General features: G+C 42.9%; 1 protein-coding gene across 1 annotated transcript; it reads right to left on the bottom strand.

Annotated features, from left to right (window-relative positions):
- Positions 1–33,039: 33,039 nt before the first annotated feature.
- Positions 33,040–68,024, bottom strand: LOC111960856 (transmembrane protein 132D-like). Its single transcript, XM_070439452.1, has 6 exons — positions 67,977–68,024; positions 67,169–67,312; positions 58,349–58,557; positions 53,828–54,110; positions 36,127–36,318; positions 33,040–35,409 (listed from the first exon to the last, which is right to left on the bottom strand). Exons 1-6 carry the CDS (start codon positions 68,022–68,024, stop codon positions 34,354–34,356), a joined length of 1,932 nt encoding a protein of 643 aa, XP_070295553.1. The 3' UTR covers positions 33,040–34,353.
- Positions 68,025–72,089: the final 4,065 nt, after the last annotated feature.

Raw genomic sequence — 72,089 nt, 5'->3', positions numbered from 1 at the left:
CATTCCTCAAAGAGATAGAAATATAGTTTTCTTATTCTCACTTATACATTCACACCACATCTCTCTGGATCCATGGTTTTCACTCACCACATCCTTGTGATAATTCTAGCTAGTTAAGTGGACAAGGTTTCTAAGGCTTCCGTACAGTAGGTGGGTAGTGTTGGACTCTTGACAACAGCAGTCATGATCTCACACAGACGTTTAGTGCTCTCTGATGCCCACACGCTCCCTTCAGATCAGAGGTCAGGATGTTCAAACAAACGGACTGAGCCCTTTGAGAGGAACTTCAGTGGCAGTGTAAGGGAAATAAATAAATGACTGAATGTTAGAGGTTAAAATCTTAGGTGACACAGAGCTGAAATGTCAGTAGCTAGAGGTCTGGACAAGGTGTGTAAAACCTTCTAATCTTTTTTTCATGTCACATAGTTATTTTGATGCATATCCCCTTTCAAGAGACCTGTAACGGCTTTCCTCTTCCTCATCTGAGGATGAAGAGTAACAAGGATCGGAGAACCAATGCGCAGCGTGGTAAATGTTCATGATGAGTTTTAATAGAACAAAAACTGAACACTGAAATACAAAACAATAAAGTAATGGACGAAAACCGAAACAGTTCTGTGTGGAACATACAGACACGGAAGACAACCACCCACAAAACACAACAGAAAACAGGCTACCTAAATATGGTTCCCAATCAGAGACAATGACTAACACCTGCCTCTGATTGAGAACCATATCAGGCCAAACGAAAAACCCAACAAAGAAACACAAAACATAGATAACCCACCCAACTCACGTCCTGACCAACTAAAACAAAGAACTAACACAAGAACTAGGGTCAGAACGTGACAAGACCCACATTTTCCCAACCTAATATGAAAATACTGCATAATAACATTCAAAACACCATGTGGTTTCTTGACCTATTTCAAAATGACTTGATTGCAATTCAAATGTCTCTATATCATGTTGATTCCATGCTATCTCCAGTCTCCTGAGAGGTCTCCTGTGTCCCAGACCAGGACAGACCAGACCAGAGCAGTCTGTAATGAGCCATAGCTGATTAACACAGAGCCTCTCACTGCATCTCGGCCTCCACATCATTAACACCCACCTATGCACATCAACTTCTACTGAACACACTGACTGGCAGCACTGCTGAGGGAACAGTTGCTTTAACCGACGCCAGCTTGTCTGTTAATAGCTCTTAATTAGCTTGTTTTTCACATTGTCAAACACATATACGTCAACATGACTCCTCAAAGGTACTCTTCTCGCCCCTGTTAATTAGTGAGATGTTAGTGAGTCCTCGGAGGATGTCAATAAAGGTGTTAGTGCTCAAGATGCTCTATAGCAGTTCGTGAAGGGCTTTCACAACATTGAATGTTATTTAGTTACTATGGTAGTCAGCCTCAACACATTCACACTTGCATTTTGTTTGTTATGCAGTTGCATTTCAGTGAAGCTATGGACAATCCATCATTGTTTTGGACCTGTTTTATGTAGGTTTAAAGGTTCATTGCCTTTCATGTTTTCTTATTAGGTTGTTATTGGGGTTTTAGAGGTAAAACAAAAGTTTAATCTAGTTCAATACCTCTTCTCCAGCTTAACCATATACTGGAGGCTTCAACAGATGTTGTTCAGTTCATTTCAATTAGCTGATATCTCAACTCATAGTCATCGTTATGGTTGGCCATGCAGTTACATTTCACATTGACATTCTCGCAGACGCTCTGATCCAGAGGGATTTATGCATTCATCTTAGAATAACTAGGTGAGACAACAACATATCACAATCGTAGCAGGTATATTTTCCGTTAACAAAGAAGTTATCTGAAAAGTCAGTGCTATGAAGAAAAGACAAAAGTTGTGGGATTTATTTAAGACAGTCATTAAAGAGGTAGGGTTTCAGACGTTTTCGGACTTCACTGTCCTGACATTAGGGGGAAGCTTGTTCCACCATTGGGGTGCCAGGACAGAGAAGAGCTTGAGGCCCAATCACACCAAGAACAAAGGTAAGACCAAGACCTAAGGTACACTTTGTTTCCAGATGCACGACAGGACGCTGTTGTAGGTGGGGTCACTCCCCTGCCTGTGTTTGTGTCTAATTAAGACGGAGTCTGGGCATCTGTTTGTTGTACCCAACCGGCCTCCATCACACACACTTTGCTTAGCAAAGGAGGCATGGTGAGAGGGAGAGACTGGAATGAGAAATAAGAGAACACGCAGACGCTACAGTACGAAAACATGAGATTAATTTCCCGAAGTGAAAAAATGGCTGTAGCCAAGGTAAATTTGAAAGATGGATAGAAGCTTTGATTCAGGGTGTTGGTGGATAGTAAGAAAATATAGGTTTTTCTTTGTCCAGGAATAGTGTTGAACACGATTACGTAATGTTCTGATCATGTAATCTTATTCAACCAGTTACCTTCACACACAGACCTCCAACATGCACACACACACACAAACACACATCCAATTAAACAGACTTGATTCATATCTGTGGTGAGGTAGCATCCTTTCAAAACTGCTATTCAAATCAGCAGTCTGGCTGGGCTCAACTGGGGAGAAGAGGAAAACAAAGGGGATGCTCACTGTGTAGTTGCTTCGTCTCTGTTGGCAATCCTCTCACGTCGCACTGGTTGGTTCCAGTTAAGGGCACATCTGCCATTTTTCACCTTGTCTCTGAGTAGATTGGTAATTGCACACTGTTTATTTCTGTATCCGCACTGCTGTTGACCCACCCTACCCTCCCACTGTTCCTTGCCTATCTCTCCTTCCCTCTCCTCCTTTTCTCCACCTCTCCCCCATATACTCTCCTGCATAATGATACTAGGCTCTGTCCAGTCTAATGTGCACCTTATGCTCGGTGGGAAAAAGGGAGCCAATGCAATATCGGGGAGAAGGATCTATGGTAGCCAGCAGTGATTATGTTGATCCAGATTCCATTTTCCTGAAATTTACCATAGAATTATTCATCACTATAATGTTAAGCAATTGAACAACCTGTATAACAGTTTATTTAATTCCAAGACAAGCTTATTTTCTACCTTTCATTTGAACATCCGCAGTCTTCTTAAAAATAATGACCACCTTGTTCATTATGTCTTCTCTCAGTCATGTAAACTCAGCAACATTTTTATTTTATTTTTAGCAAACTTAACATGTGTAAATATTTGTATTAACATAACAAGATTTAACAACTGAGACATAAACTGAACAAGTTCCACAGACATGTGACTAACAGAAATTGAATAATTTGTCCCTGAACAAAGGGGGGGTCAAAATTAAAAGTAACAGTCAGTATCTGGTGTGGCCACCAGCTGCATTAAGTACTGCAGTGCATCTACTCCTCATTGACTGCAACAGATTTGCCCGTTCTTGCTGTGAGATGTCACCCTACTCTTCCACCAAGGCACCTGCAAGTTCCTGGATATTTATGGAGGGGAATGGCCCAAGCCCTCAACCTCCGATCCAAAAGGTCCCAGACGTGCTCAATGGAATTGAGATCTGGGCTCTTCACTGGCCATCGCAGAACACTGACATTCCTGTCTTGCAGGAAATCACACACAAAATGAGCAGTATGGCTGGTGGCATTGTCATGCTGGAGGGTCATGTCAGGATGAGCCTGCAGGAAGGGTACCACATGAGGGAGGAGGATGTCTTCCCGGTAACGCACAGCGTTAAGATTGCCTGCAATGACAACAAGCTCAGTCCGATGATGCTGTGACATACCGCCCCAGACCATGACGGACCCTCCACATCCAAATCGATCCCGCTCCAGAGTACAGGCCTCGGTGTAACGCTCATTCTTTTGACGATAAACGCGAATCCGACCATCACCCCTGATGAGACAAAACTGCGACTCGTTTAGTGCTTCTTAGGGCTAGGCCCCTTTTTTCTCCATTTCCGCCTGAATGACGTGCCCAAAGTAAACTGCCTGTTGCTCAGGGCCTGATGCCAGGATATGCATATAATTGGTACCATTGGATAGACAACACTTTGACGTTTGTATAAATGTTAAAATAATGTAGGAGAATATAACACAATAGATATGGTAGGAGAAAATCAAAAGACAAACCAACCGGAATTTTCTTTTTTTGAGAGACCATCCTCTTAGAAAGGCAAGTTAAAGGTCATATTGAAAATTATCTCCCTGGATGCAATTCCTCTGGCTTCCACAGGGTGTCAACAGCCTCTATTCAAGGTTTCAGGCTTGTAACTTCAAAAACAAATAAGAAATATAAATTTTAGTACAGAGGCACAGTCTTGGAATTTCGTGTTTGTGCGCTCCATGAAGACAGGACGCAACTGCTTTCCTATTGAACATACTTCTTTCCGTAAGAAATATTATAGTTTGATTACATTTTAGGGTATCTGAGGAGTAAATAGAATATTTACTAGTATTTTCACTTGTTGAAACAAAGTTTAGGGGTAGATTTTCAGATTCCTCTCTCTGCATGTTGAACGAGTCGATTACTCAAATGAATGGTGCACTCTAACTGACTTTTTGGGATATAAAGAAGGATTTTATATAACAAAACGACACAGCATGCTATAGCTGGGACCCTTTGGATGACAAATCAGTGAGATTTTCAAAAAGTAAGTGAATATTTAATCGTTATTTGTGAATGTATGAAACCTGTGGAAAAATATTTTGATGTGGGGCGCCGTCCTCAAACAATCGCATGGCATGTTTTCACTGTAATAGCTACCGTAAATAGGACAATGGCCTATCCCTAAGTATGAAGAGCACTGTTTGCCAGTCCTGTCTGGTCCAGCGACGGTGGGTTTGTGCCCATAGGCGACGTTGTTGCCGGTGATGTCTGGTGAGGACCTGCCTTACAACAGTCCTACAAGCCCTCAGTCCAGCCTCTCTCAGCCTATTACGGGACAGTCTGAGCACTGATGGAGGGATTGTGCGTTCCTGTGTAACTCGGGCAGTTGTTGTTGCCATCCTGTATCTGTCCCACAGGTGTGATGTTCGGATGTACGGATCCTGTGCAGGTGTTGTTACACATGGTCTGCCACTGCTAGGGCGATCAACTGTCCGTCCTGTCTCCCTGTCTTAGGCGTCTCACAATACGGACATTGCAATTTATTGCCCTGGTCACATCTGCAGTCCTCATGCCTCCTTGCAGCATGCCTAAGGCACGTTCACGCAGATGAGCAGGGACCCTGGGCATCTTTCTTTTGGTGTTTTTCAGAGTCAGTAGAAAGGCCTCTTTAGTGTCCTAAGTTTTCATAACTGTGACCTTAATTGCCTACTGTCTGTAAGCTGTTAGTGTCTGAAAGACCGTTCCACAGGTGTATGTTCATTAATTGTTTGTGGTTCATTGAACAAGCATGGGAAACCATGTTTTATCCCTTTACAATGAAGATCTGTGAAGTTATTTGGATTTTTACGAATTATCTTTGAAAGACAGGGTCCTGAAAAAGGGACATTTATTTTTTTGCTGAGTTTGTTTTCCATTGTTGCCCTTTCAGAAACATGATTGACTGAAGAGACAACCACGCTTCATGACTTGTCTCCTTATATCGCTGTTTACCACTGTAGAACATCAAGAGTGGGAGGAGGAGTGTCCATTTTTGTTCATAAACATGTTTAATTCTTTGTAAGAGAGGACCTTGCACTTACATCTGATAACATTGATGTTGAATCTCTTTTCATAGAAATTCCCTCCTGTAAATTTTTTGGTGGTAAAAAAAAAAGTGTTAATTGGATGTTTCTATCGGCCACCCGATTCTGACACAGGTAGTTTCATTGATATCCTTGCACCAGCGTTGGATTTGATTAATAATTCATATACATTTTTTTAATATTGACTGATTATAACAAATGTATTTAAAAGTGAGAACCACTGACCGACGTCAGTCAATAGTAAATACTTTATACTCCAGCTATCTGTATTCCCTCATCTATAAGCCCAAAAGACGGACCAGTTCATCTGACACCCTTATTGATAATATTTTTACAATTTTACAATTTTATTTGAAAAATGGGGCTAAAACAGGTATACTTTATACTGACCACTTTCCAATTTTCCACTTCTCTTTGGCAGCTGGAAATTATTAAACAGATGGGAATGTAGAATATTTAACAAAAGTAATTGTGAGCTCTTTAAGATATTGATTGATGATATTTCATGGGATTTTGTTAATAATCAGGCCAATGTGGAGTCTGCTTACCAGACTTTGCTCACATCTTTTAATTCTGTATATCAACACTGCTTTCCCTTAGATAAACCACGCAAGAGAGCAGCAGAAGGGTTCTGGAAACCTTGGTTTACAACCGGTTGTCACGATCGTCGTACGAACTGGAAATATATCACGTGCAGCGTGATTTGGGTTCCACATGTTTAATAAAGGAAACTCACAAAAACAATAAACAGCAAACATAACGTGAAGTCCAAGCAGTGCTCACAGGCAACTACAACGAAACAAGATCCCACAAAAACCAGTGGGGAAATGGCTGCCTAAATATGATCCCCAATCAGAGACAACGATAAACAGCTGCCTCTGATTGGGAACCATACCAGGCCAACATAGAAATAAATGCACTAGATCACCCACCCTAGTCACACCCCGACCTAACCAAAATAGAGAATAAAAAAGCTCTATGGTCAGGGCATGACACCGGTCTCAAAAAATCCTCAGTCTCCCCTGAATTCTGAAAATTACGAAAAGTATATAAACAAATTTACTCACCTACTTCAAACCAAAATCGATATTTTACCAACACTTCCAAAATCCTTAAATTATACAGTCAACTTGAAAATCATCAATCAAGTATTGAATAAGAAAAGGGCATCTACAACTTTTCCATCTCAATTTATTGTTAGAAATAAGACCTATATGTCACACCCTGATCTGTTTCACCTGTTCCTGTGATTGTCTCCACCCCCTCAAGGTGTCACTTATTTTTTCCCCAGTGTATTTATCCCTGTGTTTCCTGTCTCTCTGTGCCAGTTCGTCTTGTATGTTAGTCAAGTCAACCAGCGTGTTTTTCCCATACTCCTTTTGCTATTCTCTTTTTGATAGTCATCCCGGTTTTGACCCCTGCCTGACTCTGGACTACTTTCCCACCTGCCTGATCATCCTGCCTGCCCTGACCTTGATTCTGCATGCCCTTCGGTACCTTTTGGACTCTGAACTGGTTTTGACCCTTTTGCCTGTCCACGACCATTGCCTTCCCCTATTGGATTAATAAATATTGTAAGACTCCAACCATCGCCTCCTGTGTCTGCATCTAGGTCTCGCCTTGTGTCATGATACTATAGTGATCTTGATGGTATTTCATGTGAATTTAATAACTTTTCTGTGAATGCCGGTTCCTCCCTGTCAAAGAAAATTGAAAATACTGATGGAAATCCCTTGGATTACATTAAGGGACATTTCCCTTCTCTGCTCAGTTTGATCCTCCTGATGTAATGGAGGTAATTGGTAACTTAAAAGACATAATCAGCAGGTCATGATGAGATTGGTGCCTCTTTGGTAAAATCAGTGTCTTCCTCGGTTACTGAGCCTCTAACATACATCCAAATCTATGCAAACTGATATTGTTACTAAAAATGTGAAAATTGCCAAAGTTATCCCCCTCTGTAAATCTGGGGATCCAAGATATTTTACAAATTCTTGCCCAATATCTGTACTACCATGTTTTCTAAAATCCTAGAAAAATGTGTGTATAAGAGAATGTTGAAACATTTAAATCAACACTGTATTCTATATGAGCACTAATATGGCTTTCGTAAAAACTACTCCACAGATCTCTTTGCATCTTTTTAGATTTATCCAAAGCATTTGACGCGGTAGATCATTAAATATTACTTTCTAAATTGTATTATTACGGTTTTCATGATTATACATAAAATTGGTTATATAGCTATATTCATGATAGAGAACAATTTGTGTATCCAAACGCCTGTGCATCTACCAGGGCCAAGATATCCTGTGGTGTACCACAGGGTTTGATAATTGGACCTTTATTATTACTAATCTATATCAATGACCTTGCTGCTGTGTCTTCTACTGTATTTCCCACATTTTCTGAATGGTTCCAGATAAAATCTTTAAATGTAAAAAATGTTTAACTTTATTGTATTCACTTGCACAAATAAGAAATATAAAAATTCAATTAAAAAAGTGACATAATCTCTATTGGTGGGAATGAAATAGAACAAGTCACATCCACTAGAGTCTTCTGAGTTCTAATTGATGAAACGTTATCCTGCAAAGATCTTATTCAATTTGTCTGTAGCAAAGTGATGAAATCTGTTGGTTTCATCAGACAGATTATTGGTTTGGTTCATCAGGCTTGCTTCCTATACTATAGCTTAATTTACCCATTTCTCATTTACTGTAATATTGTCTGGGCCAGAACATATGTCTCCTACCTACACAAATTACTCATCCTACTTTTTTCTTTTGCAAGACTAGCCACCTGGCTCCATCTGCAATTTTGTTTAAGAAACTCAGTATCTTCTCTATTTGCGACATTAATGTATGCCAATTATACACTCTAATCTACAAATACACATACATCCCAGACAGTTTACCTAAACCCCTCAATGGATTCTTCCAGGTTAATTCTGAAATCCATCTATATAACACAAGACACCGCGATAACCTTCACCCTCCCAACTGCTGCACCTCACATTGTCAATACTCTATCAGATAGAGAGGTACTATACTCTGGAATTCTTATCTTCACATTGCAAAAACATTATCATCCCTCAATAACTTCAAGGGAAGACAGGGGGTCAGCCTGATGAACCAAACTACCCTATAATCCCATCCATGTTGTCAGGACTTCCGCCGAAGTCGGTCCCTCTCCTTGTTCGGGCGGCGTTCGGCGGTCGACGTCACCGGCTTTCTAGCTACCGCCGATCCACTTTTTTTTCTCCATTTGTTCTGTCTTTGTCTTACACACCTGGCTTCACTCAACCAATTACTTGTTTATTATTTAACCCTATGTTCCCCATGTTGGTTTGTGAGTGATTGTTTATTGTAATTCGGTCTGTCTTTGTGAGCTCGTGATGTTACTTTGTATATTTGTCTTTTTGAGTACCGTAATTTCCGGACAATAAGCCGCTACTTTTTCCCACGCTTTGAACCTCGCGGCTTATACAATGACGCGGCTAATTTATGGATTTTTCCCGCTTTCACAAGATTCATGCCGCCAAAAAACTGAGCACCGTCACATAATGTGACGTAAATCGAGCGCGCTCAAACTTCCCATCATTCTGATTACGGTAGTCATTTTGTCACCCTCATCATGGCAAAGACAATGAGAAATGCATATGATGCAGCTTTCAAGTTGAAGGCGATCGATCTGGCTGTTGGAAAAGGAAATAGAGCTGCTGCACGGGAGCTTGGCCTTAATGAGTCGATGATAAGACGTTGGAAACAGCAGCGTGAGGAACTGACTCAGTGCAAAAAGACAACAAAAGCTTTCAGAGGGAAGAAAAGCAGATGGCCCGAACTAGAAAATGAGCTTGAAGACTGGGTCAACATACAGAGAGCAGACGGCCGAGGTGTTTCAACTGTGCAGATCCGACTGAAAGCCAAAACAATCGCCACCGCAAAGAAGTTTGAGGATTTTAGAGGTGGACCATCGTGGTGTCTAAGATTTATGAGACTTAAAGGCCTGTCCATCAGGGTACGGACGAGTCTGTGTCAGCAGCTCCCTCCCGACTACGAGGAAAAAGTTTCAAATTTCCGCAAATTCACTGATGCAAAGATAGCGGAGCATTCCATCGGCCCGCACGAGGTTCCTCTGACGTTTGACCTGCCTCTCACTCGGACTGTCAACAGGAAAGGCAAATCATCCGTCACGCTGAAAACAACTGGGCATGAAAAAACGCACTTCACCTGTGTTCTGAGCTGCACGGCATCGGGAAAAAAGCTTCCACCGATGTTGATTTTCAAACGCATGACGATGCCAAAAGAAAAATTCCCGAGAGGAATTGTTGTGAAAGTCAACAAGAAAGGATGGATGACGGAAGGCCTAATGCATGAATGGCATACGGAGTGTTACGGCAAGCGACCGGGAGGATTCTTTCACAAGAACAAGGCATTGCTCGTGTTGGACAGCATGAGGGCCCACATAACAGATTCTGTGAAAGAAGCCATCAAGAGGACAAACTCAATTCCAGCTGTGATTCCTGGGGGCACAACAAAGTATTTGCAGCCACTCGACATCAGTGTAAATCGTGCATTTAAGGTGGCGCTCCGTGTTCAGTGGTAGGCTTGGATGACAAGTGGGGAGAAATCCTTCACTAAAACGGGCCGCATGCGAAGAGCAACTTATGGTCAAGTCTGCCAGTGGGTCCTGAAAGCGTGGAGCATTGTCAACAGATCCACTATCATCAACGGGTTTCGAAAGGCTGGACTGCTGCGTGTTGAAGAGCGCAGCATGAGCTCAGCGGGGAATTTGCCTCCGGATGAAAGTGAGGAGAGCGACAATGAAAACGATCCAACATCGGATGAAGCAATTCTGAGGCTATTCAACTCCGACACCGAAGGAGATGACTTCAGTGGTTTCAGTGCACAGGAGGAAGATAGTGACCAATGACTTTCTTGGTAGGCTACTGTTTACTGCTATTTTTTTAAATTTTTGTTACAAGCCATGTTTCGTTTAAAAGCCTATTTATTTTTGTTACAAGCCGTGTTTCGTTTAAAGGCTGTGTAAAGTTCATTTGTTTCAATGTACCGGTAGGCACCTGCGGCTTATAGACATGTGCGGCTTATTTATGTACAAAATACATAATTTTTTTTTATTCAGTGGTTGCGGCTTATATTCAGGTGCGCTTAATAGTCCAGAAATTACGGTAAAGTACGTTGATCACTCATATCTGCTGTCCTGCGCCTGACTCTCTACACCAGCTACACACAGGACGCTTACACATGTAGCCTAACTCTCAGACTGACTGAGGCATTTGTTGCATTGTGAGACAGATGGTTTCAAGCAGATTAGTGGGAGAGAAAGAGAGATAAATATTGAGAGACAGAGAAAGAGAGACCGAGAGAGAGAGAGAGAAATATAGTGAGAGAGAGAGAGAAATATAGTGAGAGAGAGATGTCTGAGGTTGAGGCTGGTACTTTCACTGCATGCTGAGCTAGCAGGAATCCCAGCCTTCCTCTGTGAAAACATGCCTAGTATTTCTCTATGGTACGATTGGTCTGGACTACAGATATGATTTGACCTTATCTCGCTTCATAAAATGAATGTTGTGGCCCACCCACCTGTAAATGGAGTTTTAACTGAAAAGTGCTACATTTTCTAATTAGAAATGGGGCTAAAACCGGACGCTGTTAGTGAGGAATCGAAGCTCTTAATTGGCTGTGGTGTGTTATAGGCTCCTGAGTCACCACAGCTCTCATTAGCCACATTAGGAAAAGGACATTGCTCCACTGCTGCTTTCCCCCAGGCACCTCCGCAAATGGCACCATGAATTATATTCACATTTTATGCTTTTAAACAACCAGCTGTTCCACAAATGCCTTGTCCCAACGGTGACTCTTACTAGTGGTCTGGATCCAGCATCCACCCAGATGATGTGAATCTGGGTTTGAGTGGAAAGGGAAACACAGAGAATTGGACTCTCTGCTTCCCCAAAAAGCAGATTTAGCCCTCACCTATAGTGGTCAGGGTTAATTAAATTAGCAAGCCATTTACACTTCACCCCCCAATTATTGTCTCCATCGAGTGCTGAGTCATTGCGAGCTCCAGAGAATCACTCTATCTCCTGGACAATGGCCGCACTCTCCAAGCCAACAGGATGCTAATGCCAGCACAGGGGCTGTGTCCCAAATGGCACCCTATTCCCTATATAGTGCACTACTTTTGGGACTCAATCTGTCCACTGACAGACAGAGGGTGTTTGACAGCCGACATCAGGTCAGGGCAGCAAATAAATGTTTGAATGTGAAAGTGAGCACACGTAAAGAGCAAAGGAAGACAGGCTGACACCACCGGGGTAATGGACCTGCCTGAGGATCTTCTCTATTCTTCTCTCACAACACCTTACACACACACTATAACCAATTCGTAACGAGTTGTACTCTTTCAAAAACAGATGAGAGAGAGAGAGAGAGAGAGCGAGAGAGCGAGAGAGCGAGAGAGCGAGAGAGCGAGAGAGCGAGAGAGAGAGAGAGAGAGAGAGAGAGAGAGAGAGAGAGAGAGAGAGAGAGAGAGAGAGAGAGAGAGAGAGAGAGAGATTATATAACCTTTATATTATACTCAAGTATTAATACAAATAATGGCACACTGTGTCTTTCAGAAATTAAACAACAAATGTGTCATTCTTAAATAAACACACATTTAAAAAAAAAGTTAAGTTATTTGATCAACAAAAAATGGTTTCCCCTCATCCACAAAACATACCGCTTCTTAGTAAGCCAAAATAAAAACAGTGCTATTGAAAATCTCCCCTACAGCTTTACACAAATATTCTAGTATTTCTAGGAGAGGCTTTATCTTCTCACACTCCATAAAACTGTGAATTTGTTTTTCTCTTACATTACAAATAGGACATCCATCTCCAACATCTGAGTTAATGACAGAAACAAAAGCATTAACTGCAATGTTGCCATGCAAAACCCTCCATTGCATATCACCAGTACCCTTTTGTAATGGTGGCTTGTACAGTGCTCTCCGTGCTGGCTTTACTTTGTCATCAAGGCCCAGTTTTACCCTCCAAGGAGTGTCTTTCCTATTTTTCAATGTATCTTTATTCAAAACCATGACACACCCCCTATATAAATCCTTCCCATTCACCTCATCCAAACCCACCTCTTCCAACCCTCTCAAATGCAGTAATAACGGAGATTTGAATCCAAAAGTAACCTTTTTTATTGTGGATACAATTTGACCATGACAAGATAACTCTCACTCCAACACTTCATCCCCAACAAATGGTGTCACATTAGAAAGTATAACTTTCTTTGCTGGATTCAAAATTTTATTGGTCACATACACATGATTAGCAGATATTAATGTGAGGGCAGCGAAATGCTTGTGCTTCTAGTTCTAACAATTCCCCAACAACGACCTAATACACACAAATCTAAAGGGGTGAATGAGAATATGCACATATACACTACCATTCAAAAGTCTGGGGTCACTTAGAAAAAAAAAAAGTCCATTAAAATAACATCAAATTGATCAGAAATACAGTGTAGACATTGTTAATGTTGTAAATCACTATTGTAGCTGGAAACTGCAGATTGTTTATGGAATATCTACATAGGCGTACAGAGGCCCATTATCAGCAACCATCCCTCCTGTGTTCCAATGGCACATTGTGTTAGCTAATCCAAGTTTATCATTTTAAAAGGCTGATTGATAATTAGAAGAAAAAAAATACTTTTTTTAATGTTAGCACAGCTGAAAACTGTTGTGCTGATTAAACTGTTGATTAAACTGCTGATTAACCTGTTGTGCTGGTTTCTCAAATGACTGCCTCGCCTGGTTCACCAACTACTTCTCAGACAGAGTTCAGTGTGTCAAATCGGAGGGCCTGTTGTCCGGACCTCTGGCATTCTCTATGGGGGTACCACAGGGTTCAATTCTCAGGCCGACTCTTTTCTCTGTATTTATCATCGATGTCGCTCTTGCTGCCAGTGATTCCCTGATCCACCTCTACGCAGACGACACCATTCTGTATACATCTGGCCTTTCTTTGGACACTGTGCTAACAAACCTCCAAACGAGCTTCAACGCCATACAACACTCCTTCCGTGGCCTCCAACTGCTCTTAAACGCTAGTAAAACCAAATGCATGCTATTCAAACGTTCACTGCCTGCACCTGCCCGCCCAACTAGCATCACCTTTCTGGACGGTTTGGACTTAGAATATGTGGACAACTACAAATACCTAGGTGTCTGGCTAGACTCAAACTCTCCTTCCAGACTCATATTAAACATCTCCAAACCAAAAGTAAATCTAGAATCGGCTTCCTATTTCACAACAAAGCCTACCTTCACTCACTCACGACTCCAAACATACCCTCGTAAAACTGACTATCCTACCGATCCTCGACTTCGGCGATGTCATTTACAAAATAGCTTCCAATACTCTGCTCAGCAAACTGGATGCAGTCTATCACAGCCATCCGTTTTGTCACTAAAGCCCCTTATACCACCCACCACTGCGACCTGTATGCTCAAGTCGGCTGGCCCTCGCTACATATTCATCGCCAGACCCACTGGCTCCAGGTCATCTATAAGTCTATGCTAGGTAAAGGTCCGCCTTATCTCAGCTCACTGGTCACAGCAACAACACCCACCCGTAGCATGCGCTCCAGCAGGTATATCTCACTGGTCGTCCCCAAAGCCAATGATTGGAACGAATTGCAAAAATCGCTGAAGCTGGAGACTTCAATTTCCCGTACTAACTTTAAACATCAGCCCTCTGAGCAGCTAACCGATCGCTGCAGCTGTACATAGTCCATCTGTAAATAGCCCACCCTACCTCATCCCCATATTGTTTTTTATTTGCTCTTTTGCACACCAGTATTTCTACTTGCACATCATCATCTGCTATTCTATCACTCCAGTGTTGATTTGCAAAACTGTAATTACTTCGCTACTATGCCCTATTTATTGCCTTACCTCCTCACGCCATTTGCACACACTGTATATAGACTTCTTTTTTTATTGTGTTATTGACTGTACACTTGTTTATTCCATGTGTAACTCTGTATTGTTGTTTGTGTCGCAATGCTTTGCTTTATCTTGGCCAGGTCGCAGTTGTAAATGAGAACTTGTTGTCAACTAGCTTACCTGGTCAAATAAAGGTGAAAACACTTTTTTTTTAAGAAGCAATACAACTGGCCTTCTTTAGAATAGTTGAGTATCTGGAGCATCAGCATTTGTGGGTTCGATTATAGACTCAACATGGCCAAAATCAAAGAACTTTCATCTGAAACTCGTCATTCTATTCTTGTTCTGAGAAATGAAGGCTAATCCATGTGAGAAATTGGCAAGAAACTGAAGATCTGGTACAAGGTTGTGTACTACTCCCTTCACAGAACAGAGCAAACTGTCTCTGACCAGAATAGAAAGAGTGTGAGGCCCCGGTGCACAACTGAGCAAGAAGACAAGTACATTAGAGTGTCTAGTTTGAGAAACAGACGCCTCACATGTCCTCAACTGGCAGCTTCATTAAATAGTCCCCCCAAAACACCCGTATCAATGTCAACAGTGAAGAGGCGACTCCGGGATGCTGGCCTTCTAGGCAGAGTTCCTCTGTCCAGTGTCTGTGTTCTTTTGCCCATCTTAATCTTTTATTTTTATTGGCCAGTCTGAGATATGGCTTTTTCTTTGCAACACTGCCTAGAAGGTCAGCATCCCGGAGTCGCCTCTTCTTTAATTAGCACAACAGTTTTCAGCTGTGCTAACATAATTGTAAAATGGTTTTCTAATGATCAATTAGCCTTTTAAAAATGATAAACTTGGATTAGCTAGCACAACGTGCCATTGGAACACAGGAGTGATGGTTGCTGATAATGGGCCTCTGTACGCCTATGTAGATATTCCATAAAAAATCTGTCGTTTCCAGCTACAATAGTCAGTTACAACATTAACAATGTCTACACTGTATTTCTGATCAATTTGATGTTATTTTAATGGACAAAAAATGAAACCAAGGCAAGAGCTGAATTGATTGGAGCTCCAGGGGGGCTCTGAGATGCACCTCTCCTTCAGAGCAGGCTGGTAATCTCTCCTGTCAGCCCTCAGCTACAGGCTGTAATTTTATAAATCGCAAACCTGAGATGAAGTGACATTAGGCTTGGCAGCGCAGGGGCCTCCTCTCCTCTGACACAGATCATCTGATCCCTTTTTTACAGCACATTAAATATTGAGAGACCTGTTTTGCTGCTGCAGCCTCAAATTAAGAGATGCTCTACTAACGATTTGTGTTGCCACATGAAAGAGTGTCACAATGTCACCGAGCGACGGGGAACATGCAGGCCCTAAGGGAGGGTAATTAAAAATTATCTGAAGTAGTAGCTCTTTTGAATGTCCATCAAAATATCTCCAGAGCACCAGACATATTCGTCAGTCTGTATTGACGTCAGCAGCAGACCAGGTAAATATTGTAGCTGTGTGGTTTCTGTGGACAGTCTAAGAGCATTGGGAATAGCATGGGGAGTATAAGACTTTCCCCTTCGAGAATGGATGGTTTCATCTTTTTGCTGAGTCACCCTATTTTACTAAAAATCCAGGGTTATGATGAGGGTCTTAACAGGTCAGATCTAACATCTAAAGATGGCTTTTTGTTGTTGTTGTTGTCTCCCTTTCGGCCTGACTCCTGTTCCATACTCACCTCTCTCTCTGGGTCTTTTTCAACTTCTCTGTCAATGCTCTCACTGACTGTACCAGGGTAAAGAGAGACTGTTCTGTCGCCTCTTTGAACAAGAGATAAAAGCTTCTCCAAGGCCCTGTTTGCTCCACAGATGTTTGACATTAAATAAGTTGTCCGACACCAGGTGATATTTCTTTCTCTCTCTCTCTCTAGGGCTCACACACACACACACAAGCACATACAGTGCCTATAGAAAGTTTACACCCGTCTTGGATTTCTTCACGTTATTGTGTTACAAAGTGGTATTCAATAATGTTTTGTCAACAATCTGCAAAGAATACCTTTTGAAATGAATGAAAACATCTAAAATTGCAATTAAATCTATCTCAATACCACTTTGTAACGTAACAAAATTTGAAAAAATTACAAGAGAGTATGCTTTCTATTGGCACTGTACATTCACACACATGCGCACACAGAAACACACACACAAATATTAATTTATCAGTGTAATAAAACATATTTCATGCCAATGTAAATACACACCACCCACTTCGCTTCTCTTAAATCTTGACTTTTTCTTCAATTTTACAATATACCATAAGCAATCCCACGCCTCCCACACAGCTGCCATATCCATTTGATCACTGTCTGATTTGTACGTACATGTTATTTTCTGTGTACAGTACAGAACTAACCTCTGAATCCCCTTTCTAGTACATATGTTATGTTCTCTGATGTATTTCTCCAACATACTAGCTTTGAATAGTGAAAATAACACATTACAATGGACCAGTATCATCTAAGGGCCCGTTTGAAATGTACTAGGGCAAATGCACCCACCTCACATGACCCTCCCCTTGTACTGTAAAAAAATAAAATAAAAATGTGCGCACCCTCCCCCTCATAAAATTAACTCAGAAATAATGGTCACCACCACAAATAACATTAACTGTAGCAACCCTGTGCTTTTAAATGTGGATATGGATATGACCACTTCAGCATGGTTTTGGGGAACAGTAGACGCCATGCAGGGCTACGGGCCAGGAGGTTGAGGGTTTGGCGACCACCATGGACGAGCTCACTCTCCCTGCCTGTCTCATTACACTGGGATCAGAGCCGGCTGCAGACAATGATCAGCTACAGGGAAATCTGACTTTCCACATTTTGATGCTATATTTATACAGTTACTTAATGGAAAGTTACTCAAGTAAAAGTGAAAAGTCACACATTAAAATACTACTTGAGTAAAAGTCTAAAAGTATTTGATTCTAAATATACTTAAGTATCAAAAGTAAATGTAATTGCTAAAATATATTTTAAGCATCTAAAGTTAAGTTTAAATATTTCAAATACCTTATATAAAGCAAACCAGATGCCACCATTTTCTTGTTTTTAAAATGTAAGGATAGCCAAGAGTACACACTAACACTCAGACATAATTTACAAACGATGCATTTGTGTTTTGTGAGTCTGCCAGATCAGAGGCAGTAGGGATGACTATGTGGTCTCTTGTGTATGAATTGGACCATTTTCCTGTCCTGCTAAGCAGTCGACATTTAACAAGTACTTTTGAGTGTCAGGGAAAATGTATGGAGTAAAAAGTAGATTATTTTGTTGAGGAATGTGGCGAAGAAAAAGTTGTCAAAAATATAAATAGTAAAGTAAAGTACAGATACACCAAAAATGACTTAAGTAGAACTTTAAATTATTTTCACTCAAGTATTTTACACCACTGTATTTATAATTATATAAAATATATGCAACGATTTTCCACTAACAGGTTTCTATGCCAATGCACCACCAACAACCAATAAGCAACGCATAACTGCATACCGATTACCAACTTCTAGCACTTCATCATGGTTTATGTTTTCAACACCACGATCAAGTAGAGTTTGTCAGTCTCGACAAACAGAAAATACATCCCTCCCTACTCAGTATTGAAGGCTTCAAATCAAATGTTATTAGTCACATGCGCCGAATATAACAGGTGTAGACCTTACAGTGAAACGCTTACTTACGAGCCCCTAACCGACAGTGCAAATTAAAAAAAATATGAATAAGAATAAGAGATAAAAGTAACAAGTAATTAAAGAGCAGCAGTAAAAAAGAACAATACATACAGGTGGGTGCCGGTACAGAGTCAATGTGCGGGGGCACCGGTTAGTTGAGGTAGTATGTAGAGTATGTAGGAATAGTTAATTAAAGTGACTATGCATAGATGACAACAGCGAGTGGCAGTGGGTGTGGAAGAGGGGGGGGGGGGAAATGCGAGTAGTCTGGGTAGCCATTGGACTAGGTGTTCAGGAGTCTTATGGCTTGCGGGTAGAAACTGCTTAGAAGCATCTTGACCCTAGACTTGGCGCTCCGGGACCACTTGCTGCGTGGTAGCAGAGAGAACAGTCTATGACTAGGGTGGCTGAACTCTTTGACAATTTTTAGGGCCTTCCTGTGACACTGCCTGGTGTAGAGGTCCTGGATGGCAGAAGCTTTGCCCCAGTGATGTACTGGGCATTCGCACCACTCTCTGTAGTGCCTTGCGGTTGGAGGCCGAGCAGTTGCCATACCAGGCAGTGATGCAACGCGGGATTTCTGTTAAGCTTCCGGGTTAGAGTCCCGCTCCTTGAAAGTGGCAGCTCTAGCCTTAAGCTCAGTGCGGATGCTGCCTGTAATCCACGGATTCTGGTTGGGGTATGTACTGTCACTGTAGGGACGACGTAATCGATGCACTTATTGATGAAGCCAATGACAGATGTGGTGTACTCCTCAATGCCATTGGAGGAATCCTGGAACATATTCCAGTCTGTGCTAGCAAAACAGTCCTGTAGCTTATCATCTGCTTCATCTGACCACTTTTTTATTGATCTAGTCACTGGTGCTTCGTGCTTAAATTTTAGCTTGTAAGCCGGAATCAGGAGGATGGAATTATGGTCAGATTTGCCAAATGGAGTGCGAGGGAGAGCTTTGTATGCGTCTCTGTGTGTGCAGCATAGGTGGTCCAGAGTTCTTTTCCGTCTGGTTGCACATTTAACATGCTGATAGAAATTTGGTAAAACTGATTTAAGTTTCCCTACATTAAAGTCCCTGGCTACTAGGAGCGCCGCCTCTGGGTGAGCGTTTTCTTGTTTGCTTATGGCGGAATACAGCTCATTCAATGCTATCTTAGTGCCAGCCTCTGACTGTGGTGGTATGTAAACAGCTACAAGGAATATAGAAGAAAACTCTCTCGATAGGTAATGTGGTCTGCAGCTTATCGTGAGAAACTCTACCTCAGGCGAGCAATAGCTCGAGACTTCCTTAGATATCGTGCACCAGCTGTTGTTTACAAAAATACATAGACCGCCGCCCCTTGTCTTACCATACGCCGCTGTTCTATCCTGCCGGGACATCGTATAACCAGCCAGCTGTATGTTGATATTGTCGTCGTTCAGCCACGTCTCCTTGAAGCATAAGATGTTACAGTTTTTAATGTCTCGTTGGTAGTTTAATCTCCCCAATAACTCGTCCATTTTATTGTCCAAAGATTGCATGTTTGCTAGCAGAATTGAGGGGAGTGGGGGTTTATTCGATCGCCTCCGACTCCTCAGAAGGCAGCCCGCCCTCTGGCCTCTCTTTCTCTGCCTCCTCTTCACGCAGATCACTGGGGTCGAGACCTGTTCCACAGCTCTCGTCAGTCGTGAAAGAAGAAAAAGGATTCTGCTAGTTCCTGGTGAGTAATCGCAGTCTTGACACCTAGAAGTTATTTTCGGTCATAAGAGACGGTAGCGACAACATTATGTACAAAATAGTACAAAAATAAGTTACAAACAAGGCAGATAAACGCACAAAAAAACACAATCGGTTGGGGGCATGTAAAACGTCTGCCTTCTGCTCCGGGGCACATCTTACACTTGGTTTGACAATCTCGAAATGTCATTAAATGTTTTGGTGTTTTGTAACATACTTCTCTTTGCATTCATCGAATGGCCGGTGTGCAGTTTGTATGCTGGAATTATATTAGAGTGGAGTGGATGAACGTGCGGACGTAGACTACAGAAGACTTTTGAAGTAGCCTAATCAGATTAAAACATTGTGACTGGTTGTGTTAATGCCACACATAAAAGGTAATACATTTGAACATTTCAATATTTAGGCTATATTGAAGTGTTAGGGTTTAGGTCGAGGAATAGCGGCTCGGATTGGAGGCAGAACGGCGCTAAGCTTTCCTGAATAACTGGGACTGCTGAGAGCATAGGCCTACGTGGGATGACATAGGAGAAGGATGATCGGCAACAGACAGCGCATCAGTAATAGAACAAAAAATACAGCCAGTCTTTCCTGTACTGTGCCTTTGTTGAGAGTAGACACACAAATGATCCAAATGGAATAAATGGAATGAAACATTAAAATCACAGGGCTTTTGTGCAATTATTGAAATTACATTTTCACTGCAATTTACAGCCTAGAGTAGAATTGTACTTAATTGTACTCACTTGAAAACAATAACGCAAAAATTCATTGCATTTTGGTGTTGTAGGCTAATCTAGGTAGGATAATGTTATTGTCCCTAAGGCTGTCCAAATTAAATTAACTGTATAACGGATTAACGTTTTTGAAAAGTTTAATAAAAGCTGTCCCCCTTGTAATAATACTAAACAACCTTTTACAACATCTAGCAACCTCACCAATAGATTTTAGCCTCATGGTATTGTACTGCATGGTGGGGCAGGGACTACAACTCAGGTCGCTGGCGTGAAAGACAAACACCCTACGCATCGTGCCAATAGGGTTAACCCACTTGCTGGGAATTGTAACGTGTCTCATATAGCAAGGTTTTCTACACTGCCCCCTCCGTACTTGAAGGCACGTCCCTGTGCTTCAACTACTCAGCCCCCTAGAACACACGAGCCGTGCGTACCGTTGGCTGCATGGCCGCCATCCCACTTTTGACACCAACGTAGCAAATGGCAAGACAAGGAAGTGAAACCTAGGTCATTGGCGTAAAAGGCAAACACCCTTTACATCTAGACAATAGGATCAATTCACATGGTGCTCAAGGGCACATCGACAGATTTTTCACCTAGTTGGCTCAGGGATTCTAACCAGTGACCTTTCACTTACCTCTAGGCTTCCTGAAGCACTCATTATGGCTCATAAGGGGAGGATTGTGACAGTATCATGGTTTTGTAATGACAGTCACAGGGACCAGGGTTTGAGTCCCAGTCAGGGTACCCACCTAATCTACTATATTGCAACTCAAATGGCACAGTACATTTGTAACAGTTGTGTTAGGCTAGTGGTTTTTATGTCAGGTACGCAAAACAAATGTGCACCCGATATGATATCATGATATTAGTCTGCCTGGTAGGCCTACTTTGCAGTCAACATTTAATTGGGAAGGTTATGTAAAAAAACGTAGAAAATTGCTGTTTCAGCATGCATAACGAATGCTATAGAGCCGGTAGGCTACATATCTTACCTTTAACTTCAGGCCACTAGCATCTATTGAGTTGCAATGTCCCATACACTGAATGTCCAAATCAACTTAAAGTATACTGAACAAAAATATAAACGCAATGTGTAAAGTGTTGGTCCCATGTTCCATGAGCTGAAATAAAATATCCCAAAAATGTTCCATGCGCAAAAACTTGGGATCGTCTGAGACTAGACGACCAGACGGCTGCTGAAACTGAGGAGTATTTCTATCTGTAATAAAGCCCTTTTGTGGGGGAAAACTTATTCTGATTGACTGGGCCTGGCTCCCTACTGGGTGGGCCTATGCCCTTCCAGGCCTACCCATGACTGCGCCCCTGCCCAGTCATTTGACATCCATAGATTAGGGCAGGGGCACAACTTTGGTTTTAGAAATGGGGGGGACATAATATTACATTTTTGGGGGATAAACACTCCAAACAACCTGACCGCTCAGAGATGTTCGCATGGTCCTAAATCACCCCGTTGCCTGTTTTGTATCACATTCCAATGATAAAAATGGGGCGGCCAAAACATTTCTTTCAGAATGCTGGGGGTACATGTCGCCACTGTCCCCAGTGAAAGCTGCGACACTGGATTAGAGCCTAATGAGTTTATTTTAATTGACTGATTTCCTTATATGAACTGTAACTCAGTAAAATATTTGAAATTGTTGCATGTTGCATTTATATTCTGGTTCAGAACAATATATATACCAAAAAAAATTGCAGCGACACAATTTGAAAGGCTACAGCAAAAAAATGTCCTTTTACTGTTTGCGATTAATAAATTATTATTTAGAATTTCATGATTTCATTCAACAGATTGAACTATTTTTAGAAATATGAAGAGAGACATCCATTATACAGTAAAAAATTACATTTGTGTGGCTCTTGACTTCACATGTCTTGACTTGACATGTCTTGACTCTTTCATGCACAATGATGCACCTAGCCTCTCCGCTGCCTATCAGCTATTCCTCTATGTTCTTGTGGAGTTCTAGAGAAAATTGATGCAGATTTGAATTATTTTATGTGTGGTATGATTGCTAGTTAACCTATTGCAGATCTGGACAAATTATCCATCTACTTGTTATGTATGGTACGACGTGCTGTTCGTCGTACTGTACGTTCTTATGGTTTACTACAGTGTGCTGCTTTACGGATGAATGGGTTGTCAGAATGAGTGTTACATGTCATTATACGACAGAGTAATGTACAATGTGAATCTGTGCAGATCTGCGTTCTTTTACAGCTAAGCTAGATATAACATTGACGATGAAGATGGCTGAATTCAGCTTACCACCACCACCACCATTCCTTAAGTTTTAACATTTATCTCGAAGCTATGGACTTTTCTACAATCTCAGACAAGCGGAGGACAGCACTTCTCCGTCACTCCCTCGGTACAGAGGGACAGTCGATTTTCAGATAAAGGGGATGTTATGTGAAAAGACAAGAGAGAAACTACTTTTGGAATCGGATCATTTACAAATTGATGGAGCTATTAAAATAGCACTCCAGGTTGAAACGGCTTTGGAATGCTCTACTGGGCTAACAGACAGCTCTGCAGCATACCCTCAGCCCCCAGCCATTCTCACACAGCAGCTTCAGCCCGAGCAGGCTCACTACAACAATCATGCGCTGCGCACGCCCTCCCACGTCGATAGCAGCATGGACACAAACACAGACACCGGCATGCCCGTGCAGCAGGCACACAGACAAACAAACAGAAGTAGCTGTGGGGCTAGCTCTCACAATTCAAGGGCTTCAAACTGCCCAGCCCATGGGAAAATATGCAAGAACTGTTCAAAATACAATCACTTGGCTAAAGTGTGCCATTCTGCCCCAGCTACTCGCTCCACCCAGAACAGGCCCTTATTTTCATCTCGCTCTCAACATGAGCACACTGAAATCCGAACCGTCTCCACTAACCATATGTCATTCAATACATACACTGTGCAGCTACACTTACTACAAGTTTCTCAGTCACCTACCACTCCAACAGCCCTCCACTGCCCTGTGTGGGTATGGTAGATCCAAGATAGACATTGCAGGCACCCTCCAGGTCCCAGTGCACTACGGAGCCACGCATCTGCCATCCTTCACATTTCATGTTGCAAAGCGGGGTGCCAACCTCCTGGGCCTCGACCTCTTCACAGGCTTAGGGTTCGCACTGAGAGATGACAGTCGGTCAGCTATCCACCAAGTTAGCCGCACATGGCAACAGAACTGGCCAATTCTGTTTGATGGACTGGGCTGCCTCACAGCTTTCACTCACAGGCCCCTAGTGAACCCGGACATGATCACAGTCACCCTTTGCACTGCGTGATGAAGTAACAAAAGATCTCCAGTCACAGTTGGAGGCAGGCATCATTAAGCCAGTCAACGCTGCCCCCTGGATTTCAAACTTGGTAATCGCAACCAAAAAGTCAGGTGGAATCTGGACCTGTGTGGATCTCCGTGCTGTGAACAAAGCTGTTGTCCCGGGTAAGTACCCCTTGCCAACAGCTGAGGAGCTGACCGCACAATTTCATGGCCTGACGGTCCTCACGAAGATTGACCTGCGCTAGGGTTATCTTCAGGTGCCCCTCCACCCAGCCAGCACACATGCTGGTGTGTTCAGATACACATGCATACCTTTTGGACTTAGCTCTGCCCCCAGCTGCTTCCAGACGGTGATGAGCACCATCCTCGCTGGAATACCCGGGGTGGCAGTCTATCTGAATGACATCGTGGTCCATTGCCTTGACCTCCACATCCATGACCATCGACCATCGACTTTCGGTGGAAAGTGCACCTTTGCAGCTCCAGCCGTCAAGTTGGTGGGGTTCCGCCTATCGGCCAAAGGCATTGCCCCACTCATGTCGAACATTGAAGCCGTCCTTCACATCCTGGAACCGACCTCAGACTCCCAGGTGGCCTCGTTCTTGGGCATGACAGCCTACTACCTCCGGTCTCTGCCCCACCACTCTCAGACCACAGCGCCCCTTCGCCAGCTCCTCAAGAAGGATAAGCCATGGGCCTGGATGAGCCATGGGCCTGCTCAGACGCGGTCCGCTAACTGAAGAGCCAGCTCACCACAGTCCCAGTCTTGGCTCACTTTGATCCCGTCTGCCCCACCATTGTCACCTGTGAAGCCTCAGCTGGAGCACTAGAGCTGTCCTCTCACAGCTGCAGAATGGCATTGAGAGGCCCAATGCCTTCGCCTCGCCCTGAGATGTGGGCGAAAGAGAAGCACTGGTCTGTGTCTGGGCATGTGAAAGATGACACCTGTACCTATATGGCCGGCTCTTCACGCTCCAAACTGACCACCAGTGCTTCACAATGCTACTGTCAGCATCATGAACTGGCCACAAGCCACTTCGGCTGCACAGATGGGCCAACCACCTCAGACAGTATGACCATCAGCTGAAGTTGAGGGATAACATGGTGGCAGACCCCCTCTCACGCTCCTTTGACGCTCCTACTCCGACCGCCTTGCCAGACGACAACAAAACAGTGCTCTTACAAATGCTCTACACTCCCCTTCAGTCAGCCATCTCACTGGAGGAGCTGAAGCAAGCATCAGAACAGGATCCCATACTGTCTACCCTGCGCACCTACACACGCACTGGATGGCCAGCACGTGTGCCGGAAGAGCTAGCGACTTTCACCAGGGTGAAGCACAAACTCTCTTGCTGGGAAGAATTCTGTGTCTCTTCGAGGGTTTTGCACTGTGGTCCCGAGTGGCCTGTGTATGCATGTTCTTTCAATGGGGTACAAGGATCACTTTGGCATAGTGAAGGTCAAGCAGCGATGTCGAGACCTTGTGTGGTGGCCAGACATCGACCACAACATTGAAGCCGTGGTCAGCGATTGTGCTGCATGCCTCCTTAGTGGAAAAAAAAGGAAAGCCCCCCCCCCCCGCGCAGCCTCTCACGTGGCCGTCCCGCTCTTGGGAGCACATCGAGCTGGACATCTGTGGCGAGATCCATGGGCACCCAGTCCCTCACCCTCAGCGCTTCCTAGTGGTGGCATATGACCTCCACTCTAAGTGGCCAGAAGTGGTTACTGTCGGAACAGTCACAGCACAGGCCATTGTGGATATCCTAGACAGCTTGTTCACAAGGTGGGGCCTATCCCTCACCCTCACCACGGACACTGTTTTCCTCCTATCTCAGCAACAAGGGAATCAAACATATCCGCACGACCTACTACACCCCACAAGCTAACGGAGGGGTGGAACGCTTCAACCAAACACTGAAGAACGGCATCAGAGCGCACCTGTTCCAGGGGTGTACGTTCCAAACTGCTTTGAACCAAACTCTAATGCACTACAGAGCAAGCAAACACACAACAACACAGATCTCCTCTGCATCTCTCATGCTAGGTTGAGAGATGGAACTGCCACTGGACAGACTCAGAACACAGAGAGTAGCAGAACCGGCGACTAGGCGCACCCAAGAATAAGCAGGCAGTGACCAGGCACCAAAGAGTAATGAAACAGCATTTCGACAAGGGTGAAGACGCCGATCATCCAAGTGTCAGACTGGTGCACTTTATCTAAGGAAGTCTTGAGGTTTTGCTCGCCTGATGTAGAGTATCTCATGATAAGCTGTATACCATACTATCTACCTAGAGAGTTTTCATCTGTATTTGTTGTAGCTGTCTATCTGATTCTATCTCCTGACAATATGTACTGGGAAAGGACAGATATCTAGTCAGTTGTACAACTGAATGCAATCAACTGAAATGTGCCTCTGAACCAGAGAGGTGCGAGGGCTGCCTTAATAGTCATCCACATCTTCGGCACCCAGGGAACAGTGGGTTAATTGCCTTTGCATAGGGGCAGAACGACAGATTTCTTACCATGTCAGCTATGGGATTTGATCCAGCAACCTTTCAGTTACTGGCCCAACACTCTAACCAATAGGCTACCTGTGCCCTGCCTTCTTGCACCTGCACAAACTTTCTATTACGTGTAATTACTGTAAACTTTTCTAGCGTGGGTGGGTCGATTATTTCACTGTCACAACAAGAGCATCAACAGTCATCATTACCACGATCACAGCCCCAAGTGCCAATCCCCACCAGACACTGACAACATAGACCTAAATACAGAAATACCATCTGAGATAAAACAAGAAGCAGAAAACTCACTTCTTCCACAGAGGGGTCCCATGGAGGAATAGGGGGGGGTTAGCTGCAGTATCCCAATTAGTATCTCAATAAGGCCAGCACCGGGGGGAATAGGACCGAACCACACGCATCTAATACACTGCAATGAATCATTTCCCTCAATGAACTCTTCATTGTTTCTGTGACTCCCTTGCCACTACAGTGCTCATCTCTGAGGGATGCGCCATTGCAGTGCTTTGTACACATGGTTTGGATGAAGGCAGTCTCTTATACGCCACTTCAGTGAGTGTCTGCTTAGCATTGTGAAAGTTGACCCTGTAGAAATGCAATGCCAGAGGAGGAGGGAACAACACCACAGTCACAGCTGCTTTAATTTCACTGATCTAACTCATAAATCACCTCACACACACACACACACAGGAACATACGTACACACACATGCATACTCAACCACACGCACACACACCAGCAGTGTGATAAGGCCTGCCAACTCCAATAGAGAAATATTTGTGAAAGAACCATTTATTAAGTTTCAAGTTTTAATAATGTCACATGCACAAGTACAGTGAAATGACTTTCTTGCAACTCAAAACCTAACAATGCAATAATCAATAACAATGTATTACTAGAAAAATACAAACGAGAAATAAGAATAAGAAATATGAAATACACAATAAAGTAAGTAAGTAAGCATACTATATACAGGATTCTTTTGTCAGTTCCAATACCATATTACAGTGTGCAGGGATACTGGAGTGATGGAGGTAGATATGTATAGGGGTAAGGTGACTAGTCAACAGCATGGGTGTGAGTGGGTTTGCGGGTTTGTAGAGTCAGTATAAATGTACAGTATGTGCATATTATGTGTGAGTGAGCAAAGTGAGTATTTGTGTGTGTTACAGTGACAGTGTGTGTGAGTGTGTAGGGCCCTGTGAGTATGCACAAATGAAATAAAATGTCAAAAAATATACAAGGTTAACTCAGATAGTCTGTGTAGCTATTTCGTTAGCTATTTATCAGTCGCATTGCTTCGGGATGGAAGCTGTTCAAGAGCCTGTTGGTGTCAGATTTGATGCTCCGGTACTTCTTGCCGTGCCGCAAAATTAGAAAATGTTCTATGGCTTGGGTGGTCAGAATCTTTTCCGGGCTTCTTTTCAGAGGTCCTGGATGGCAGGGAGCTCAGCCCCAGTAATGTCCTGGGCTGTCAGTAGCACCATGCTTTGTAGCACCATGCGATGGAGGGCGGTGCTATTGCCATACCAACCAGTGATGCAACCAGCCAAAATGCTCTCAATGGTACAGCTGTAGAACCTGAGGGGGAAGAGGCACTTCTTCACAACTGTGCGTCTGTGTTTGGTCCATTTTAAGTCTTTAGTGATTTGGACACCAAGGAACTTGAAGCTGTCTACCTGCTCCACTATAGCTTTGTCAAAGTGGATGGGGGCCCCTGTGTTAAGGAATATCGTTAGGGCCTACGGCCTTGCAGGTTTTGACCTGATTAAAGACCCTTCTCACGTCGGCCTCGGAGAGTGAGATCACACCCGGCTCGATGTTATTGTTGTCAAAGTGTGCATAAAATGCATTGAGTTTGTCTGGTAGAGAGGTATCGTTGGGCAGATCACGATTGGGTCTTCCTTTGTAATCCGTAATGGACTGTAGCCCCTGCCATATATGGCAGGCGTCGGAGCCTGTATAATAGGATTCCACCTTATTCCTATATTGTCCATTTGCTAATTTGATGACTCTGCGGAGGTCATAGCGGGACTTCTTGTACTTATTCCTGTCCTTGGCTATAGCATCAGGGTTGTATAAAATAGCTCTGTGTGCGGTAGCCCTGTTCTTTAATTTTGTGCCAACCTCTGTGTTAATCCAGGGCTTTTGATTGGGGAAGCAGCGAACCCTGACTGTGGGTACAGTGTTGCAGATGCATTTTCTAATGAAGTCGGTGACGGAAGTGGTTAGCTCGTCAATGTTATTGGCGGAGTCTCAAAACAAATTCCAATCAGCCCTAGCAAAGCTGTCCTGTTGCATAACCTCTGATTCTGGTGACCATTTCTCAATGGAGCGAATCAAGGGTACTTTCTGTTTCAGCTTCTGCTTGTAAACAGGAAGCAAAAGTATGGAGTCATGATCTGATTTGCCGAATGGCGGACGAGGGAGGGCCTTGTATGCTTGCTTGTGAGTAGAATAGCAGTGGTCTAGGACTTTATCGCCCCTAGTGGAGTTGGAGACGTTATGATGGAAGTTGGGCATCACGTGTCTTAGTGACACCAAATTGAAATCACCGGCAACCAGAAAGACAGCCTCTGGGTGTAGGTCTTCCTGCTTGTTTATAGCCTTGTACAGTTCATTAAGCTTTAGCTTGTTATTTGTATTGTACTGAGGTGGAATGTATACAGCAGTCACGAAAACAGCTGAAAACTCCCTAGAAGGGTTGGCATTTGACCATCAGGTATTCTAAGACGGGTGAACAGTGAGTCGACACTTCCACCGCGCTGGAATTAGCACACCAGTTGGTGTTGATGAAGAGGCAAACCCTTCCCCCCTCTATTTATTAGACTCCACTGTCCTGTCTGCCTGGTGAATGGAGAATCCATCGAGTTGGATAGCCGTGGGGGGTATCTTGTCCAAGAGCCATGTTTCTGAAAAGCAAAGAATATTGCAGTTCCGAGAGTCACGTTGGTAGCAAATCTGCGATCGGAGGTCATCCATCTTATTATCAAGTGACTGTACATTGGCCAGTAGAATGGAGGGAAGAGGTGACCTGTTTTCCCTTCACCTTAATCTCAAAATAATCACAAAATAGCAAAATTGAGTCAGAGCTTGCAAAACGGTGGCCATCCAGTACCGCGCATACTGTACATGCGCGGGCACACACAGGCACAGCAAGTACTGTGGGGCAAAAAAAGTATTTAGTCAGCCACCAATTGTGCAAGTTCTCCCACTTAAAAAGATGAGAGACGCCTGTAATTTTCATCATAGGTACACTTCAACTATGACAGACTAAATGAGGGGAAAAAATCCAGAAAATCACATTGTAGGATTTTTTATGAATTTATTTACAAATTATGGTGGAAAATAAGTATTTGGTCAATAACAAACGTTTATCTCAATACTTTGTTATATACCCTTTGTTGGCAATGACAGAGGTCATACGTTTTCTGTAAGTCTTCACAAGGATTTCACACACTGTTGCTGGTATTTTGGCTCATTCCTCCATGCAGATCTCCTCTAGAGCAGTGATGTTTTGGGGCTGATGCTGGGCAACACGGACTTTCAACTCCCTCCAAAGATTTTCTATGGGGTTGAGATCTGGAGACTGGCTAGGCCACTCCAGGACCTTGAAATGCTTCTTACGAGGCCACTCCTTCGTTGCCCGGGCGGTGTGTTTGGGATCATTGTCATGCTGAAAGACCCAGGCCTGTTTTCATCTTCAATGCCCTTGCTGATGGAAGGAGGTTTTCACTCAAAATCTCACGATACATGGCCCCATTCATTCTTTCCTTTACACGGATCAGTCGTCCTGGTCCCTTTGCAGAAAAACAGCCCCAAAGCATGATGTTTCCACCCCCATGCTTCACAGTAGGTATGGTGTTCTTTGGATGCAACTCAGCATTCTTTGTCCTCCAAACACGACGAGTTGAGTTTTTACCAAAAAGTTATATTTTGGTTTCATCTGACCATATGACATTCTCCCAATCTTCTTCTGGATCATCCAAATGCTCTCTAGCAAACTTCAGACGGGCCTGGACATGTACTGGCTTAAGCAGGGGACACGGATTTGAGTCCCTGGCGGCGTAGTGTGTTACTGATGGTAGGCTTTGTACTTTGGTCCCAGCTCTCTGCAGGTCATTCACTAGGTCCCCCCGTGTGGTTCTGGGATTTTTGCTCACCCGTTCTTATGATCATTTTGACCCCACGGGTGAGATCTTGCGTGGAGCCCCAGATCGAGGGAGATTATCAGTGGTCTTGTATGTCTTCCATTTCCTAATAATTGCTCCCACAGTTGATTTCTTCAAACCAAGCTGCTTACCTATTGCAGATTCAGTCTTCCCAGCCTGGTACAGGTCTACAATTTTGTTTCTGGTGTCCTTTGACAGCTCTTTGGTCTTGGCCATAGTGGAGTTTGGAGTGTGACTGTTTGAGGTTGTGGACAGGTGTCTTTTATACTGATAACAAGTTCAAAAAGGTGCCATTAATACAGGTACGAGTGGAGGACAAGAAGCCTCTTAAAGAAGAAGTTACAGGTCTGTGAGAGCCACAAATCTTGCTTGTTTGTAGGTGACCAAATACTTATTTTCCACCATAATTTGCAAATAAATTCATTAAAAATCCTACAATGTGATTTTCTGGATTTTCTTTTCCATTTTGTCTGTCATAGTTGAAGTGTACCTATGATGAAAATTACAGGCCTCTCTCATCTTTTTAAGTGGGAGAACTTGCACAATTGGTGGCTGACTAAATACTTTTTTGCCCATTGTATATGGTGGGAAAGTGGGGCGAGTTTAATCTGTTTAAGGCCAGGATCAATAGAGAAAGAACAGTGAGCAGCTGAAAGAGACAACAGGACAAACAACAGTAAGGAAGGCCTCACTCACTCATACTCTCTCATACTCAGTTCGCAAACACATGAACTCTGCCACTTATTCATTCAGGCTTTCAAATTGATTTACCAACTCATGTTTTACTCATGATGAGCTCAAAACAATTAATTTCAATAAAAAGCACAAGGTTCCAAAAACTCTCTACTGCGCTTCAAATTAAAACCAACTCTTCCAACAGAAGATCATTTAGCGTATTGTATTGGTACAGTGTGTTATCTAAAAACACACAGAAAATGCATAAAGTTCAGCAATTTGGATGGGGACTGATTGCATCCCTTTAGCTTGAAGGCATGTATATACTGTCAAGTTTGACATTAACATGTAGTAAACCACATCCTAGTAATCCTTAATTAGCTTTCCCATTCACAAAGAGGAGCCATACCTGTGTTCTATGGGAGAGATACAAATTGTCTAGGAAAAGTACAAAATGCTTTTTTAATTAATTATCCGGTGTCCTGTGTGAATTTAAGTATGCTCTCTCTAATCTCTCTTTCTCTCTTTCTTTATCTCTCTCGGAGGACCTGAGCCCTAGGACCATGCTCAGGACTACCTGGCATGATGACTCCTTGCTGTCCCCAGTCCACCTGGCCGTACTGCTGCTCGAGTTTCAACTGTTCTGCCTGCGGCTATGGAACCCTGACCTGTTCACCGGACGTGCTACCTGTCCCAGACCTGCTGTTTTCAACATTCTAGAGACCGCAGGAGCGGTAGAGATACTCTTAATGATCGGCTATGAAAAGCCAACTGACATTTACTCCTGAGGTGCTGACTTGCTGCACCCTCGACAACTACTGTGATTATTATATTTTGACCATGCCTGGTCATTTATGAACATTTGAACATCTTGGCCGTGTTTCTGTTCTAATCTCCACCCGGCAACAGCCAGAAGAGGACTGGCCACCCCTCAATAGCCTGTTCCGCTCTAGGTTTCTTTCCTAAGTTTTGGCCTTTCTAGGGAGTTTTTCCTAGCCACCGTGCTTCTACACCTGCATTGCTTCTGTTTGGGGTTTTAGGCTGGGTTTCTGTACAGCACTTTGAGATATCAGCTGATGTAAGAAGGGCTATATAAATAAATTTGATTTGAAATTTGATTTGATTTAATGTATTAGAGTTGGAGAGGGAACTGTGACATACACTATGAGTAGCATTAGAGTAAATTATGGAAATACTTGTGATACTAATCATTAGGGCCAATGAGTTTTTCCTAATCACATGACCTGACCAGGAAAAACTCTGGTCCCCATAGGCTAACATGTGATCAAAATATGGAAATAGTTCTGGTGTTGTAAAACAACTCTTGGTTCAGCCATGTCTGAAGTAGTACTTTAGGGATGCAGACATCACAATAACTTATTTCCCCAGCTTACTATCTGCCTGGCAGATGCACAAATGCACAAATACCAAATTGCCAATCTCGTTAGAGCAGCAGTCGGTTTGTAGAAATGGAGAGGTTGGATGGGTAACTCAGTCTGGAAAGATAGAGGGATGAATTAAATGTCTAGACAAATGAATCAAACAGAAACAGGAGAGAGAGGTTTCACCTTTAGTTTTAATCAAATCCAGAGGCCATTCTGAAAACAGTAAGGGATGGACATCTATGGATCTGATTGACGGGGAGGAAGGAGGGGATGGGGATGGACGCGTCAGGATTTTTGCCAGAGAGCAGATCACTATTCCACCTGGAACTCAGCAGCTCATGTCATTAGAGTTTAGTTTATTAATGTACTAGCATCCTTATACTAGTATGCTATACTGATCTCCACCAACCATTGGTTCTGGTAATAGACCTGTACTATATTGTGTGTTTGGGTTCTATGGCTCAGTCTTAGTGAAATAATCTGCAGTGATTATGGTCCATCTGAAAGTGGAATAAATAGATACAAAATTGGGATTTAACACGATGTCGCTCACCAACAGTTACGCTCACCAATAATTACAGGTAAGGTCAGAATTGAACTAATTACACGAGGAGTAAAAATCTCCATGTAGGCTACAGGGTTAACCTAGAAATTGGAAACAGTCAAAGGAATCATATCAACTACCTTGACAACAAAATAACAAAAAGAATGTCACAAACAACAAGTAGGAGACACTCCTGTTGCCTTCTAATAACAGAGAGAAAAGAAAAGATAAGAAGAAAACTACAAAATAATAAGAAAACACACAACCTAGAGCTCAGCTATTCAATGAATGTCATGTCTTTGACAGGGATGTGTGTGAGAGAAGCATGTGTCTTATAGGGAGGACTCTACAGTATGTACACATATATTTCTGACGGATCAACAGGAACTAAGACAGGCTTTGTCTTTGTCTTCAGTAACATGCATGTTGATCTCTGGAGAACAAAATGAAATTCAAATAGGAGGACAGACTAAAGAATGAGGTTACAAAATATTGTCTCTCATACTCCAAACCAGTCTCTATGCTCAACTTATTTACATTTTTAATAGCTTTGAACACTTCTCTCATAGACTCTGTAATTGCTTAACAACATAATACACAGCAGAATAAGGAAATTATGATTTAAAAAGTCAACAGAGAGAGCTGTGCGTGAAAACAAAATTAAATAAGCTTATCTACAATTAAAGACAGGGAGCAGATATATCTACTAATTAAAGTGTCATTCAAGTTAAAAAATTCCCACATATCCAATGTGGTGTAATGGCAATTTGAGTTTCCCCTCATTTTTGATCCTCGACCATTCCGATAGTAACAATGGAAACAACAATGGCTGGAAGGCTCCATCTTGTTGTCATAGCGAGGTACCAATTTCAATAAAACGCACCCCTCACTCCCTCCTTACTCTGAAGGCATTCGGGTGTGTTAGAGATACTCATTCGTCCACGAAAAATACAAGCGCCTCTATACAACGTTCTTTGTAGCGTTCTCGTTCAACCTCTCCATGTAATTCCGGAGCTCTTGCGAGTCCCCGAGCTCGATGTCTGGACACACCCACTTAATGTCGCTGGTCAGTCCAAGAGCCAGTGGGCTCAGAACTGGACATCCATTATTGGGCTTGACGTTGGAGAAGGTGGTGAATTTGACCCTCTTCCTCTTGGTGGTGGGTGAGTTGAGTGACTCGTTCCTACCTCCCTGACAGCTTCCCTGGGCACTGCTCTTCAGGGCCCCTCCATTCAGCAGCTGGCTGCCCTCCTCCAGGGTTGAGCCCAGCTCGTCCTGCTGCTGCTGCAGACACAGGCCCTCATCCTGGCCAAGCCACACCCAGTCGTGGGCATGAGGCATTGCCTCAGGGGCCTCCAGGGGCAGTTCCTTGCTGCGGTACTTGAGGGCGTAGGAGATGCAGTTGATGAGAAAGACTAGGATGGCCAGGCAGAAGACCCCCAGCAGGGCGTACATACCAATCTCCAGGTCTGTGAGGCCACGGCGGGATGACAACAGGTCCTCCTCTGTGCTGCGGCCCCGCGGCAGCTCCGCCTGGGCAGGGAACTCAGAGAACTCTCCAGGGACTCCTCCGTCAGCCAATAGCCTGTCCCCGTTGGGCCTCCCCGGGATGGGGGCCTTAACCGTGGTAGCGTCCCGATTCATGATTCCAGCCTCAATGTCAGAGATGGAGCCTCCGTAGTAGGGTGGGTCTGGTCGGGTTCTGCCTCCGGGGCGGCTGTACGGCTCCTCAGAGCTGCCAAACCTAACACTGATGTTTCCTACCCCGGCTGCCAGGATGATGCGTCGCTTCGTCTTCCGGCAGATCTCTGATGATGTCATCTCTACGCGCACCAGTAACCCTTGACCTTCGCCCTTTGCCACGATAACCGGCCACTTCCACTCGGTGCTGCGCTGTACTGACACCACCTGCTCGTCCAATGAGGTGGCTGTGAGCACAAAGTGGGCGGGGTCATAGTGGTCCAGAGGGGTCATGGAGCCGTCACTGAACTGAAGCCAGGCACTGATAAGAGACTCCTGAGGACACATACATACACACAAACACACACACACACACACACACACACACACACGCACGCACACACACAGACATCAGTGCGTCACCAGTGTTGTTTTTCCATCAAAAGGGTAAACTAAACAACACTGTCTGAGTAGCGCTTCAACAAAGCCAATCTCTACCCACATGTCTACTCTAGAACACCAACTCCCCTTGGGACACACTGCAACTTAAAAGGAAAGAATGTTCCCTGTCAATGTAAACTGTTACTGTTACTAGACACAAGCAACCGGTATCTGCAGGAATCGCATCTTTTCATCTTTATCAAGAGAGAAAAAGAAAGAAAGAGTGAGTGTAGAAGTAATGAGAGAGAGAGAGAACCCCGACAGATGTACAGAGATGTTTGAATTAGCCAGATTTAAAAGCACAGGAGAATTTCAGCTGAGCAGGAGGTCTCTGCAGCTGTTCCTCTGAAAATGTGTCCGTTTCAGAAGCAAACATCTTCATTGAGATTAGATCAATACTTTGATATCAGAATCTGATCATATTCACTATAAAGGATAAAATGGCAGCCAATGTGATTCCACCTATTCCGGGTGAGAAAGTTACAGTTTACCTTCATCACATATCTCATATAAAGATTTTGAAAATTCCCATATACAATTTCTATCTATTGGTCAACATATGATACTGTATGTTTGGTGCAGTAGGTTGCTGAGTCATGTGTGTGTGGTTACCTGTTTGAGTTTCTGCATGACTTCCTGTGTTGTAGCCGTGGCAACGATGGCCCTGTTGCTCCCTGGGCTGAGCTGGAGGGACAGAGAGAGGCCAGAGACCAGCTGCACTCCCAGCTCTGTCACACTCACTTTGTCTTCCAGAACCCTGACCATCCGCTCAGCCAGGATCGAGTCAGACAGAGGGGACATCACCTACAACATTATACACACACATTAGTATACAAACAGACAGACAAACACACACACACACACACACTTGTATTGGTTCAACTTCAAATATATAATTTCACATCACCTGTACAAGCACTCACACTGAAGCCAACACGATCAATAATGGACAGAGGGAAGAGCGAAGATGTCAACATGACAAGCTTATATTAACACTGAAGAAAGAACATAATGATGGAGGAACACCATGACCCAAGCTTTTTCATAATGTACAGTGCGTATATTAATCAAGACAAGATGATGCATGTACTGTACACTCAATGGCGTCTGCGATCACCAGCTTCACACTCAGACACAGTCAGACACACACACACTCCGCCTCATCTGTCTGACTGGCAGTTCCCCGGCTCCGGGGCCTGCTGGAGATGTAAGCATGTAAATGTGAGTGATGTGTGATGAGAAGGGAAGTACTTCCATCCACTCCCATTAGGCATGAGTCTCCTCTCCACCATCCTCCTCTGCTCCACCACCCGCCCACACACAGACCCACGCTTCCACTCCCTCCACACTGCCATAATGAACTGTCAGCACTGATCACTGCCTCATCTGAAAAGGACCATGGCCAAAACACTCCTCCTCCACAGCACCGTACTGTTAAAGCTGCATGCTACTGGCTGCATGCTAACGACATAGCTAAACACACTGGGAACACACCGGGCCAGCTGTGTAGATATGTATACTATGGCACCTGTAGGGCTGGGTCGAAGGTCAAACATATAAGGCCCAGGGGTAATTTGCGATCCGTTTAAGAAAGCTGGTGGTATGACAGACGTCACTACTTCACAGGAGAGGAATTTGAACGTAAAAAAATATATTTTCATCAAAATGTTTTTTTTTCTCTAGAAATGCCTTCTTGAACATGTGAACTTTCATGTGCGTTAATAAAACATTTGTATGTCACCCTTAAATATGAATAAAATTGTTACATTACGAGCCTAGTTGGTTTAGCCACAGACAAAGTGAGGAACCTTCCCACTAGCCATGATTGGCTGAGATAATGGATGGGCTGGACATGACGAGACATGAGTTCTGATTGGTCTGCTATGTTGCAGGCTTCTGTCTAAAACATGAGCTGCTCAGATAATCCTTGCGACCACGTTTACAAAAATATATATATAGCCAAGGAGAACTGCAAAGGGGTTGCTACTTCTCTCAATAACATTGCTGCCATGAATTTAGCAGGCGCTATCGACAAAGATCAGTGGGAAAAAGTTGAAAAGTGAAAACAAGTACTTTCTGGAGAACGATCGTGCCATGCTGACTCGCTTTGACTTTGAAAACCAATCAGACGATGAGGAAATCAACAACAGTTTTGTTGTCATGGAAGAAGTGAAATCAGTAGAATGCCTGCTGGAAAAGGAGTATGAGAAGGAGATGGAGAAAATTCTGATGTTTGATTGCAAATGCGGAGGGAGTCGAAAAGAGAACACAGAAGGCTGTTGTATATAATACCTGTCTCCGGATTACATCTTCAAACTAAGGCCATGAAGCAATCATCCATGTAAACGGCTAAGAGTCTAGCTACATTTCAGATATTATGCGTTTCTAATTTTGCCAAAGTCATTTTCATTGCAAGTTGAAGCCTACTGTTAGCTAGCTACTCTAAGGCTTCATGCCACAATGACTACCGCCCTGTAGCACTCACTTCTGTAATCATGAAGCGCTTTGAGAGGCTGGTTATGCACACATTAACTCCACCATCCCAGCACCCTAGACCCACTCTCAGAACCGCCCCAACAGATCCATAAATGGCGCAATCTCAATTGCTCTCCACACTGCCCTCACCCACCTAGATAAAATGAATATCTATGTGAGAATGCTGTTCATTGACTACAGCTCGTCAACAAGCTTAGGACTCTAGGTCTGTGCACCTCCCTCTGCAACTGGATCCTGGACTTCCTGACGGGCCGACCCCAGGTGGTGAGGGTAGGCAACATCACCTCCCCCTTGTTGACCCTCAACACATGGGCCCCACAGGGGTGTGTGCTTAGTCCCCTCCTGTACTCCCTGTTCACCCACGACTGCCTGGCCACGCAAGACTCCAACACCATCATCAAGTTTGATGACCACACGATGGTCATAGGCCTGATCACCGATGATGATGAGTCAGTCTACAGTGAGGAGGTCAGTGACCTGGCAGTGCGGTGGCAGAACAACAACCTCTCCTTCAACGTCAGTAAGACCAAGGAGGTGATCGCAAGCACACCCCCATCCACATCAACGGGGCTGCAGTTGAGCAGGTCAAGCTTCAAGTTTATCCAAATCACTAAATACTTCAAATGTTCCAAACACATGCGCAATGTCATGAAGAAGACGCGACAGTGCCTCTTCCCCTCAGGAGGTTGAAAAAGTTTGGCATGGGCAGTCAAATCCTCAAAAAGTTATCCAATTGAGACTGGCTGCATCACTGCCTTGTATGGCAATAGCACCGTCCTCGATCGCATGGCTCTACAGAGGGTGGTGCGGACAGCCCAGTACATCACTGGGGGAGAGCTCCCTGCCATAAAGGACATCTATATCAAGCGGTGTGATAGGAAGCCCCGGAAAATCTTTAACTTCTTAGTGATCCCTTCACGCGCCTGATTTGACAACACCCAGTGAAATAGCAGCGCGCCCTATTCAAAAACAGAAATACTCATAATAATAATTCATAAATCATACAAGGGTTATACATGGGTTTAAAGATGAACTTGTTGTTAATCCAGCCACAGTGTCAGATTTCAAAAAGGCTTTACGGCAAAAGCAAACCATACTATTATCTGAGGACAGCACCCCATCAAACATACACATGAAAATCATAATTCAACCCGCCGGGCACAACACTAAAGTCAGAAATAACATATAATTAATGCCTTACCTTTTGAAGATCTTCTTCTGTTGGCACTCCAATACAGTATGTCCATTAAACATCACAAATGGTATTTTTGTTCGATAATTTCTGTCGTTATATATCCAAAATGTCCATTTATTTGGCGCGTATGATTCAGAAAATACATCGGTTCCAACTCGCGCAACATGACTACACATTATCTAATTAGTTACCTGTAAACTTGATCCAAACATTTCAAACAACTTTCCTAATCCAACTTTAGATATTTTTAAACGTAAATAATCGATAAAATTTAAGACGGAATAAACTGTGTTCAATACCGGAGGAAAACAAAGTGGAGCGAGCTTTCAGGTCATGCGCCTCAACCACAACAGTACACTTCACTCGACCCTCGTTCTGAACAGGGCTATTTCTTAATTTCTCAAAGGAAAAACATCAACCAATTTCTAAAGACTGTTGACATCCAGTGGAAGCGATAGGAACTGCAAGCAACTGCCTTAGAATTCTAGATTCCCATTGATAACCATTGAAAAGAGAGTGACCTCAAAAGAAACTTTCCTGGATGGTTTGTCCTCGGGGTTTCGCCTGCCAAATAAGTTCTGTTATACTCACCGACATAATTCAAACAGCTTTAGAAACTTCAGAGTGTAATCTATCCAAATCTACTAATAATATGGATATCCTACGTTCTGGGCCTGAGTAGCAGGCAGTTTACTTTGGGCACACTTTTCATCCAGATGTGAAAATAGTGCCCCCTAGACTTAAGAAGTTTTAAAGACTACAACCACTCAAGCCATAGACTATTCTCTCTGCTTCCGCACGGCAAGCAGTACCGGTGCATCAATTCTGGGACCAACAGGCTCTTGAACAGCTTCTATCCCCAAGCAATACGACCGATAAGTAGCTAACAAATTGACTACGCGGACTGAGTTAACCTTTGAACTTTATTGACCTTTTATTTTTATTTTTTCACTGCCTCTATGCACACTCACAGGGCCCTACACACTTAATCGATCACCTACTCACTCACACATAATATGCACATACATTTATACTGACTCCACACACACACACTCCCTCACATACAAGCTGCTTCTACTCTGTTTATCATATATCCTGTTGCCTAGTCACCTTACCCCAATACATATCCACCTTCCTCACTGTAGTGTCCGTGCACATTGTAAATATGGTATTGGAACTGACCCTGTATATAGTATGCTCACTTACTTATTGTATTCTTCATAGTGCATCTTATTTCTTTTTTTTCTAGTATTACATTGTTATTGATTATTGCATTGTTGGGTTTTGAGTTTGCAATGAAGGCATTTCACTGTACTTGTGCATGTGACATAAAAAACTTGAAACATTAGCTGGCTGGCTCGCTAGCTACATGTATGATCTGTGTAGTAATATTACTAATATCTCAGAAATCCATTTGCATTTCTAGGTGTAGCCTACTGTTAGCTAACTAGCTAACATTGAATCCAGTTGGTTAGCTTTAGCTACCTGCAGATTCATACTACACCATTTCATGCATGGTGGCTAGCTATGACAATCTGCTTGTATTGCTTCTGTATGGGTTGGGATTATTGTTCATTGTTTAGCTGGCTAGCTAGCTACATGTCTAAACAAAAGACTCCACTTTGCCAGATGACCCATGACCCATGACCCATAAACTTAGCCAGCTGTGTCTGGGGGTGATTATGGCCATCTATGTGAACAGATTCTAGGTAATAGAGACCCATCCACTTAGATAGATGTTATTGGGGAGAGGTTATAGCCTCTTTTTCACATGACCTATCAATTTAGACAAGTGTGTCTGGGTAAGCCTCATCTAATAATGATCAAATATTTTTATCTGGAATTGGTCTTTCAGCATTTTGGTATTTTTATATTTTATTAGGAAAGCAGCACCTACTCTTCCTGGGGTCCATTAATAGACAGGAACAGCTCAAGGACAGAACTACATCAATTTAAAAAAGGCACACATAGCCTACATATCAATACATACATACACACTATCTAGGTCAAATAGGGGAGAGGCGTTGTGCCGTGAGGTGTTGCTTTATCTGTTGTTTTAAACTAGGTCTGCTGTTCATTTGAGCAATAAGAGATGGAACAGAGTTCTATGCAATGGTAGCTCTGTATAATTCTGTATGCTTTCTTGAATTTGGGGACTGTGAAAAGACCCCTGGTGGCATGCCTGGTGGGGTAAGTGTGTGTGTCAGAGCTGTGTGTAAGTTGACTATGCAAACAATTTGGAATTTTCAACACATTAATGTTTCTTATAAGAAGAAGAAGTGATGCAGTCAATCTCTCCTTAACTCTTAGCCAAGAGAGACTGGCATGCATAGTATTTATATTAGCCCTCTGATCACAATGCAGAGCAAGACGTGCTGCTCTGTTCTGGGCCAGCTGCAGCTTAACTAGGTCCTTGCAGCACTCGACCACACGACTGGACAATAATCAAGATAAGACAAAACTAGACCCTGCATGATTTGCCACTGCAGAATACGCCTGACTCTCCTCCACCAGTCAAACAAGGAGAATGGTCTAATGCCTCCCATCAACAAGAGAGCTAGCCCAAGCAAGCACAGGTTACAACGGAAGCATGAGGACTTGCAGAGTTGTGAACATCAACAACTATGCAAAGGTCTGACGGAGATGTGGACATACTCGGTATACAAATCCCAAAAGAAAGAAATGATCTCACTCCAATACATTTTTATAGAAAGATAGCAAAAATAGATAAGATCTTGTTACCATGGAAAGGAAAATACCTGTCTATTTGTGGAAAAATCACCCTGATTAACTCTTTAGTCATATCACAGTTTACCTATTTGCTTATGGTTTAGCCTACACCTAGTGACCTGCTTTTTAAATTATATGAACAAAAAATATTCAATTTTATTTGGAACGGCAAGCCAGATAAAATTAAAAGGGCCTATTTATATAACGAATATGATTTCGGAGGGAAGAAATTATTAAATATTAAAGCATTAGACCTCTCACTAAAGGCATCCGTCATACAAAAGTTATACTTAAATCCAAACTGGTTCTCTAGTAAATTGGTACGAATGTCTCATCCTATGTTCAAGAAGGGCCTTTTCCCCTTTATTCAGATTACACCTGCTCACTTTCGGGTGTTTGAAAAGGAAATAATCTCCAAAATATCTTTATTTTTTAAACAAGCCTTAGAAAGTTGGTTGCCATTTTAGTTTAATCCACCTGAAAGGACGGAACAAATAGTACAACAAATATCGTGGTTAAATTCAAATATACTAATTGATTAAAAAAATGTATTTATCGAATAGATTTTTTTTAAAAGGTATAATTTTAGCGAATGATATCATAAATAGGACTGGTGGAGTTATGTCACACATGCAGCTAACACAGACATATGGAAATGTCTGCTCTACCCAAAATTACAACCAATTAATTGCAGCATTACCACAAAAATGGAAAAGGCAAGTAGAAGGGGGAAAAAGTAAGGAACTTGTATGTCGGCCCAGTATTAAAGAACATAAATGGTTAAAGAAAAGTGTSATAAATAAAAACATATACCAATTTCATTTAAGGACCAAAAAACTGATAGCTGTGCCATATAAATTGCAAAATAGTTGGGAAGAGATTTTCCATGGCACATGGTTTATGAATTGATACACAAAACAACGCCAGATTCAAAACTTCGAATTTTTCAATTTAAATTACTATACAAAATTCTTGCAACTAATAGAATGTTATATATATGGGGGATACAATCTTCCCAGCTCTGCTGATTCTGCTGTGAGGAGGCAGAGTCATTAGATAATTTATTTTGGTATTGTCCATATGCAGCTCGTTTTTGGTCACAGGTCCAGAAATGGCTGAAGAATTGCAACAAGAATTGCAACAAGAATTGCAATCACCCAGCAATACTGGGTGTTTTGAAAAGCCATAGATCAATCAATAATATAATAATTATTTTCGCAAAAATGTTTATTTTTAATTTACAATCTGTAGAAGCTATGAGAATAGGAAGGTTCAATTCTTTTGTGAAGCATCACAGCACAGTTGAAAAATATATGGCAAATAGAAATCCGAAATTGATGATGTTGAGAGATAGATGGGAGGGGTTGAATGGAGCTGAAGGGTGGGACTAATAACAAGATAAACAATGTAAAACATACGGGATCTGTAAAATGTATATAGGTTCGGAACTTTTGTGAAATTGCACAGTTACAAATAGAATGGATGGACATTAGAAATAGAGGAAGGACTAAGAACAAACAAGAGAGAACTATTGTAAAGTAGACTGTATAAGATGTATAAATTGAAAAAAATGTGTATAAGATGTATAAATTGAAGGTAAAAGCAGAAGTGTTTATTAGTTTACTCCAATTGGGGGATTGGTGGTAGGGATTGCGGGGAATAATAATAAAGGTATATTCTTTAAAAAAGTATGTCTATATAGGTATGTGTATGTATATATGTATGCATGCGTGTATGGATATATATATTTACCCCAAAAATATGGGGGATTGGAAATGATGCAGACAATTACATTGATGGAAGCAACATTCTTTCCGCAATATTAAGCTGATCCACCCCTAAAAAAAAAAAATGTTTTAAGCACAGGTTACAACTGAAGCATGAGAACTTGCAGCGAGTTGTGAACATCAACAACTATGCAAAGGATAATAAAATAGTATTACCAGGACGCCACCCAGGACACAAAAACTTTGGTGGAAGGCTGCTGCCATGTGACAAAAACAAGGGTGGGGTGTCTCTACAAGGAATCGATGACGAACACTTGGTATGTAAAGCATAAACAACACATCTTTTGATTGTTTCATTTACCACCAACATGATTGGAACTACTTTTATTGATCTTGCATTTTTATAAAGTGTAATTTTACCTGAAGTTTTTCCTTATTGTAGTCAAATCAAATCAAATGTTATTTGTCACACGCGCCGAATACTACAGGTGTAGACCTTACTGTAAAATGCTTACTTACAAGCCCTTAACCAACAATGCAGTTTTAAGAAAAAGTGACTACAGTATGCATAGATCATTAACAGAGAGTAGAGGCAGTGTAAAAACAAAGGGGGTGGGTCAATGTAAATAGTCCGGGTGGCCATTTGATGAATTGTTCAGCAATCTTATGGCTTGGGGGTAGAAGCTGTTAAGGAGCTTTTGGTTCTAGACTTGGCGCTCCGGTACCGCTTGCCATGCGGTAGCAGAGAGAACAGTCTATGACTTGGGTGGCTAGAGTCTTTGACAATTGTTGTTCCTTCCTCTGACACCGCCTAGTAAACTCAGCAAAAAAAGAAACGTCCTCACACTGTCAACTGCATTTCTTTTCAGTTAACTTAACATGTGTAAATATTTGTATGAACATAACAAGATTCAACAACTGAGACATAAACTGAACAAGTTCCACAGACATGTGACTAACGGAAATGGAATAATGTGTCCCTGAACAAAGGGGGGGGCTCAAAATCGAAAGTAACAGTCAGTATCTGGTGTGGCCACCAACTTTATTTAATGCACAGCATTGAGATTGCCTGCAATCACAACAAGCTTAGTTAGATGATGCTGTGACACACAGCCCCAGACCATGACGGACCCTCCACCTCCAAATCGATCCCGCTCCAGAGTACAGGCCTCTGTGTAACGCTCATTCCTTCAATGGTAAACGTGAATCCGATCATCACCCCTGGTGAGACAAAACTGCAACTCATTTAGTGAAGAGCACTTTTTGCCTGTACTGTCTTGTCCAGCGACGGTGGGTTTGTGCCCATAGACGACGTTGTTGCCGGTGATGTCTGGTGAGGACCTGCCTTTCAACAGGCCTACAAGCCCGCAGTCCAGCCTCTCTCAGCCTATTGTGGACAGTCTGAGCACTGATGGAGGCATTGTGCGTTCCTGGTGTAACTCGGGCAGTTGTTGTTGCCATCCTGTACCTGTCCCGGATGATCAGCTGTCCGTCCTGTCTCCCTGTAGTGCTGTATTAGGCGTCTCACAGTACGGACATTGCAATTTATTGCCCTGGCCACATCTGCAGTCCCCATGCCTCCTTGCAGCATGCCTAAGGCACATTCACGCAGATGAGCAGAGACTCTGGTGTTTTTCAGAGTCAGTAGAATGGCCTCTTTAGTGTCCTAAGTTTTCATAACTGTGACCTTAATTGCCTTCTGTCTGTAAGCTGTTAGTGTCTTAACGACCGTTGCACAGGTGCATGTTCATTAATTGTTTATGGTTCATTGAACAAGCATGGGAAACAGTGTTTAAACCCTTTACAATGAAGATCTGTGAAGTTATTTGGATTTTTAGGAATTATCTTTGAAAGACAGGGTCCTGAAAAAGGGACGTCGCTTTTTTTGCTGAGTTTATATAGGATTCAATCTTTACCTGTTTGATGGGTCGTCTGAGGGCATAGAGGGATTTCATTTAAGCGTCCGTGTTAGTGTCCCGCTCATTGAAAGCGGCAGCTCTAGCCTTTAGCTCAGTGTGGATGTTGCCTGTAATCCATGGCTTCTGGTTGGGATATGTACATACTGTCACTGTGGGGACGACGTCGTCGATGCACTTATTGATGAAGCCGGTGACTGAGGTGGTATACTCCTCAATGCCATTGGATGAATCTCTGAACATATTCTAGCCTGTGCTAGCAAAACAGTCCTGTATTTTAGCATCCATGTCATCTGACCAGTTCCGTATTGAGCAGGTCACTGGTACTTCCTGCTTTAGATTTAGCTTGTAAGCCAAATGGAGGGCGAGGGAGAGCTTTGTATGCGTCACTGTGTGTGGAGTAAAGTTGGCCTTATACAGGTCATATTTTTACTTTTTACTATTTTCTACATTGGAGAATAATATTGAAGACAACAAAACTATGAAATAACACATATGGAATCACGTAGTAACCAAAAAAGTGTTAAACAAATCAAAATATATTTTGTATTTGAGATTCTTCAAAGTAAACACCCTTTGCTTTGATGACAGCTTTGCACACGCTTGGCATTCTCTCAACCAGCTTCACCTGGAATGCTTTGTCATGAAGGTAAAAGGTGGCTACTTTGAAGAATCTCAAATATAAAATATATTTTGATTTGTTTCACACTTTTTTGGTTACTACATGATTCCATATGTGTTATTTCATAGTTTTGATGTCTTCACTATTATTCTACAATGTAGAAAATAGCAAAAATAAAGAAAAACCCTTGAACGAGTAGGTGTGTCAAAACTTTTGACTGGTAATGTAGATGAGAACTCTCTTGGTAGATAGTGTGGTCTACAGCTTATCATGATATACTCTACCTCAGGCGAGCAATACCTCGAGACCTCTTTAATATTAGACATCGCGCACCAGCAGTTATTGGCAAATAGACACAAATCCCTGCCCCTCGTCTTACCAGACGTAGCTGCTCTGTCCTGCCGATGCAAGGAGAAGCCAGCCAGCTCTATATTACAGTTTGTCCCGTTGGTAGGATAGTCTTAATCGTAGATCGTCCAGTTTTTTCCAATGATTGCAAGTTGGCCAATAATACCGCGGGTAGTGGTGGTTTACCTACTCGTTGGTGAATTCTTACAAGGCACTCTGCCCTCCTCCCCCCTGTTCTCTGTATTTTCTTTACGCGAATGACTGGGATTTGGGCTTTGTCTTGACAAAGAATGTATATCCTTCGTGTTGGACTCATTAATGAAAAAATCTTTGTCCAGTTCGAGGTGAGTAATTGCTGTTTTGATGTCCAGAAGTTCTTTTCGGTCATAAGAGATTGTTGCAGCAACTTTATGTACAAAATGAGTTACAAACAATGTGGGGGGAAAAAAACATACAATTGGCGACATTATCAAGAAAGGCTACTACTTTTACCACTTTTAGTCTTGAAATCTTTGGTTATTTACTACACTACCTTACTCACTCTGTTTAGGACATGGCCTCACAAGTGAATCCTTAAAGAGATGGGTGGCACTAAGGCTTAAGAGGGTGGGAATGATGCTGAATGGGTGTGAACAAAGAGGTGTAAAAACTGAACCAAAACTTTTTAAGGACCATTTCTCTTTTTAAGTGGGTTTACAAGTTTATAAACGTTCAAAGCAGCATTACTTTGCCATTGTTATTCTGAATGCAGTGTATGACAGACCATTTTGAAGCTCTGAGTCTGTACTTTTGGCAAATGTCAAAAACACCTGTTAAAATTTTGGAACCGCTGGAAAGAGATGAGGTGTCACATTTGCAGCCTGTGGTTTGAAGTGATATGACCTCCCCACATGTGTTACCATGAGCATATAGGTAGAGATACCTTGTTGTTACCTTGAAGCTTAAGGTCTATTTAGGACTATTGTATTATCTAAGTGGGTACATTGTGTCACTGGTCAGATTAAGCCAAAGCTTTATCCTAAAATCCAGCAGCACACCTACCACCACATTTTCATTCAATGTCCTTTAATCTACTCTAGAACTAAGTGAAATAAAATAATACATAAATAAAAGTAACTTAGAAAAGTAGAGGGTCTTTTTATATTACATCTGTTGGTGACATTGTGGAGGCATTGTCAAAACAATGAACCATTCGAAGCTGTATTTGAAGCTTGGGAAAAGCAGTGATTGTGCGTTTAAAAGCTAATAACGGTTTTATGAGGTAAAGTGATTCATCAATTTAGCGGCAGCTAAAACAACAGGGCAGGGAGAGATGCATCTGACATAAGAAATGGGTTTTATTATTGGTAACCTTGAAGACCCAGGACCATCTACTCCCTTTTCAGCAGATTTCTTTTTGATAGTTTGATTACAAGACCCTCCTTGACGATTGCAGTGATTGCTCTGCTTTTTATCAGATTTTAATTCCAGACAATTGAGGAAGCTCTTGTTTGTAGCTGGATCTAAAATCACTCCAGTGAAGCGAGAGGCAATTTTGCTATCAAATAAAACTTCAAAGGTTCTCTAACAGCACTGTCAATACTCATTTGAGGCTGCCGCATGTGGGGTTCTCTGAGTGCCACTGTGTGTGTGTGCGCTTCAGGAAGGAGAGAAAAAAATAAATGAAGAGAGAGAAAGAGCATAGTGTGTTCTGTTTTGTGCGTTTGTGTGTTTTTTTGCATGTGAGTGATCAGCATCAGAACTATAGATTTGTTTACTGTGTGTGTGTGTGTGTGTGTGTGTGTGTGTGTGTGTGTGTGTGTGTGTGTGTGTGTGTGTGTGTGTGTGTGTGTGTGTGTGTGTGTGTGTGTGTGTGTGTGTGTGTGTGTGTGTGTGTGTGTGTGTGTGTGTGTGTGTGTGTGTGTGTGTGCGTGCGTGCGTGCGTGCGTGCGTGCGTGCGTGCGTGCTTGTATGATGGCGTAGCAGTTGGATGTCTGTTTTGATTGTCCCTTGTACATATCGTATATATTTCGTATATATTTTTTCTATTTTTTTATCTTATTTTCCATCTACGGACTGAACATAATCTCCTGCAACCCGCCTCACCCAAAGTGGTATGGATCGGCTATTTTTTACACTTTAGAACCGGAACCCCCTTCAGCAGCTAGCCAGCTAACCAGCTACTAGCTAGTAGTCAGTAAGCCACTGCTAGCGGTCATCACCGATAAGTCGGACATCTGCCAGCCTCAGCCCGGTCAACTCCTGCCAGCCTGCACAGCGCGATATCAACGCAGAGCATTGACTGCTTTACTCTATCACATCTCCGGATTCCTACCGCAAGCTCTGAACCTTTACTCCGGATCATCGCAGCTAGCTAGCTGCTATCCGAGTGGCTACTCCTGGCTAACGTCTCTGTCCCGAAGCAAGCACCAGTTAGCCTGGAGCTAGCCTCGAACCAGGCCCATCTCCTGGCTAGCCGAAGAGATCCATCAAGCAATTCCTGGGCTTCAATTACCTCTTTTGCCAATTGGCAAGGACCCTTTGCTGCCGACACGGAGCCCTGCCTATCCATCACGACTGGTCTGCCAACTGAACCGTCCGAGGTGGTTTCAACAGGCTACCCCGTAGCGACGTCCCCCTGAGGCCCATCTGCTAGCCTGCTGCTAGCCTCGGCCTGCTAGCTGTCTGAATCGCCGTGCCTCCAGGTCGCCTAGCTACTCACCGGATCCTATGATCACTCGGCTACACATGCCTGTCCCTAATGTCAATATACCTTGTCTATTGCTGTTTTGGTTAGTATTTTTTGTCATATTTCACTATAGAGCCTCCAGCCCTGCTGAATATGCCTTAGCTAGACCTTATGTTTCACCCCCCACACATTGCGGTGACCGCACCTGGTTTAAATGGTGCATCTAGAGACAAAACCTCTCTCATCGTCACTCAATGCCTAGGCTTACCTCCACTGTACTCACATCCTACCATACCATGTGTGTACATTATGCCTTAAATCTATTCTTCCGTGCTCAGAAACCTGCTCCTTTTACGCTCTGTTCCAAACGCACTAGACGACCAGTTCTTTTAGCCTTTAGCCGTACTCTTATCCTACTCCTCCTCTGTTCCTCTGGTGATGTAGAGGTTAACCCAGGCCCTGCAGCCCCCAGCATCACTCCCATTCCCCAGGCGCTCTCATTTGTTGACTTATGTAACCGTAAAAGCATTGGTTTCTTGCATGTTAACATTAGGAGCCTCCTCCCTAAGTTTGTTTTATTCACTGCTTTAGCACACTCCGCCATCCCGGATGTCCTAGCCGTGTCTGAATCCTGGCTTAGGAAGGCCACCAAAAATCCTGAAATTCCATCCCTAAATATAACATTTTCCGACAAGCTAGAACTGCCAAAGGGGGCAGAGTTGCAATCTACTGCAGAGATAGCCTGCAGAGTTCTGTCATACTATCCAGGTCTGTGACAAAACAATTTGTGCTTCTACTTTTAAAAATCCACCATTCCAGAAACAAGTCTCTCACCGTTGCTTCTTGTTATAGACCCCCCTCAGCCCCCAGCTGTGCCCTGGACACCATATGTGAATTTATCGTCCCCCATCTATCTTCAGGGTTCGTACTGTTAGGTGACATAAACTGGGACATGCTTAACACCCCGGCCGTCCTACAATCTAAGCTAGATGTCCTCAATCTCACACAAATTATCAAGGAACCTACCAGGTACAACCCTAAATCCATAACCATGAGCACCCTCTTAGATATCATCCTGACCAACTTGCCCTCTAAATACACCTCTGCTGTCTTCAACCAGGATCTCAGCGATCACCTCATTGCCTGCGTACATAATGGGTCCACGGTCAAATGACCACCCCTCATCACTGTCAAACGCTCCCTAAAACACTTCAGCGAGCAGGCCTTTCTAATTGACCTGGCCCTGGCATCCTGGAAGGATATTGACCTCATCCCATCAGTAGAGGATGCCTGGTTGCTCTTCAAAAGTACTTTCCTTTCCATCTTAAATAAGCATGCCCCATTCAAAAAATGTAGAACTAAGAACAGATATAGCCCTTGGTTCACCCCAGACTTGACTGCCCTTGACCAGCACAAAAACACCCTGTGGCATTCTGCATTAGCATCGAATAGCCCCCGTGATATGCAACTTTTCAGTGAAGTCAGGGACCAATATACTCAGTCAGTTAGGAAAGCTAAGGCTATCATTTTCAAACAGAACTTTGCTTCCTGTAGCACTAATTCCAAAAAGTTTTGGGACACTGTAAAGTCCATGGAGAATAAGAGCACCTCCTCCCAGCTGCCCAATGCATTGAGGATAGGAAACACTGTCACCACAGATAAATCTATTATAATTGATAATTTATTAAGCATTTTACCATGGCTGGCCATGCTTTCCACCTGGCTACCCCTACGCCGACCAACATCTCAGCACCCTTGCAGCAACTCCCCCCCCCCACCCCCCCGCTTCCCCTTCACCCAAATCTAGACAGCTGATGTTCTGAAAGAGCTGCAAAATCTGGATCCCTACAAATCAGCTGGGCTAGACAATCTGGACCCTCTCGTTCTAAAATTATCCTCCGAAATTGTTGCAACCCCTATTACTAGCCTATTCAACCTCTCTTTTGTGTCGTCTGAGATCCCCAAAGATTGGAAAGCTGCCGCGGTCATCCCTCGTCCAAGGGGGAGACACTCTAGACCCAAACTGTTACAGAGCTATATCCATCCTGCCCTGCCTTTCTAAAATCTTCGAAAGCCAAGTTAATAAACAGATCACCAACATTTAGAATCCCACCGTACCTTGTCCACTATGCAATCTGGTTTCCGAGCTGGTCATGGGTCCACTTCAGCCACGCTCAAGGTCCTAAATGATATCATAACCGCCATCGATAAAAGACAGTACTGTGCAGCCATCTTCATCGACCTGGCCAAGGCTTTCGACTCTGTCAATCACCGCATTCTTATCGGCAGACTCAATAGCCTTGGCTTCTCAAATGACTGCCTCGTCTGGTTCACTAACTACTTCTCAGATAGAGTTCAGTGTGTAAAATCGGAGGGCCTGTTGTCCGGACCTCTGGCAGTCTCTATAGGGGTGCCACATGGTTCAATTCTCGGGCCAACTCTTTTCTCTGTATGTATCAATGATATTGCTCTTGCTGCTGGTGATTCTCTGATCAACCTCTACGCAGACGACACCATTCTGTATACATCTGGCCTTTCTTTGGACACTGTGCTAACAAACCTCCAAACGAGCTTCAACGCCATACAACATTCCTTCCGTGGCCTCCAACTGCTTTTAATGGTTAGTAAAACTAAGTGCATGCTCTTCAACCGTTCGCTGTCCGCACCCTCCCGCCCGACTAGCATCACTACTCTGGACGGTTCTGACTTAGAATATGTGGACAACTAAAAATACCTAGGTGTCTGGTCAGACTGTAAAGTCTCCTTCCAGACTCACATTAAGCATCTCCAATCCAAAAGTAAATCTAGAATCGGCTTCCTATTTTGCAACAAGGCCTCCTTTGCTCATGCCGCAAAACATACCCTCGTAAAACTGACTATCCTACCGGTCCTTGACTTCGGCAATGTCATTTACAAAATATCCCCCAACACTCTACTCAGCAACTGGATGTAGTCTATCACGGTGCCATCCGTTTTATCACCAAAGCCCCATATACTACCCACCACTGCGACCTGTATGCTCTCGTTGGCTGGCCCTCACTACATATCCGTCGCCAAACCCACTAGCTACTTGTTCCAGTCATTCCAGTCATCTATAAATCTTTGCTAGGTAAAGCCACCCCTTATCTCAGCTCACTGGTCACCATAGCAACACCCACCCGTAGCACGCGCTCCAGCAATGGTCATCCCCAAAGCCAACACTTCCTTTGGCCGCCTTTCCTTCCAGTTCTTTGCTGCCAATGACTGGAACAAATTGCAAAAATCTCTGAAGCTGGAGTCTTATATCTCCCTCTCTAACTTTAAGCGTCAGCTGTCAGAGCAGCTTACCGATCACTGTACCTGTACACAGCCAATCTGTAAATAGCACACCCGACTTCCTCATCCCCATATTATTACTTACCCTCTTTCTCGTTTGCACCCCAGTATCTCTACTTGCACATCATCATCTGCACATCTTTCACTCCAATATTAATGCTAAATTGTAATTATTTTTCGCCTCTAGGGCCTATTTATCTACCTACTCTTCTACATTTGCACACACTGTACATAGATTTTTCTATTTTTCTTTTCTTTTGGTGTTATTGACTGTACGTTTGTTTATGTGTAACTCTGTGTTGTTGTTTTTGTCACACTGCTTTGCTTTATCTTAGCCAGGCCACAGTTGTAAATGAGAACTTGTTCTCAACTGGCCTACCTGGTTAAATAAAMGTGAAATAAAATAAAATAACAAATAAAAATAAGCCCCCAATAATAGCACGGTAGGGGAGGGACAGTGACATGATGGCTTTGTAGCAGAGTGAATGATTACAGGGTTATCAAGGTTGCCGTTAACATTCATAATGTGCCTCTCCACTCTTATTGAGTCATAGACATTCTCAAACCATTCAAAAGGACTCAAACAAATAGAGGGTCAACACAGTGCAACCATTGATATGATTTCTAATAATTTCGCTGCTGTTTCTGCCTCTGGGCCAAGGTCGCCATTGGAAATGAGAAAAGGTTCTCAACTGACAACCGGGATAACATAAATATAATAGGGCATTGTACACCGACACACACAACTGCAACTCATCAATAAGGAGAAGAGATGCAGGTCCATGGCTCAGGCCTTGGCAAAGCTGTTGTGCTGTTGGGGAAAAGCTTGATCGATTGTGTTTTACACCGTAAGTGGACACAGTAATGATCTAAATGGGATGGGGCATGTGAGTGTGGTGTGTGAGCCTACATGCCCTCAGAGACTCAGCAGCCTTTATTGGCCGTGCCACAGTCTCACGTTGCTTTGTCAGGGCCTGATTGGCTAAGTGTTTGTGTTGTGCCGAGATCGATTCTGTTGCCTTTTTAAAGTCTCCCTCGCAACAAGCCTCGATTCACTTTGTATTTTCCAATCGTTCCTCCTCCACTCCCGATCCTCTATTATTTTGTCCAAGCAGGTGCTCTCTTTCTCTCACTCTCTCTTAATCATGTTGTTTCTTTCTCTCCCTTGCTCTCTCTCACACACGAATACTCTCATTATCACTCTTTCCCCCCACTATCTCTCTCTCTCTCCCCCTTTCGATCACACCCTCCCTCCATCCCTATCTCCCTCTCTCTCTCTCGCTCTCTCTCTCTCACCTGTAGTTTGGCTGTGCCGGTGCTGAGGCCCATCAGGACCTGTCCCTTCAGTAGGCGGGCCACACGTTGGTCCTCCACCCTCAGCGAATCCTGGACCAGGTCAGTCACGTCCACCTGCCAATCACTGCCCAGCAGGAAGTCCTGTTGGCCCAGCCCATCAGCTCCCAGGGCCATAAAGTGTGTGAGGACCCGCACCGTGGTGCTCTGGTACTGAGGGACACAGCCACTCTCTGTCCTCTCACTGTCCACTTCATCACCATCATCCTCACTCACCCTCTCATACCTGGAGAAAAGAAAAAGAAAAACGCTTGGTAAGAAGCAGAATAAAAGGAGCGTTAAAGTTTACTGCAGTTACCACAGTTTACTGCAGTTACCACAGACACATTTGAACGTGGGTATTTGTTTACTCCAGAGCAAAATATCAAATAAATACAATGCAACCAAACTTCACAGTAAAAATATGTTTACTTGCAATGTGTTTTTAGTTTTTATAAAAAGTTCTCTACTCTATTCTATTCATCCATTACTCTGACTTCTCTGTCTCTATCTTCTCCTATATTATTTTCCATTGTTTGAATTGAAAGGGAGATTGAAACCCTGGCCTATAGGGACCCAGTCTTCCAACCTGGTCTCAGAGTATTTTGTATTATTCTGTACATAAATCTGATCACTCCATTTAGTATGAAATGTTAAGTTTCCTATTGTATGTATGAATTTGTATGATATTTTACGAATTCGAATTTGTATTATGTGTTACGAATTTGTAAATGTACAATATGTTACATATTTGCAAAACATGATTTGTTACGAATTCTAGCTAGGTGGCTAGGTGGCTAACAATTTATAGACATTAATTTAAAATAATTCATACATTTTAATCACCCAAAAACATGATCTTTGTCCTAGATAGACAAGATGAATATGAGATGAAAGGCGAGTTCCTAACGAGTTCAGGAAGCCAAGCTAGAGCTCTTTGGGACATTCACAGCGTTTGGGGCAGACATTCTGACCAAGAGACGTTTAGAACATTTGTCAAATGTCTCTAACACTAAACATACAAATATGCATTTTACAGATAAAAGGAAGGTGAAATCTTATAGTTAGTCATTTTATAATTTGATTATGCTATATTTAAAAAGCATATAAGTAATTTCAAGCCTTATTCATACAGTTTTGTTGAATAGGAAATATACTGTATCATATAAAATATGTAATATATATTAATATTTTACATTATATATTGAATCCTCAAAAATGACTACACCTCAGCAATTCATAACTATTTTAACCAGAAAGGTGAGATTTTTACCTTTCTTTGAGTATACAGCATTACTAATTAATGTTTATGGCCCTCTCATGATGAATAACTACTTTTGGGGATTACATAGATTACATTTTCGATTACATTTAGTTAAATTTAGCTGGTTACGAATTCTAGCTAGGTGGCTAGGTGGCTAATGTTATCTGCCTCGCTAATGTTAGCTAGGCTAGGGGTTAGGGGCTAGTGTTAAGGTTAGGATTAAGTTTAGGAGTTAGGTTAAAGGGTTATGGTGCAAAGTAGCTAAAAAGTAGTAAGTAGTTGAAAAATTGCAAATTAGCTAAAATGCTAGAGTTGTCTGTGATGAGATTCAAACTTGCAGCCTTTCGGTTGCTAGCCATTTCTGTTATGCACCCACCCATCTATCCATCCACCCCAACGAACCACCCTCCTTTCATTTTTGCATTAATAAGTTTTCATGTTCAAAATTGTGCAATCTCCTCAAACAATAGCATGGTATTCTTTCTCTGTAATAGCTACTGTAAATTGGACAGTGCAGTTAGATTAACAATAATTTAAGCTTTCTGCCAGTATCAGATATGTCTATGTCCTGGGAAATGTTCTTGTTACTTACAACCTCATGTTAATCGCATTAGCCTACGTTAGCTCAACCGTCCCGTGGAAGCGACACCGATCCCAAAGAATCTTCTCTAGGGTAGGGGGCAGCATTCGGAATTTTGGATGAAATGCATGCCCAAATTAAACTGCCTGCTTCTCGGGCCCAGAAGATATGATATGCATATAACTGGTAGATTTGGATAGAAAACACTCTAAAGTTTCCAAAACTGTTAAAATAGTGTCTGTGAGTATAACAGAACTGATTTGGCAGGCAAAAACCTGAGAAAAATCCATTCAGGAAGTAGTTTCTTGGGGGGTTTTGTAGTTTTCTATTCAATGCCATTACAGTATCCATTGACTTAGGACTCAAATTGCAGTTTCTATGCCTTCCACTATATGTCAACAGTCTTTATAAATTGTTTCAGGCTGGTATTCTGAAAAATGAGGAAGTAAGAGCAGTCTGAATGAGTGGACCCTAAAGTGTCACAGAGCTTTTTCATGCGCGAGACCGAGAGAGTGCCTTTCTTGTTTACCTTTTAAATTGACAACGTTATTGTCCGGTTGAAATATTATCGATTATTTAGGCTAAAAACAACCTGAGGATTGAATATAAACATCGTTTGACATGTTTCTATGAACTTTACGGATACAATTTGGATTTTTTTTGTCTGCCTGTTTTGACTGTGTTTGAGCCTGTGGATTACTGAAGAAAACGCGCGAACAAAACTGAGGTTTTTGGATATAAAGAGACTTTATCGAACAAAAGGAACATTTATTGAGTAAATGAATGTCTGTTGAGTGCAACCAAATGAAGATCATCAAAGGTAAGGGATTAATTTTATCTCTATTTTTGACTTGTGTAACTCTTCTACTTGGCTGGTTACTGTTTGTAATGATTTGTCTAGTGGGCTATGTTCTCTATGTAAAATATGTTTTGTTTTCTGAATTTTTATAATTAGTTTTTCTGTATTTGAATTTGGCGCCCAGCAGTTTCACTGGCTGTTGAAGAGGTGGGACGCTAACGTCTCACGTACCCAAGAGAGGTTTTAAGTAACCATACCAAAGGTAACATACAGTTTCATACTAAATGGAGTGTCTCGGAGTTACATACAGAATAATACGAAATTCTCTGAGACCAGGTTGTCTTTTTCATCTACTGTGATGAAGCCCATACAGCAGCAGTAGGGCTGATTAGGTAAAGTACAGACCAGGGAGAGGCACCTGTCTTCAGCCCAATGACAGACAGAGCGTGGGCCAGAGACTCTAACCTCATGTAAACAGTGGAGCACTGTGAAAAACCGTAAACACGGAGGACACAGCCATTGCCCTGACACCACTCCAATCTCCATTCTCTCGTTCTCTCTACCTTACATGTTTTCTCATTCAAATCTCTCTCTTTCTCTCTCTCCACTCAGTTCACACCCTCTCTCTCTCTCGTTATTTCTCCACTGAATTCATTTTCTTTAAAAACAACCCCCTCCCCATCCCCCTTTGTTCTCTGGGCCAGGCCAGGTGGCTGGGCGAAGTGCGACACTGACAACTTCCATTAGGTTTAATGATGCGTGGCCATCCAGGCAGAAAAACAGGCTGACAGGTTAACATGCTGGAGCTGACTGGCTTAGGTGCCCGGGCCCCCCCATTCCTCCCCCCTCCACCTTTTCACCGGAGGGATGACACACACGTCAGCCTAATCGAGGTGACATTTGCGGCAGGGCGCAGACAAAAGCAGGCAAGCCGTGTTCTCACTGATGACCGCCAGGTCAGATAAGGTCTGGGCGTATAATGAGCTCTCTTTCAGACTCACGACTCGACTGGCCTTTTCACCTCTCCTACCCACTGGACTAGAGTGATCATGGGCTCAGAGAGGGCCATGAAAGCAGGGGCATATGTGTTAGAACGCCACCTGGTGGCCCCAGGGTTAAAGGGTTGCACAGTGCATTGGAGATAATGATGTATGTTGAAGTGGATTTGAGCATGCATTGTGCAAGGTAACTGAACAATCTACAGAACATATGCCTTAAGCTAAAGAACTCAAGCTTAATTGCCCAAATTTAATTGCCCGTACTATAACAATGAGAGAAAATAAAAGACAGACTCAAACTATTCTTCTCTCTCTTTCTTCATTGTTCAGACATGCCTTTGCCACCAATAAATCTCACTTTCACAACAAACAGGAACAAGACTGGCTGTGTAAGGACATTTACAGAATGTTGTGGAGGTGATAACAGATATGTTAGTCTCGTGTCTGGCTGACAGAAAGTGAGTCAGCGACAGAAATGAGAGACAGAGTCATGGCAGTAATTGAAAGTCACATTCTTCCCTCAGAGAGACCACCGACGTCACCTGGGTATCCTGATCACAGCAGTGGCCATAGACAGGGGCGTGATGGGGGAGGAAATGTGTAGGTGCCATGATTAAGACATTAGCATCCTCACAGTTATTCTAAACCTCCAGATGAAGATACTACTTCAAACATAAGTGGTAAATATGTGGGAGGTGGTGATACAGGCATCAAAATTAACAAGATGCTTGAAGATGATTCTTGAAAGTTAGTATTTTACTTTGCATTGCAATTACTGTTTGAGTCAATTTCCCAAGCAGTTTGACCCAGGTAACACATCTCACTAACTGGTAAAACTACTGACCTCTTGTTGCCCAAGGCCACGGGGACTCTCCAGCCCTTGATCTGGCTGAGTTCGGGGTTGGCTATGTCGATAAGCAGGGGTAGGTGGGGCATCCACACACTCATCTCCAGTTGGGCACTCAGGTAGCTGTAGGTGAAGTTGAGCACCATCCTCATCCTCCCCCTCGTCTCCTTCCCATTAACAAACACATAGTCACAACGATCCGACACCTGGGGGGAAGAGGATGAGAGAGAGGAGAAATAGGAAGACATGTTATTAAGAGAAAAACAAATGAAACTACACTGAGTGTACAGAACATTAAGGACACCTGCTCTTTCCTTGAAATAGACTGACCAGGTGAATCCAGGTGAAAGATATGATCCCTTATTGCCACTTCTTAAATCCACTTCAATCAGTATAGATGAAAGGGAGGAGACAGATTAAAGAAGGATTTTTAAGCCTTGAGACAAATGAGACCTGTATTGTGTATGTGTGCCATTCAGAGGGTGAATGGGCAAGACAAAATATTTAAATGCCTTTGAAAGGGGTATGGTAGTAGGTGCCAGGCACACCAGTTTGTGTCAAGAACTGCAACGCTGCTAGGTGTTTCCCGTGTGTATCAAGAATGGTCCACCACCCAAAGGGCATCCATCCAAGTTGACACAACTGTAGGAAGCATAGGAGTCAACATTGGCCAGCATCCCTGTGGAACGCTTTGAAACCTTGTACAGTCCATGCCCCAATGAATTGACGCTGCTCTGAGGGCAACAGGGGGTGCAACTAAATATTAGGAAGGTGTTATTAATGTTTTGTACACTCAGTTTAAGTTCAAAATGTAGGCTACTTCTTTATGAAAGAATAAGATACAACAGTACATTCAGTGTCTAAGGGAAGTCCAGGGTCGAAGTTGCATCAAATTATTTCTATGCAAATATTAGTCATACAAGTTTGTACAGCTAGAGGGAGACAACAATGTTATTCTTATATCTTTCAAAGACTTGACATTTCTCCCTCTGTAATGATACAGATGACAGACTTGGCATTCCTTGACCAAGCCCTTGAAGTCTCTATTCAAGTGTGTGTGTGTTGCTTTGTGTTGTGGTGTTGTGTGTGTGTTGTGGTCAACTTGTGTGTGTGTGGTGTTTTGCGGGTGTTGTTGGTGGTGCGGCCCGTGCGTGTCAGTGGTGGCTAGCTGAGGGGAGGATGGCTCATAGTAATGGCTGGAATGGAGTCAATGGAATGGTTTCAACCAATGGAAACCACATGTTTGATACCATTCCATTGACTCCCTTCCAGCCAATATTATGAGCCGTCCTCCCCTCAGCAGCCTCCACTGGTGTGTGTGTGTGCATGTGTGTGTGTGCGCGGGTGAGCACACAGACATGCCCAGTGTGGAGGAACGGGCCACAAATCTCAACTGATGGACCAGAGAAAGACACAAATCCCAAACGCCAATCAAGAAACAAAACCCTGGCTCCAGGTCACCCCTATTTATGATTGGCTAAATCTGCCCTGTCTCCTCCAATCAGTTCCAAAGCCTCTCAGATATAGATCGACCAATGGCATGGCAGGGTTTCTGAAGAGCATCTTCGAAATGTATGAACTTCTATCTTCAAACAACCTAAACCACTCGATCAGGCATGTATTCTTTCACAAAAGACTGGGAGGACAGATTTTGTTTTAGTTTCTCCATATTCAACGGCTTGTCAAAGCCTGTCGTGTATAATCACAACCATTTTCCATTCATCTGAAGCTTTGGATGGAGTGATAATGAAGATGGGCATCACTGTTAATCTCAGCATGCCCACAGTTTGGGTGTGCAATTAGTCTTTTATAAATCTAGTCAAAAGCAGACTATCATCACTCTTCGCTGGAAGTGTCTAGGCAGTTTTTTCCACAAATGATGTGTCAGAACATCCACTCCTAATAGCTTCACTCTGTCAGTTCTCTCTCTCTCTTCTCTCCTCTCGCTCTCCTTTTCTCTCTCTCTCTCTTTATCCCCTTTTCTCTCTCTCTTCCTCACTCTCTGTGCCTCTCTTCTCACCCGTCTTCTATCTTCGTTTAACTGTCATTAAAACAGGCTGTGTATCAGAACCTACTTTAACCTGGGAGAAGCTTCTATAGCTTCTCTTTGTTGACCTGCTCCTTCCTTCCTGCCTTCCTTCCTTCCTGCCTTCCTTCCTTCCTTCCTTCCTTCCTTCCTTCCTTCCTTCCTTCCTTCCTTCCTTCCTTCCTTCCTTCCTTCCTTCCTACACTGCCTCAATCCACTACCACTGTATGTACAGTACTTGATGTAGGCTAGTTTAAAGGATTTACATTCCCTCTATATCTGTATGTGACTGTATGACTTTTCTCTTTTGAATGTGAATAAATAGTTTGGTCGCCAAAATGATAGAAAAACAACGTGTGTGTGTTGTGTTATCTGAACTAGCCAAAATATAAACATTCCCAGCATATATTACAGGCACACACAAGCACACACAATCCTTCTCCTCCCTCTTCTCATTTCGCGACACTGTGGCAGTTTTTTTTTTAAAGTAATATCCACCCAGAAAGTGATCTGAAACAATCCACTTCACTCCTTATTAAGCCTCCGTGCTACTATCTCTCTTCTCTCTCTCTCTCTACTATATATATATATAATATATATATATATATATATATTATATATATATATATATCTCTCTCTCTCTCTCTCTCTCTCTCTCTCTCTCTCGCTCTCTCTCTCTCTCTCTCTCTCTCTCTCTCTGCATTCTATTTTAACTATCTACAGTCTTAGAATAAAAGGTGCTATCTAGAACCTAAAATGGTTCTTTGCCTATCGCTATTGGATAACCCTTTGAAGAACCTTTTTGGTTCCAAATAGAAACCTCTTGGGTTCCTTTCCATAGAGGGTTCTACGTGGAACCCAAAAGGGTTCTACCTGGAACCAAAAACCAGAAAACCTTTTGGAACCCTTTTTTCTAAGAGTGTATATGTCCCTTCATCTGCCTCTCGATATTGTCAATAACTATTCAACTACAAAGTTGAATTAAAGTTACTTTGAGGCTTGCGAAACTTTGACACGGAATGTTCCACATCAAGTTACAAATATAGACATTGCCATCATATTGATTTTCTCTGTAATTGTCGGGCCGTGGATATGTGAAGAAAATGTGTTATTTTCCAGTGTTCTTTGGCTAGAAGAGAATAATTCAATAATGTTGCATGCAACAGACAATTACTATTACGTTCATTATTCAAGCTTTGAATGAAATTACCAAGACTAGCTTGGAAAGAGACATGCATGTACATGTGGGGTAAGTTGAGTAATATCTTACATTCAGCATCACTCCGTCAAGGGAAATATAGTATTATTTCTAACAAAGATATCTACATATATTTCAGGATGTTGAGTATCCCTGGAAATAATCAGAATTCATGTCAACTTTACAGTTTTGAAAACAGCTTGTCCAAAAAAAAGTGGTCTCTTGGCATAACTTGCAGTACCCTGGGCATGGAGTAAATTGAGTTGCGGGACTTGGTAAGTTAAACTGCCAAAAAATGTCTGTGTTGAATGAAAAAGGACCACTAGCTTTTTAAAACCATGTCTATCTTTATTTCCCAAACACAATTCAACACAATCACAATCACTTTTTTGTTCTTGAATAAATGTAAGCATATTTTAATACAGGCTAACAAACACATTGTACTTAAAAAAAATATGTATTGTCACAAAGGTGCAGTGAAATGTATTGTTTTACAGTGTCAGCCATAATAGTACAGCCCCCCTGGAGCAAATTCGGGTTAAGTGCCTTGCTCAAGGATACATCAACATATTTTCACTTTGTCAGCAAAACTTTTCAGTTACTGGATCAATACTCTAACTGCTAGGCTACCTGCTACCCTGACACCCTAACTTTGCTCCTGAGTGGCACAGAGGTCTAAGGCACTGCATCTCAGTGCTAGAGGTGTCACTACAGGCCATGGTTCGATCCCGGGCTGTATAACAACTGGCTGTGATCGGGAGTCCCATATGGCGGTGCACAATTGGCCCAGCATCGTCCAGGTTAGGGGAGGGATTGGCCAGGGTAGGCCGTCATTGTAAAAAATTTGTTCTTAATTGACTTGCCTAGTTAAATAATAAAATAAAACTACCTATTTTCCCATGTGGTTTCTTCTTTCCTAAATATTTAGTCAAATTATACATAGTGTTTCCTAGAAACAAGGGTGGCTCATCTTACCCCTTTGGCTCACTCTCCCCTACTCTCCCCCACTCTCCCCTACTGTACATTGTGTTTACGTACACTAGTGTTGTCTTAGTTGTCTTTAGGGCTCCTGAGTGGCGCAGCAGTCTTAGGCACTGCATTTATTATTGTGGAAAAGGAAACTGATGAAATTATTAATCTCACTGTTGTGACACATCTACCTCTTATGACTGAAATAGCTGATCAAACCTAATCATTACTGTTGGTTTGTTTATTCATCTCAGAGACTATCACAATTATATTAGGTTTTGACAGTGTAATCTTCCAATAACACCGAGACCCGTGAGGTTTAGAATCACCATCAACGTTATGAAACCTACAGGGAGCTCTCACTCTCACACACATAACTTCAAATGTACAACCAGAAACACACACAAAATAAATAAACACACATATACACAAATAAACACACACCCTTACACACAAACACACCCACATGCACACATCCCTCAGATGGAGGGGGAGTTTGGCTGCACTCTTCCCCCTCTCTCTCATTGTCATATCCTAAGTATTTATCAGTGTGTGCTATTTGAGACAAAAAACAGGGAGGGAGGTTGAGAGTGGAGCGCTGTCTGTCTATTGGTGGTGAATAGAATACATGTAGCATCTATATTATTCGGAGCCGTCTAATTACCACCACAAACCGATGCTGGCACTAAGACCGCACTCAACCATAAGGCCATAAGCAAACAAGAAAATGCTCATCCAGAAGCGGCGTTCCTTGTGGCCGGGGACTTTAATGCAGGCAAACTTAAATCTGTTTTACCTCATTTCTACCAGCATGTCAAATGTGAAACCAGAGGAGAAAAAAACTCTAGACCACCTTTACTCCAAACACAGAGATGCATACAAAGCTCTCCCTAGCCCTCCATTTGGCAAATCTGAACATAATTATATCCTCCTGATTCCTGCTTCCTGCTTACAAGCATAAACTAAAGCAGGAAGTACCAGTGACTCGCTCAATTCAGAAGTGGTCAGATGACGCAGATGCTATGCTACAGGACTGTTTTGCTAGCACAGACTGGAATATGTTCCAGGATTCATCCAATGGTATTGAGGAGTATACCACCCCAGTCATCGACTTCATCAATAAGTGCATCGTCGATGTCTCGTATCGAGCTAAATCCGCTACATCCGCATCGAGCTAAAGGCTAGAGCTGCCGCTTTCAAGGAGCGGGAGACTAATCCGGAAGCTTATAAGAAATCCCGCTATGCCCTCAGACGAAACTTCAAACAAGCAAAGCGTCAATACAAGGGTTAAGATTCAACCTACTACACCAGCTTTGACACTCGTTGGATGTGGCATGGGTTAAAAACTATTCTGGACTACAAAGGGAAACCCAGTGATACGAGCCTACCAGATGAGCTAAATGCCTTTTATGCTCGCTTCGAGGCAAGCGACACTGAAGCATGCACGAGAGCACCAACTGTTCTGGACGACTGTCTGATATTGCTCTCGGTAGCCGATGTGAGCAAGACCTTTTTAAACAGGTCAACATTCACAAAGCAGCGGGGCCAGACAGATTACCACGACGTGTACACAAAGCATGCACGGACCAACTGGCAAGTGTCTTCACTGACATTTTCAACCTCTCCCTGACAGAGTCTCTAATACCAACATGTTTCAAGCAGGCCACCGTTGTAACGGCTGTCTAATTCCTCCTCCTCGGATGAGGAGAAGGAGTAGGGATCAGACCAAAATGCAGCGTGTTGTGAAGACATGATMAATATTTATTAAAGCAAAGACGAATACGAAAAACACTTGGAAAATTACAAAACAACAAAACGACGTAGACAGACCTGAACATGTGAACTTACATAAACACGAAGAACGCACGAACAGGAACAGACTAACCAAACGAACGAAAACGAAACAGTCCCGTGTGGTGCGACAGACACAGACACAGGAACAATCACCCACCAACAAACAGTGAGAACAGCCTACCTTAATATGGTTCTCAATCAGAGGAAACGTCAAACACCTGCCTCTAATTGAGAACCATATCAGGCAACACAACGTGACAACCGTAGTCCCTGTGCCCAAGGAAGCGAAGGTAACCTACCAAAATGATTACCGCCCCGTAGCACTCACGTTGGTAGCCATGAAGTGCTTTGAAAGGCTGGTCATGGCTCACATCAACAGCATCCTCCCGGATACCCTAGACCCACTCCAATTCGCATACTACCCCAACAGATCCACAGATGATGCAATCTCAATCGCACTCCACACTGCCCTTTCCCACCTGGACAAAAGCAAGACCTATGTGAGAATGCTGTTCATTGACAACAGCTCAGTGTTCAACACCGTAGTGCCCACGAAGCTCATCACTAAGCTAAGGATGCTGGGACTAAACACCTCCCTCTGCAACTGGATCCTGGACTTCCTGACGGGCCGCCCCCAGGGGGTAAGGGTAGGCAACACCACGTCTGCCACGCTGATTGTCAACACTGGGGCCCCTCAGGGGTGTCTACTTAGTCCCCTCCTGTACTCCCTGTTCACCCACGACTGTGTAGCCAAACACGACTTCAACACCATCATTAAGTTTGCTGACAACACAACAGTGGTAGGCCTGATCAATGACAACGATGAGACAGCCTATAGGGAGGAGGTCAGAGACCTGGCAGTGTGGTGCCAGAACAACAACCTCTCCCTCAATGTGAGCAAGACAAAGGAGCTGATCGTGGACTACAGTGAAAGGCGGGCCGAGCAGGTCCCCATTAACATCGATGGGGGCTGTAGTGGAGCGGGTCGAGAGTTTCAAGTTCCTTGGTGTTCAAATCACCAACAAACTATTATGGTCCAAACACAACCAAGACAGTCAACTGCTCGGCTTCTGACCTTAAGGCGCTACAGAGGGTAGTGCATACGGCCCAGTACATCACTGGGGCCAAGCTTCCTGCCATCCAGGAAGTATGTACTAGGCGGTGTCAGAGGAATTGTCAGACTCCAGTCACCCAAGTCATAGAATGTTTTCTCTGCTGCCGCATGGCAAGCGGTACTCGGAGCGCCAAGTCTAGGACCAAAAGGCTCCTTTACAGCTTCTACCTCTAAGCCATAAGACCGCTGAACAATTAATCAAATGGTCACCAGACTATTACATTGAACCCCCCCCCCCCATTTGTTTTGTACACCGCTGCTACTCACTGTTTTTATCTATGCATAGTCACTTCACCCCATCTTACATGTACAAATGACCTCAACTAACCTGTACCCCCGCACATAGACTCGGTACCGGTACCCCCTGTATATAGCCTCATTATTGTTATTTTATTGTGTTACTTTGAATAATTTTTTACTTACGTTTATTTGGTAAATATTTTCTTAACTCTTTCTTGAACTGCACTGTTGGTAAGGGCTTGTAAGTAAGCATTTCACGGTAAGGTCTACACTTGTTGTATTCAGCGCATGTGACAAATACAGTTTGATTTGTTTTGATTGTGTCTCTACCCTCTGGCCTAACTGCTCAAAATAGACATCTCTCTCTCTCTAATGATTAAAACAGCAAACAATTTACAACCAGGAGCAGATTACATACAGTACTTCAAAAGATTTCAAGGGTATTGCTATCACCAAGGGAAAGTTTAAGACCGTTTGATCATTTCTAATACTGTATATATAGTCAATACCACATAATTATCAGTTGCAGCTTATTCATTATAGACTGAAACAGCACAAACTCCAGCAATTGTGGGTTTTCATAAAAACCAATGCCCTCTCTGAGTTTTGTGCAACAAGCTTGGGATATGCACTATAGAAATAACATATTATTATCAGCATTTTAATTAGCCCTGACAAACAACGACATACACTGTGACTGTATCTATATCTAATTAGGGTACATCTAGCTGGCAAAAGTTATTAATTAAATTAGCAAAAACCCACAGCATATGGTAATTCCGCCTGACAAGGTTAGTCTTGTGTTACTCACTATACATACGTATATGTACACAGTATCAAACGTGCTATTTATTCTGTTGTACTGTAGGACACAGCATTCACTCATCAAGGTCAGTCTATATGGCCTTGTGGCTGTGAAGGATGAGAGACTAAAAAGATGTAAAGACAACCAATTATTGTCATACTCTGTGTCACACCCTGATCTGTTTCACCTGTCCTTGTGCTTGTCTCCACCCCCCTCCAGGTGTCGCCCATCTTCCCCACTTCTCCCCTGGGTATTTATACCTGTGTTTTCTGTCTGTCTGTGCCAGTTCATCTTGTTTGTCCAAGTCAACCAGCGGTTTGTCTTAGCGCCTGCTTTTCCCCAGTCGCTCTTTTTCCTCGTCCTCCTGGTTTTGACCCTTGCCTGTCCTGACTCTGAGCCTGCCTGCCGTCCTGCGCCTTTGCCCCTACTCTGGATTACAGACCTCTGCCTGACACTGGGCCTGCCTGCCTTGACCTGTCGTTTGCATGCCACTGTTGATGCGATAAACATTTTTACTTCAACACAGTCTGCACTTAGGTCTTACCTGAAACCTGATACTATGTACTGTAATTGAACTGAAGTTCTCTGTTAGGTTGAAAAGGATTGATTCCCCCTAGTCTATCTCCTCAAGGTTTCCTCTCAAGGTTGCATCCTCTATAGTGTACACTCACCTTGACCACCTCTTCATCGGTCGACCGACACTCCACCGACTCTGTTACATCCGTAACCGTGCCGTCTGTTCCTACGGTGACCACTTTTACCGGCACAGCAACCGTCCTCCCGGTGAGGACGGCTGTATTCAGGATCTCAGTGTTCTGAGAGGGAGAAGAGAAGAGGAGTTAAGAGTTCTACTGAAGAGAGCAACCACACTGACAGATGCAATGTTTACTTTACTTATTGCAATATAACCTAAGATCACAAGTACTTAAAAGCAAGGTTACTCTCTCTCACATTGTCAACTAATTGGAATTAGCCTACAACTGACAGTGGAAATAGTCGTAGATTTCAATAAATGAGTCAGTAGTACGTACAATAAATGAGTCAGTAGTACGTACAATAAATGAGTCAGTAGTACGTACAATAAATGAGTCAGTAGTACGTACAATAAATGAGTCGGTAGTACGTATAATAAATGAGTCAGTAGTACGTACAATAAATGAGTCAGGAGTACGTACAATAAATGCTTGCACATCTGCTGTACATCCTAATTTCCCTGTGAATAGAGCACCAACGATCCAGTTGTGCCCCTATACAGCAGTTAAGGTGACATTAATAACAGTGGAGGCTCCTCAGAGGAGGAAGGGGAGGACCATCCTCAGTGAATTTCATAAAAATAAAAACAGTGAAACATTTAAAAAGTTATAATTTTTTGATATAACTAAACTGAATATATTCACCTGTCACCAAATAATTGATTAAAACACACTGTTTTGCAATGAAGGTCTACAGTAGCCTCAACAGCACTCTATAGGGTAGCACCGTGGTGTAGCCGGAGGACAGTTTGTTTCCGTCCTCCAATGGGTACATTGACTTCAATACAAAACCTAGCAGGCTCATGGGTCTCACCTCCTTCCATAGACTTACACAGTAATTATGGCAACTTCCCGATTATGTCCTCCAACCTATCAGAGCTCTTGCAGCATTAACTGACATGTTGTCCACCCAATCAAAGTATCAGAGAATGAATCTAGTACTGAAAGCATAAGTAACATCTAGCTAACACTGCAGTGCATAAAATGTAGTGAGTAGTAGACCCAAAGTGAGAGAAAGACAATAGTTGTAGAGTTTTTAACTAATTAATTTCTTCAAAAATGAAGGAGTAGCAGAAGAGAGGGAGAGAGAGCTATATTCCGTTTTTTTTTTGCTTTCACTTACTTACAGTGCCTTCGGAAAGTATTCAGACCCCTTGACTTTTTCCACATTTTGTTACGTTATAGACTTATTCTATAATGGATTAAAACAATTATAATAATAAATACATTATTTACATAAGTATTCAGACCCTTTCCTATGAGACTCGAAATTGAGCTCAGGTCCATCCTGTTTCCATTGAACATCCTTGAGATGTTTCTATAACCTGATTGGAGTCGACCTGTGGTAAAATCAATTGGTTGGACGTGATTTGGAAAGGCACACACCTGTCTGTATAAGGTCTCACAGTTGAAAGTGCATGTCAGAGAATCAGACCTTTATGGTAGAGTGGCCAGACGGGAGCCATTCCTCAGTAAAAGGCACATGACAGCCCGCTTGGAGTTAGCCTAAAGGCACCAAAAGGACTTTCAGACCATGAGAAACAAGATTCTCTGGTCTGATGAAACCAAGATTGAACTCTTTGGCCTGAATGCCAAGTGTCACATCTGGAGGAAACCTGGCACCATCCCTATGGTGAAGAATGGTGTTGGCAGCATCATGATGTGGCGATGTTATTCAGTGGCATGGACTGGGAGACTAGTCAGGATCGAGGCAAAGATGAACAGAGCAAAGTACAGAGAGATCCTTGATGAAAACGTGCTCCAGAGTGCTCATGATCTCAGACTGGGGTGAAGGTTCACCTTCCAACAGGACAATCACCCTAAGCACACAGCCAAGACAACGCATGAGTGGCTTCAGGACAGGTCTCTGAATGTCCTTGAGTGGCCCAGCCAGAGCCCGGACTTGAACCAGATCAAACATTTCTAGGGAGACCTGAAAATAGCTGTGCAGCAACGCTCCCTATTCAACCTGACAGACATTGAGAAGATCTGCAGAGAGGAAGTACAAGTGAAATACAAGTGTGCCAAGCTTGTAGCGTCATACCCAAGAAGACTTGTGGCTGTAATCGCTGCCAAGAGTTTGCAAAGCTGTCATCAAGGCAAAGGGTGGCTACTTTGAAGAATCAAAAATATTACATCTATTTTGATTTGTTTAACACTTTTTTGATTACTACATGATGTGTTATTTCATAGTTTTGATGTCTTCACTACTATTCTACAATGTAGAAAATAGTAAAAATAAAGAAAAATCCTTGAATAAGTAGGTGTGTCCAAAACCTTTGACAAGAGCATGCACGAACACTAGACATACACCAGGCGCACACGCACACACACACACACACAACACACCACACCAACCACACACACACACAACCACACACACACACACACACACACACCCACACACACACACACACACACCACACACACAAACACACACACACACACACCACATCCCACTCAGTGCAGCTTAGTTTCAATAAAAGACCAGTTAATAGGCCTACATCTGTGAAAGGCAAAGTTAAAATGTACCCCAGACAGGCCTTTGTTCCCTACACTAGGCTTCTCTCTGTTCGCTTTGTTAATCCATTGGCCCTCTCATTTTGAGCAAAACAGATAACATTATTTAACGCTCTGCTGTGGATAATGGAATTCAGTCTTCTTTCTTCCCTCTACCTTCTTCACCTGGCCCCCCTCTCTCTCTCTCTCTCTCCCTCTCTCTTTCTTTCTCTTACTCTCTCCCTTCTCCCTCTCTCTCTCTCTCTCTCTCTCTCTGCTCTCTCTCTCTCTCTCTCTCTCTCTCTCTCTCTCTCTCTCTCTCTCTCTCTCTCTCTACTCTTACTCTTAACTCTCTCTCTCTCTTACTCTCTCTCTCTGTCTCACTCCCTCTATCCCTGCCTGCTGATTCCTCGCTCAAGGATCCAGTCTTTTTCCCTCTATATCATTTCACCTCTGATGTTCTTTAATGGGAAGTAGATATATTAGCTCACTTCTCTGAATTCAACCTGATTACTATTTGATCGAACATTAGTCTCCTATGCTCTCCACATACAATAACTTGAACGTATTGTTTTTCTTTGATTCCACAATTATGCTAATGTGAGTCAGATAAGCAGCCAGGGCCGGTGTGCAAACAGATTGCTGACACAGTCTGACAAGGAGCTGTTTCATCTACTGTCAAAATATCCATTTAACCGGACCTGGGAAATGGCTCCGATAAACATTGGGCAAAATTGGACCGAGGAGCCACTTTCCCTCCTATTAAATTAAAATCTGGGGAAGGCTGTTAATTCAAAGCAACAGTTCCACTTTTTGGCAAAGGCAATATTTTGAACTGTCAGTCAAAACAACCATTCAGGAGCTTTTGAAATGAACAATGTCTTCTTCACTGAAGGTTTTCAGCTACAGAATATGTTCAACAGTATCAGCCCTCCCTCACAATGGGTTTGATTGTGCTATGACATAATCATAGATGTGAATCATAGAATCTATGTAACCCATCCATAAACCTAGAGATAATATGTTTATCGTACAGAAGGCCTTATATTTTCTATAAGTCCATTGGAAACGAATTAGAGCATTGGTCATAAACAGGTCGATCGCGATCGACTGGTTGATCTCTGAGGCATTTCTAGTTGACCGCAAAACATTTCTGTAAAAAACCCAACGATAAGTCTTGAGTTCCTATTATACATTTTTTATTCATCTCGTGCTGTTGGCAGTAGGCGGACCCGATTCAGCTGCCCTGCGTGCCAGGAAGGCAAAGTGTTCCCAATTTGAACCATTTTAGGTGTCTGAAGGTACACACTTCCTGGTGGGCCCGGAGAGCAAATCAAGTGCACTATAGGTTTACCCCTGACCAATCGGATTGCTCAGATGACAGTGTCTGCAGTAACGTAGCTGGCATAAAAGAAAGCTACAGCAAAGTTGATACTGAGATTTCAAAACGTTAAACTTCATGACTAGAGAGAGACTGTCAATGAATACAGAAAAGAGTTGCTGTTTTTATGAGTGAGTTCATGTTTAAGTTCTTACTCAGCACTGTCAACACTTTGTATTCAACACTTTTACATGGCATAAAATGTGTGTTCTTCCTGCTTCCACTTGTGCTACAACAACTGAAGCTGTAATGAATGAGTAGGAAAGTGTATCGATAGGCTTGCATGTTATTATCAGTGGCTTTGTTCGTTTTTAGTTTCAAGTAATATTTAACTTTCTCTGTAACAAGATTAATTTGTGTATTTGGCAGAAATAATGCGGTGCGACTCGAGTTTCACCATCAGCTAGCTGGAAGATGGAGGAAAGAGAGAGCTGATGGATATTGAGAGGCGGACAAGCTGCTCTCTCCCAAACTGCTCTCTCCCTATCTCCCTGACCATCAGATGCAGGCACCATCAGCCCAGTAAAATAAAATAAAACTCAAATGATTTGCATTTATGCTCACTCAGATGTGCCTCACAAGTAATACAACAACTGATCTAGTACAGGTGTTATCATATAGCCTACCTCAGAAGAGTCCGAAGAACAGTACATTGGCAGGACAATTCAGGCAAAGCCAATAAGCAGCCAATAAGGGCCTATAGCCTACTAAACAAACCTCAATGCTACAGTGCTGTTGCATAGGCTTACGTTTTTTAAGTCATGTTAAAAAAAATCACAGCGGTAGATCTTGGCTTGAATTTTTACTCAGAAAGTGATCTTGTGTAAGGAGTGCGTATCTAGTGGCAGGGAAGTCAGACACAGGAGAGCAGAACTTGATAATAGCCGGAGCAGTTTAATAGTAAAACCAACGGCATAAGAAATACAAAGTATGGGCACAATAACCCGACGCGCACCAGTC

Source organism: Salvelinus sp. IW2-2015, linkage group LG4q.1:29 (assembly GCF_002910315.2).
Source record: "Salvelinus sp. IW2-2015 linkage group LG4q.1:29, ASM291031v2, whole genome shotgun sequence".
Classification (NCBI taxonomy): domain Eukaryota; kingdom Metazoa; phylum Chordata; class Actinopteri; order Salmoniformes; family Salmonidae; genus Salvelinus; species Salvelinus sp. IW2-2015.
This window is presented reverse-complemented; position numbering and strand designations above follow the sequence as displayed.

Excerpts from the sequence above, each read along its gene's own strand:
- LOC111960856 (XM_070439452.1), bottom strand. The coding sequence starts at position 68,024 with ATGTACCCATTGGAGGACGGAAACAAACTGTCCTCCGGCTACACCACG. Across the intron at positions 67,313-67,976 it reads TGTCCTCCGGCTACACCACG|AACACTGAGATCCTGAATAC; the intron begins GTGCTACCCTAT and ends TCTCCCTCTCAG. Across the intron at positions 58,558-67,168 it reads CCGATGAAGAGGTGGTCAAG|GTGTCGGATCGTTGTGACTA; the intron begins GTGAGTGTACAC and ends TCTTCCCCCCAG.